The 65,240-nt window shown below is 36.6% G+C and overlaps 2 protein-coding genes across 3 annotated transcripts; one reads left to right on the top strand and one right to left on the bottom strand.

Annotated features, from left to right (window-relative positions):
- Positions 1-12,145: 12,145 nt before the first annotated feature.
- Positions 12,146-61,394, bottom strand: LOC115223773 (serum paraoxonase/lactonase 3). 2 transcript variants are annotated; one of them, XM_029794439.1, is made up of 10 exons: positions 61,251-61,394; positions 49,011-49,116; positions 36,051-36,121; positions 31,551-31,606; positions 29,801-29,972; positions 26,319-26,442; positions 22,526-22,726; positions 19,788-19,869; positions 16,487-16,618; positions 12,146-12,358 (listed from the first exon to the last, which is right to left on the bottom strand). In XM_029794439.1, exons 2-10 carry the CDS (start codon positions 49,073-49,075, stop codon positions 12,191-12,193), a joined length of 1,071 nt encoding a protein of 356 aa, XP_029650299.1. In that variant the 5' UTR covers positions 49,076-49,116; positions 61,251-61,394; the 3' UTR covers positions 12,146-12,190. The 2 variants fall into 2 exon arrangements, with proteins under 2 accessions (XP_029650299.1, XP_036370497.1); XM_036514604.1 differs by lacking the exon at positions 61,251-61,394 and adding an exon at positions 61,037-61,057.
- A 107-nt stretch (positions 61,395-61,501) lies between these two features.
- Positions 61,502-64,514, top strand: LOC115223780 (NEDD4 family-interacting protein 1). The gene has a single exon (XM_029794450.2). It carries the CDS (start codon positions 61,657-61,659, stop codon positions 62,524-62,526), a length of 870 nt encoding a protein of 289 aa, XP_029650310.1. The 5' UTR covers positions 61,502-61,656; the 3' UTR covers positions 62,527-64,514.
- Positions 64,515-65,240: the final 726 nt, after the last annotated feature.

Below are 65,240 nucleotides of genomic sequence, written 5' to 3'. Positions count from 1 at the left end.
TCCTAAGCCACTTTGACTATTGCTCTCAGCTATGGTCACCATCCAGTGTCAAGTTGATCACAGAACTTGAGGCGATCCAACGAAGCTACACAAAGAAGATAGCCTCTATGCAGAATGTAAGCTACTGGGAAAGACTCAAGAGATTAAAATTATATTCCCTGGAGCGTAGGCGGAAAGATATGCCATAATATACATCTGGAAGATCCTGGAGGGAAGTGTCCTGAACTTTGGCATCGAGAGTTACGCAAATGCCAGAACTGGGCGCCACTGCGTGGTGCCTAGGACTCCAAACCTGCCATCAAGATGTAGGACAAGATTCTGTGATAGCCTGGGCTTCCGAGGCCCACAGCTCTTCAATATCCTCCCGAAGAACCTGAGAGACCTGCATGGGGTGGATACAGATGTCTTTAAAATGAAGCTGGATCTCTTCCTGTCAGGTGTCCCAGATGAACCAACTTCACGGCAGGAGGGGCAGATGAGGGCAGCTGCATCGAACTCTCTCATGCACCAAATAGCAGTTGCTAGAAAGCCTCCATGAAGTGAAACCAAGTAGCAACACCAAATGGCGGTGCCACAGCCACAGCTCATAACGACTAGAATCAATCAATCAATCAATCAATCATATATATCATCATATATACATATATATATATATCATCATATATACATATATATATATCATCATATACATATATATATATCATCATATACAATATATATATCTATCATATATACATATATATCATCATATATACATATATATATATATCATCATATATACATATATATATATATATCATCATATATACATATATATATATATATATCATCATATATACATATATATATATATATCATCATATATACATATATCATCATATATACATATATATATATCATCATATATACATATATATATATATCATCATCATATATATATATATATATATCATCATATATACATATATATATAATCATCATATATACATATATATATATATCATCATCATATATACATATATATATATATATCATCATCATATATACATATATATATATATCATCATCATATATACATATATATATATATCATCATATATACATATATAATATATATATCATATATACATATATATATATCATCATATATACATATATATATATATCATCATATATACATATATATATATCATCATATATACATATATATATATATCATCATATATACATATATATATATATATCATCATATATACATATATATATATATCATCATATATATATATATATCATCATATATAGATATATATATATCATCATATATGCATATATATATATATCATCATATATACATATATATATATATCATCATATATACATATATATATATCATCATATATATATATATATATATATATCATCATCATATATACATATATATATATATCATCATCATATATACATATATATATATATCATCATCATATATACATATATATATATATCATCATCATATATACATATATATATATATATATCATCATATATACATATATATATATATATCATCATATATACATATATATATATATATCATCATATATACATATATATATATATTTATATCATCATATATACATATATATATATATTTATATCATCATATATACATATATATATATATCATCATATATACATATATATATATCATCATATATACATATATATATATCATCATATATACATATATATATATATCATCATATATACATATATCATCATATATACATATATATATATCATCATATATACATATATATATATATCATCATCATATATATATATATATATATCATCATCATATATATATATATATATATCATCATATATACATATATATATATATCATCATATATACATATATATATATATCATCATATATACATATATATATATATCATCATATATACATATATATATATATGTAGGTCCCGGGTTGATTCGGGGTTAACCACAGTAAATAAGGTACTCAATACATAGCAGAGTAAAATTAATTCATTAATTCATTAGAACTGTTTCATTCAAGAGAAATCATCAGGAAGCTAGCTAACAAGGTGTATGTAGGTGTATATGTATGTGTGTATATATATTTATTGGTGTATATGTATGGACTAGTCTTCTAAACGTGTAGACATGAATCTGTAGGTACGCGTACGTATGTGTATATATGTGAATGTATGTAGATGTATGTATGTATGAATATAATACGTGCGTGCGTGTATGTGTATGAGTGTACGAATGAGTGAGTGTGCGTGCTAATGAGTGTGCGTGCGTGAGTGAGTGCTTGTGTTCAAGTAGAAAGATAAATGGACTTGCTGTCGTAGCCAAGATGCTTGTGACCCGCGGTCAAAGATAACAAAAGTAATAAATGAAGATAATAATAAAATTAAAATTAGGGAATGGGTTTGTATTTGTATGTATATGTGTGTATGTGTAGGTATGTATAGGTACACATGTGTATATATATATATGTATATATATATATATGTATATATGTATATATATGTGTATATAGGGACTTGTGTGTGCATGTGTGTATGTGGATATGTGTGTGTATGTGTGTATGTGTATGTGTGTGTATGTATATATTTTTTTGTGTGTATATGTATATATATATATATATATATATATATATATGTATATATATGTATGTATATATACATGTATATATATATGTGTGTGTGTGTATGTATGTGTGTATGTATATGTGTGTGTGTGTGTGTATATATATACATATGTGTATATGTATAAGTGAGAATCTCCTTGTTTACCTAAAACTCTATTCTTCTATATATTTTTTAATTTTTTTATTCTTTTATTTATTCTTTTATCTAATTTACCACTGACTCCTTGACCACTCCCCCAAGTATGATATTTTTTGCGCTATGCCTACCCCCAAAAGTCCCCCACCACCACCCCTTTAAACCTGCCTAAATGTATAAATGCCAATACAATTCTTGTTAGCTAGCTTCCTGATGATTTCTCTTGAATGAAACAGTTCTAGTCCTGTAGAAGCTCCTTCTATATAATAAATATATATATATATATATATATATATATAATTCTGTAGGTATATAATACCACTAGCTAAAGTTATGTGTATCTTTATTGTAATTTTTATGGTGGTTTTTGGAGCAATGGCTCTGATTTTAATAAGTGGTATTATATACCCTACTGAATCTTAAAATAATTTATATTGTGCCTTTACAGGCACAATATTATTACTATAAATAACAGTAATAATACTTCTTTATCATCATCATCATCATCATCATTTAACGTCCGCTTTCCATGCTAGCATGGGTTGGACGGTTCAACTGGGGTCTGGGAAGCCAGAAGGCTGCACCAGGCCCATTCTGATCTGGCAGTGTTTCTATAGCTGGATGCCCTTCCTAACACCAACCACTCCGAGAGTGTAGTGGGTGCTTTTTACGTGCCACCGGCACAGAGACCAGACTGGGCTGGCAACGACCACGATCAGGTGGTGCTTTTTACTTGCCACCGGCATGGAGGCCAGTCAAGGCGGCGCTGGCTACAGCGTATATATAAATATATCTATTTATATATATACATATATATATTTATATGCAAACACACACACTCATCCTTGTTTTAGAATCATGTGATAGCAGTAAATGAGTATCACCATCATGCAGGGTGTGTCACAGTGTTCCAGTCTTCTCTGTAAATATGTCCAAAGAGAAACAATACCCTATTTGGCAAGAGGAAGGGCATAAGCCTACAGAAAATAATATGTATGTATGTATGTACACACACACATATATACACATATATATATGTATGCGCACACACATATACATATATTTTCACACACACACATATTAAGTTTATATATTCATTTTGCAAGAGTCTTGATGTGAAATCATGTGTTGAAACAGATATTGTTGTATTTAGGGATGGTCATGTTGCCAGTTTAGCCAATAAAAACACACGCACTATATATTTGGTGTTAATTTGCTTCAGCTTTATTTTATTTTTTACATTAATCGTATTTCGGCCAGAGTTCTTTCATCACACTTCTGTGACCTCATCAGTGGTCCTTTGCTTTCTTTTTTCTTATTTGTGTGTCTTTCCTTACTAACGATCAGCCATTTTGTATTTTGTATTCCTATTGTATATGTCTTTATTTGCACATGCGTATACCCCTATGTGTCGATGTTTTGTAAGTGCGTGTGGGGGGTGCCTGTATTATCTGTATTCCCTGTTTATACACGTTTGTTTAATTCGTTTTTATTTATTTTGTTCATACTTATTATTATTTTTTCTATTCTTTCTTCTTTTGTATTTAATTTAATTTAATTTTTTTTAATTTTAAATTTTGTTAATGTACATAGTTATTTAATTCCATTTGTTCATCTGTATATTGTATTATATTTTGTTCATATTGTTATCAGTTTATGGAGATCTTATTCTGTCATATGTTGTGGTGTGTTGGGGGTGTGTGCTAGTGTTCAATTCCAGCTTCCTATTCAGGCTAGATTTATCTTCTATTATGTACGTAGCTTCTGTAATTTGTCTAAGCGTTGCGTCTGTTCTATGTGTGGACAAGATTTTAACTTCTATGTTGTTGAGTGAGCCCACATGTTCCTGCTCAGTGTGCTGGTACAGAACCAATGAGCTCTTCTCTTCCTTAAATTCCCTCCAATGGTCATTTACCCGCTCTCCTATGCTCCATGTCGTTTCCCCTACTACGTCGTTGTCTTGTTACTGCATCATCCCTCTGTACGTCTTATACAATAGACTACATTTCTGGCTTTACAGTTTGTTTGTGGGCTAAATCTACACACAGTACAGTTCCTATCAGTACAGGGGGGTCTACTAAAAGGGTAGGATCTACCGATTAGGGATTTGATAGGGTTGCCTGGCCTTTCAACAACCTTAATCCTTAGCTTAAGTTTGTCTAGGGCCCTTCTAAAGCAGTACACCAGTTCGCCTCTAGGGGTGGTGTCAACAAACATGACACTCTGGTATTTGTGGCTATCATACCAAGAGTTGGCCTTCCCTACTTTCTTCTTAGTCCTTTCAATGGTGTTCCATGACTTGCTCCTATAGAGTGGGCAAATCCCATTCCTATCATTACATATGATAGCTTCAAATTTCCTCATGGCTCCTTTGTATATTCTGATCCTTTCTTTATAGCTGTAAGCTGAGAACTGCATGTGGTGAACGAAATGTTGTATGTGTCTCTTTAACTCTGTTGGGTCTCACATGTGGAACACATTTCGCATTACTCTGACGAGGTCAGAGCAATGCGAGTGTGCGACCCAACAGAGTTAAAGAGACATAGGCCAAGATAATGGTTGCTAACCCATGATGAAGCACTAATCTAATCTTAAGTATTCTGTCGCATACTCTGACTACCTCAATTACCTTATCTACCCATTTCTCCACAAGAAGTATACCCACGCTCCCGACCCTGTCAGTGTTCCCTGCCCAGAAAATCCTGTACCTGTGTTCTTTGCTTTTGAGGTACCTAGCAGAATCTCCTCTCCACCTTACTTCTTGGATGCAGCACATATCGACACATCTCTCTTCAAGCATCTCAACAATCTCACCAGACCTACCTTTCAGTGTGCCGACGTTGAGAGTGCCAACCCTGAGGGTGTGGGAGGTATGGGCCCTTGAGTCCCTAGGACGGGGGACAGTAGTGTCATGTACCTGAAAAGAGAGCTTGCATTTGGCAGAATTCATAAACAAACAATAAGTTCAACCTGCGTACACTACACTATCATATTTTTGCACTATATGATCACTACCTTATATAGTAGGGGTGGGGATGGCGTAAAGCCTTTAGAAGTGTTCGTGGGAGACAACCAAAGGATGACAAAAAATAGGGACTTCCGGTACAGGTGCATGGGTTGGGAGGGATTGCACACCGCAAACTAGCAAATATGGACAAGAGCATCTCCTGGATACATATTCTTTCGGTGGAGGTATTAAGAATCAAGTAGGGGAATCTGAGTGCGTGCGCTAGTTTATATAGGGTGGTGGTGGTGGAGGAGGAGGAAGTAGGAAGTCTTGGCAAGGTGAGTGGTAATCGAATGAGAGAGAGACATAGTGAGATAGAGAGAGGGAAGGGGTCAGGACACGAGGGAGAGATATTCTTTTGGGATTTGTGTGGCATAGTTAATTTAACGAGACAGCAAATGTTGATAATAGTAAATAGAATTGAAGAATCTGAGAGCCAATCTAAGACAAAATTAGAGACAAATGACTCTGTGATAAACTTTAATAGATGAATGAATGAATATGTTGCAGTTAAGGAAATGCGTGAGCTAAGGTTATCTTAGGCAACAACAAGTAAGATGAAACTATAGAACTATATTTACATGATGACATGGTGCTGAAATAGACAGAATAATGAAAGAACTAATAAGGGGTTTGTAATCTGCACAGAAATAGAAGAGTAGGTGACAGGGTTGAAAAGATAAAATATCTTATCTGAGCATATTCTGGGATTCGTATTTTTCAGCCAAGGTATTGAGTCAAGTAAGGGAGTCAGTGTGTGTGCGCTATTTTATATACGGTGATGGTAGTGGTGGAGGAATATATATATATATATATATATATATATATATATATATACTCCAAGAAAGTTAGGGGTTGTGAATCCAACCCAGTAAGGGATAATATCTATCCAATATACTGCTGGTAGAATACCCAATTGTTAATACACAAGTGTTTTTTATTGCATTGCAATTACATTACCTAGTGTATCAAATGAGTGAAGGTAAAGAGATATTTTACCATTAATTTATATAGCAAATAAGAAAATGGAGGAGAACAATAGGTGGTTCATCAACTTTTGGACATTAACTTATTTATTTATTAAACTGATAACTATAATAACATACATACATATAGCATATTATTCTTTACATATAAGATATAAAATATAGTAATATGTAAAGATACCAGTAATTATTATAAAAAACATGAATATAAATTGATAAAATATTCATGTTTTTTATAATGATTACTAGTATCCTTATATATCACTATATTTTATATCATATCTTATATGTAAAGAATAATACGTTATATGTATGTATGTTATTATAATTATCAGTTTAATAAATAAATAAGTTAACATAATTTAATGCCCAAAAGTTGATGAACCACCTATTGTTCTCCTCCATTTTCTTATTTGCTATATATATATATATATATATATATATATACATATACATACAAGACATAAGTTTCATAACCTACAAAATATCCACACTACCACACTTTAAACACACTCATTATAACTTTTTATCTCCATTTGAACGAAGGTATTTAGAATGCCCAAACTTATTTCTGCAAATGTGCTAAGCACTGATGCCAGTCATAGTTTAATCAATAAGCATAGGAGCAAGGTAAATGCAGTAAAAATAGGGGATCAAGTATGGCCCCATTTAGGTGGCCCTTCAGAAATTGAACCTCCTTACAATACTCCCTGTGAGTTCATGGTATGAAATTCGTTGTCATTAATCCGATATCGGTCGCCATTGCCATCTATTTAGTTTAAAATGCAATAAGAATAGGAGAGGGGTCAGTGGAGCCACAATTAGGCGACCCTTAAAAAAATAGACCCCCTTAGGACATTCCTTGGGATTAAGGATTTGAGTTACATTGTCCTCACACCAACGGTCTAGGAGGAGTTGAACAATTTATTTAGAATAAAGCATAAAATCCTTGTGGAAAAAGGAATGTGAATAAAGAAGTTCGTAACATAATGCCTTTTTAAAAAGAGCGAAGGGTGTACGTGAAGTGATATACTTAAAGCTGAGACACGAAACTAGGACAGAAGACTCGAAAGAAAGATGTTTTCTATATAAGAAATTCTCCAAAAAACAAAGGAGATAACTATGAAACGAAACACACTAGTATTAAAGGGAAGCAACTCCAGCTATTTCATCTCCGTAATGACCACCAGAATTAACGAAGGAACTTCTATACTTCAACTTCACTAGCTAGAAATAACAGCCGATTCTCTTAATAAATACACAACTAACTAAAAAAAGGGAAATAAAGAACATATTGGATAATATAGACCAAGATACATTATACTTGAAAAATGCTAAACTAGTTACAAATGGAACTGTCTAAATAAAGTTAGGGTCAATTTAATCAACTGACCTTTATCCCACATCAAATTTTCTGGTCTTGTGCCTAAATTAGAAATTATCATTAAGTGTAGAATAATGATAAAATAATTTGAAATTTGGAGAATGTCTTGAGACATTTTGTCCCAACACTTACCGTTTTGAGTTCAAATATCAGTCAGGTCAACTATGTCTTTCATCTTCAGCACACATCAGAGTCAATGATATTATCAAAACCTCTTCTCTCAAAATTGTAGGGTTTGTGTTGAAATTTGAAACAGTTGTCATTATTACTTACTTACTTGTACTTGTGGTGACATTCACCCTGGGTGGGTTGAGACGACTTCTTCTACCACCCTCGAGGCATCTCGAAGAAGTTGGAAGAAGTTTCGTGGGAATATGTGGATTTCACAAGCGGTCCCCAACAGTTGTCATTATTATTGTTGCTAGGCGAAATTCTTAACGGTATTTCACCTGCCACTACATTCTGAGTTCAAATTCCGCTGAGGGTAACTTTGTCTTTCATCCTTTAGGGGTCAATAAATTGAATACCAATGAAAAGCTGGGGTTGATGTAATCAAGTAGTCCCCTCCCACAAAATTCCAAGGCCGTGTAGCCTTGAGTAGAAAGGATTATTATTGTTGCTGTCAATATTATTCTTGTTAAAGATGGTGAGCTAGCAGAAACATTAGCATGCCAGGCGAAACACTTAATGGTATTTCGTCTGTCTTTGTGTTCTGAGTTCAAATTCCGCTGAGGTTGACTTTGCCTTTCATCCATTTGGGGTTGATAAATTAAGTACCAGTTGCATACTGGGGTCGATCTAATCGACTGCCCTCCCACCTCCCCCAAAATTTCAGGCCTTTTGCCTAGAGTAGAAACGAATATTATTATTATTATTATTATTACTATTATTATTATTACTATTATTATTATTATTATTACTATTGTTATTATTATTATTATTACTATTATTATTATTACTATTATTATTATTATTATTATTATTATCATTATTATCATTATTATTACTATTATTATTTATGGGTTTTTCTTCTTTCAAATTTGCTTCCATTTCTTGCCGAGTGTTTTCCCGACTCCTAGGGCAAAGAAACTCATAGTATACATTGGTAGACCATTAAACTAAACTCACTAGTTCGTTCATTTTTTTTTTTTGATAGAAATAAAGTTAACTTAAAATACATGGGTAGTAATAGTTCTCACATCGACAATGCTCTTCTCAATACGTGTGATGTACCAGTTAAGACAATCTTTATTATTATTATTATTACTATTATATTATTATTATTATTATTATCATTATTATCATTATTATTACTATTATTATTTATGGGTTTTTCTTCTTTCAAATTTGCTTCCATTTCTTGCCGAGTGTTTTCCCGACTCCTAGGGCAAAGAAACTCATAGTATACATTGGTAGACCATTAAACTAAACTCACTAGTTCGTTCATTTTTTTTTTTTGATAGAAATAAAGTTAACTTAAAATACATGGGTAGTAATAGTTCTCACATCGACAATGCTCTTCTCAATACGTGTGATGTACCAGTTAAGACAATCTTTATTATTATTATTATTACTATTATTATTATTATTATTATTATTATTATATTATTATTATTATTACTATTGTTATTATTATTATTATTACTATTATTATTATTACTATTATTATTATTACTATTATTATTATTATTACTATTATTATTATTATTATTATTATTATCATTATTATCATTATTATTACTATTATTATTTATGGGTTTTTCTTCTTTCAAATTTGCTTCCATTTCTTGCCGAGTGTTTTCCCGACTCCTAGGGCAAAGAAACTCATAGTATACATTGGTAGACCATTAAACTAAACTCACTAGTTCGTTCATTTTTTTTTTTTGATAGAAATAAAGTTAACTTAAAATACATGGGTAGTAATAGTTCTCACATCGACAATGCTCTTCTCAATACGTGTGATGTACCAGTTAAGACAATCTTTATTATTATTATTATTACTATTATTATTATTATTATTATTATTACTATTATTATTATTATTATTATTATTATTAAGGTGGCAAGTGGGCAGAATCACTACCATGCCAAGCAAAATGCTTAGCGGCATTTCATTCATCTTCACATTCTAAGTTTTCTAAGTTCAAATTCCATCAAGGTTAGCTTGCTTTTCGTCCTTTCAAGATCGATAACTTGAGTACCAGTGAAACACTGGGGTTGATGTAATTGACTTAGCTACTTCTTTGAAACACAAAATTGCTGGCCTTGTGCCAAAAATTGAAACCAGTATTTTGCAACATAAGCACATCATCTCCATCATCATCACTTTTTAACATCCACCTTTCCTATTGGGCATGGGCAGGATGGTTGAACAAGGATCCGACAGCTCGAAAAACTGTAATGCTCCCATGTCTGCTTCGGCACAGTCTCTATGGCTTGATGTACTTCCTAATGCCAACCACTTTATAGAATATACTACAAGGGTGAGTCAAAATGAATGCCATTTTGTTTAGGACAGCTATAATTACCAACACTGGAACATGTATCATACATCAAAATGAAGTTGGTCCTCTGTGGATCACATCCCTACTTCTCAACATAGTCACCGTTTCTCTCAATAGCAATGTTCCACCTTCGAATGAGAGCATGTATCCCTGCCCCATAAAATTCTGATGACTGTTCTTTGAGCCACTTCTTCACTACAGTTTCACTTCCTTGTCACTGGAATAATGTTTGCTTCTCAAACCCTCTTTCATGGGGCCAAAGAGATGATAGTCCAGCAGCAGCGATTGCGGCGGTGGCGGCGGCGACCCTTTTTTGCTATAAGCACAAGGTCTGAAATTTGAGGGGTGGGGGCTTGTAAATTATATCAACCCCAGAGGTCCACTGGTACTTATTTCATCAACCCCCAAAAGGATGAAAAGCAAAGTCGACCTTGGCGGAATTTGAACTAAGAATGTAAAGACAGACAAAATGCCGCTAAGCATTTTGTCCATCACGCTAATGAGTCTGCCAGCTCACCACCACAATGATGATGATGATGATGATAATAATAATAATAATAATAATAATAATAATAATGATGATGATGATGGCTTCTGATTTATTAGACAAATCAAATACAAAAAAAAAAATTAATCATTCAAACCAAAACCCAAAAGTCCCTAACAAATGCTCAACACATAAAGCAAACTTAAAGAATGAATTACTTCCACCAGCATTCACTACATCCATCCGTGCCCTTCCAACCCAATCCAATCTTTACAGTTGTCACTTGTGTTCCCTCCCTTCAGCCATCCCCATCTCTCACTCTCCATACACGCTAGTAACCTGCACCCACCACAACACACCTGGTTCTTCTGATACCCCGCAACCCCTGCTACTGATTTCATACCTTGAGGGTCCACCTTGACACCTCCTCACCCTCAACATCACTACTTTTATCTCTTTCCAGCCCTACCCGATCACATCCACCCTGCCTTCCAGAATATGCACAGTTCGTGTAGCTTCTGTACAACAAAAAAACCTGTTCTATGCTGGTCCCTACTTTCCTACTTTAATTGCATCATCTCTAAGTGTAAATCTTCCTCATCAGGGTTTGATGTCTTGCAAGTAGCATGACAACCTCAACAGTGCTGGTGGCACGAAAAAATACACTCAATACATGCTGTAAAGTGGTTAGCATTAGGGAAAGACATCCAACTACAGAGACCCTACCAAAGCAAGCATTTGAGCTTGATGCCGTTCCTTGGATCCACTGAATTCTGTCAAACCATCCAGTGCATACCATGATGAAACAGGGACATTAAACAATAATGATGGCGATGCTAATGATGGTGATGCTGATGAAGGCGGCAGCGGCGGCGGTGGTGGTGGTGGTGGTGGTGGGAGGCATTTAATGAAATTGTCACATAAAACATTTTAGAAAAGATAAGAAAACTAAAGATATTAATGGTTGAATATTTTATAATCTAGTTTAAGAAATATTAAATTACATATAAAGAACATCACATATTACTAACTTTTCCAACATACTTCCGATAAGTGTCTGGTTTCGATAGAATGAAGCTGAAGTGGAACCAGACAGCATAAATCCATCGTTGGAAAATACCTCTTTCATTGATTTTATCAACCCATTTTCTACTTCAAGCTTTAAAACCTGTGCAATTAAAGAAAACATGAATAAATGAATACCTCAGAATACTAAACAAAATTAATAGGCATAAACATGGAGAATGCAATAAGATAGATGGAGGCCTGAATGCAATAAGATAGAGAGAGGCTTGAATGCAATATGACAGATAGAGGCTTGAATGTAATAAGATAGATAGAGGCTTGAATGCAATAAGATAGATAGAGGCTTGAATGCGATAAGATAGAGAGAGGCTTGAATGCAATAAGATAGATAGAGGCCTAAATGCAATATGATAGATAGAGACCTGAATGCAATAAGATAGATAGAGGCTTGAATGCAATAAAATAGACAGAGGCTTGAATGCAATAAGATAGATAGAGGCCTAAATGCAATAAGATAGAGGCCTGAATGCAATAGGTTAGATAGAGGCCTGAATGAAATAAGATAGATAGAGGCTTGAATGCAATAAAATAGACAGAGGCTTAAATGCAATAAGATAAATAGAGGCCTAAATGCAATAAGATAGAGGCCTGAATGCAATAGGTTAGATAGAGGCCTGAATGAAATAAGATAGATAGAGGCTTGAATGCAATATGATAGATAGAGGTTAGAATGTAATGAGATAGATAGAGGCCTGAATGCAATAGGTTAGATAGAGGCTTGAATGCAATAAGATAGATAGAGGTTAGAATGTAATAAGATAGACAGAGGCCTGAATGCAATTAGATAGATAGAGGCTTGAATGCAATTAGATAGACAGAGGCTTGAATGCAATAAAATAGACAGAGGCTTGAATGCAATAAGATAGAGAGAGGCTTGAATGCAATAAAATAGACAGAGGCTTGAATGCAATAAGATAGATAGAGGCTTGAATGCAATATGATAGATAGAGGCCTAAATGCAATAAGATAGATAGAGGCTTGAATGCAATAAGATAGACAGAGGCTTGAATGCAATAAAATAGATAGAGGTTTGAATGCAATAAAATAGATAGAGGCTTGAATAATGTTGTAGATGCACATACGCAGATATAGAAAAACAGTCATATGCACATGAAACATAATTTAATAGGCATAAACGTAGAGAATGCAATAACAATGATATTGGTTTCAAATTTTAGCACAAGGCCAGATATTTTAGGGAAGCGAATAACTTGATTACACTGACCGCCAGCACTCAACTGGTATTCATTTTATCAACCCTGAAAGGATGAATGGCCAAGTCAACCTTGGTAGAATTTGAACTCAGAATGCAAGGCCAGATGAAATGCCACTATGCATTTTGCAGCGTGCTAACAATTCAGCCAGTTCACCAAATATATTAATGGGTTGTTAGCCTCAGCATTAGTCTGCATGGTTGACAAAAGACTTACACCCCAGTTCATAACTAACCCTTTCATTACAATATTTCTGTTGAAATGCACTGCCTTTGTTTTAATTAGTTTTGGAAATAATGAAGAATTTAGTAAAATAACATTTTAGTTAATAAAGTTTATATGCCAACAGAATGTGGCAGTCCTATACAGGATGATGTTACTGTTGTTTTAGCCCCAGGAAAAAATAAAACAAAAATAAAACAACAAAAATACAATAGTAACGTCGTCCTTTATAGGACTGCCATATTCTGTTGGCATATAAACTTTACTATTCGGTATTGCTACTGTATATCTCTTGCTCAGTGATTTAAAACAAGTTGTTTTTCTCTAACATTTTAGTTATTAAGCTGGTATTTGGGATATAAACCAACATGGAATTTTGATGAAAGCTTTTAATTTAGATCGCTTAAATACAGGAGGTTTATGCCATAGAAATAGAGGCAGTCTCAGATGGCTTAATATCAAAGAGAATAAGTTGGTGCTTGAAATATAAATTAAGATGAAATTTTGAAGGAAAGCTTTGTACAGATAAATAAATGTATGTGTGTATAGATAACCAAACATACATATATTTAAGCATGTATGCATTCTTAAACAGATCTATGCATGTATAGACAGATAGAAGCCTTTAAGCATATATAGATATATACATATATATACATGTATGTGTGTAGAGATAGAGGCTTGAATGATATTGTAGATGCATGTATGCACACATAGAAAAACAGTTGTATGCACGTGAAACATATGTGCATATTTATAAATAAATGCATCTGCACATATGTACATGCGTGCAAAGATCTATTTAAGCATACAGGTATTGCTAGATAGACTTCTGCATATATCCATGTTTGTATGCATGTATAGACAGAAGTACACGTCTCATGTTTCCATGCATCAAAGTGTGTATATGTAGATGTATGCATAAATGTGTAGATAGATGAATTTGTATGTGTACATAGATGTATAGATAGATGCATGAATGTCTGTATGGACAAGCGTACGTATGCTTGTTTGTATTCCTGTAGGTACAAATAAATTTATGCATTTACGTATGTAAATAGAAATTTTCAAACGACACCCCTTCGCTTCTAGGGACATAACTTAATACAAAGTTACCTCCCTTACATTTTTCATTGACTCTGAAACAGAAAAGTTTGGGCTTTCATTATGTTGAAGTGAAATAAAGCCTTGCAACTTTAGATTTGTATGAAGAATCATAAATAAGTTTATTGAGGAGTGGAGTTTTGACACAGCTCCCATATTTATTTTCCAGTGTTATTCGTCAAGTTCTATAGGACTTCTATAACAGAACGCCTTCATGCTATATAAAGTAGTCGTTATTCCGATATTTTAATAAGTTACTTCCCTTTATGTTAATTTGTTTTACATATTTTTTTCAATTCTAGACGTTCACAATCATAATCTAATCGCTCTGCTCCAGTCTACTGGCTCTCTGGAATATTCTCACCATCTTAAAACAGGAGACAGATTAAATATTATTATCCATGCTTTGGTTGCAAGTCACGCAATCCCAGTCAGCAAAAGTAGAGTAGATCTACATCATGAAGTTAAGTGATCAACTCTTTAGGAAGCAATCACAAGTTTTGCACACTTAAAAATGTTGCACTTTTGTCTATTCTGCAAGTATTCTTTGCACTCTATCATGCAGCAACGTTGTTTTCATTATTTTAGTTATTGCTGATACTTAACACCAGGTTGGTACTGATTAAAAAGACCTATAGCCAGAGGCATTAAAGCCAGGCCCATCCCATTATTTTTCAGGAACAGTGTACCTCAGACTACATCATCTCCTGGTTACGACGACGTGGGTTACAGTTGGTCTGATCAACAGAACAATTGGCTCATGAAATTAACATGCAAGTAGCTGAACTCGTGGGGATATAGCATGACAGAAACGTGACAAAGCTGGCCCTTTGAAATACAGGTACAGCTCATCTTTACCAGCAAGCCTTTTTGATACTAACCCACCTGAGACTGACCCTGGTTTTACAATAAAATCATCATGTTTCAAACTGATCCAAATTAAAAACCTTTCATCAAAATTTCATGTTGTGTTTGTGTCCAAATTATAGTTTAATAATGACAGTTATTTTATTGAATTCTTTATCATTTTCAAAATTATTTGAAACAAAGGCAATGTATTTCAACAAAAATACGATAGCAAAAGGATTAAAGATGGCAAAATCAAGAGATTTTTCTACTATTTCTAGCAGAGTAAGTGACCATATAAAGGTAGCCATCTAGAGGGGTGCAGAATTGCAATTAGAGTACACTATGTTTATTTTCTTATCTCATTCAGTCAGATGATAAATGATTAATTAAAGATTCAGCTAGTATTAGCAACACAGATCATTTTCCATGATCAAATATCTCCAATATTCAAGGTGCTTCACTGGCAGAATCACAAGGACATTTGTTAGAATACCTTGCAGTAGTTATTCCAGCTCTCCAAGTTCCAATCCTATTGAGTTAAACTTAGCTTTTTTTAGGAGGAGGGGGAGGGGTGAAGAGGGGAGGAGGATATTTTGAGGCCTGTGACAGACTGGCATCCCATCCCAAAAACAGTTTATTTCTCATTTCTTAAACACCAAGAAATTAAAATTTAGTACAGGTTCATTAGCCAACCCAAGATATTCACATTACATTTTTCAGACATACGTATGTCTTTTAGATTTGTACCCAAAGTTGTCTAATTATTACGAGTGTTAGCAAAATGCTTATTCTTTATTTCATGTCATAGGAATATGTCTTACCTGAGAAGGTGAACCAAGAGTAAAGTTTTCCATATAACTCAAAATACTCAAAAATCTAGGATGACACCCAGCCCATATGTTACCCTCAGGATCAACAGAGATGTTATCAACAAGTGTGTCCAGCATAAATTCCTGAAGAAAAACAATATTAAAATAAATACTTTACATACAAACACAATATTTGAGAGGAATTGAAGATTAAATAAACCCAACATGCTTATTTTATTGACCAGCAACACCCTTGAAGGAAAAGGGCCAGGTAAGTTACAACAAGAACTAAAATCAGAATGAAGAGTTATGCAATTAAACAGTGTAATGCAATTGGTCGGGTCTATTGTTTGTGCCAACTTCTCACTCTTCCATAAGCAGAACCTCTATGATGTGGCTAATACATTTAGCTTTCAGAAGATAAAGCAGATACTAGCAGAGACAACAGAATCACCCCAATAAGTTTTATTAATTCAGAGCATTGGACTCGGTTCTCATTATGGGGAAAGAAGAAGCACTCTTATTCAAGAACAGACAATTAACATGGGTGATCTATCATTCAACCACAGTAGTGGTTGAATATATTCTTAAGTCCACCATTTTGTCAATTGCAGCAGCTTCCAAACTTCACCATTAATTCAGTTCTCAACTAAACTGCAAACTGTTAATAGTTTTAAAGAGGACACCTCCTCAGTTACACTTTGGCATAAATAGTTTGAAATTTGGTTCAGTAGAAAAAAAGTTACATCCAAATATCTGCGACCTCAAGGGGCAGATATTCATCTTCAATTAACATAATTTTTTAAAATTTTAAATTAAAAGTATACCTTTCTTAGGCTTAAATGATAGAAAAATGCCTGAGGAATTCAAAATCGTTAGGCGCATTGAACAAAAATTAGTAGAAAAAGAGTTATGAGGTAAAATATTACACAATTTCATGTCAGGAAGTAAGGAGTAATGCTTAAGCAATAAGAATAAAGAATATATTTCTAAAATGAACATCTACTTTCTAAGGTGGCAAGCTGGCAGAAACGTTAGTGCACTGGGCAAACTGCTTAATGGTATTTCATCTGTTTTTTGAGTTCAAATTTCACCGAGGTTGACTTTGATGTACAGATTATTTAATTAATATTTTTTAACTAAACACTTTCAAACTTCCGATACTGGTAGAATGTGTCACATACAACAGGGTTTACTCTTAACATTTTGGACAAAATTTTGTATTTTAGATGTTATTTCATCAGAAATTACAGAGTGACAATGGGCAAATTTGTGTTTGGTAAGTGCCAACACACGAAACTCAGCTTTTGACTTACTCTCTAACTTCTGCTGATGATATATATATACATATATATATGTGTAAAAAAATCTCATCACAAAATTGAACCAATGAAAGAGCCTCTACCTGTTCGCTCGACATGCTAAAAATAGCAGCCAAAGTATCCCCCTACCAAAATCACACACCCATTGTATGTAATATCCTAGATTATCCCTAGAAAGACGGTTTGCTGAAGGCTGGAATGTCTTTGATGATACATTTGTAATATCAGGGTTTAATTGAGACTAAATAACATTATGATCAATTTCTATATTAACACCCGCACAATTTTCACTAAGAAAAGAAATTTGATTTTTTGCGTGGAATCAAGTACCCTGACCTCCTAATATGTTGCAATTCCCTTATTTTGGTTCGGAAAAAATGAGGTGAAGGGGTTCCCCCCAACAATCCCAGAATCATTGGAAATTTTTTTTTTCATTGAATGAACTCCTATGACTTCCTAATATTGCAAAATTAGGTTACTTAAGGTGAGCCTGGTAACTGATGGTTTTTGGGTCTTGTTGTTTGTAACTTTTGGTGATCCATGGTGCAACCAATAACATCATAAAAATCTCTGCCATTAATTTGGTGCAGATGGGTAATATCAAATAATTCAATAACAACATATATTTATATTAAACATGAAAAACATTGAAATATTATCATCACTTACATGGAAAAATTGAAATATTATCTTTCAGTATTTTATAAAGTAAAATTTTAAATCATTAATTGACACATTATTAATTATCTTATAACAGCAATGCCAAGAAAAATCATGGATTACATGGAAAAATGCAAGCATGAAAAGTCATATTCTTAAGATTATAAACCTGCAGGACAAGTTATAACACCTGGAAAAGTATAGGATAAGATATTACTTCTAGTAAAGTAAAGAATAAGAAACTTTTTACTTAAAATATTGTAGCTAAAATTAAAATTTGAATATTAAAACTTATTTTATTATAGTTTACAAGTAACACTATACTTATTTAAGTAGAATTTGGCTAATTTACTACATTAAATACAGAAAAAAGTGACTAATTAGACAAACTTACAAATCAGCTGAACAGTTTTATACAATAAATTTAAAAGATGAGAACTGTAAAGAGTGATAAATTAGAAGAACTGGCATTCTTTGCTGCAATATTTTAAGTAAAAAGTTTCTTATTCTTTACTTTACTAGAAGTAATAGCTTGTCCTATACTTTTACAGGTGTAATAACTTGTCCTGAACTTTTCCAAGTTTATAATCTTAAGAATATGACGGCAGACACCCATAAAATTATCAACCATCGCACAAACAATAACTCTGAGCACCTCTTCAAACTCCACCCATCTAACACCCATGGACATATTTACAAAGTAAGAAAACAGCACAGCTCCCATAACTTCAGGAAACATTTTTTCACGCTGAGAGTAGCTGAAGCGTGGAACAAACTGCCAGCATCGGTTGTTAGTTGTCGGAGCACTGCATCCTTCAAAACTTCCATGCTTCCTGAGATTCGCCAACACTACACTTGATTTTCTCCCCTCCATACACACACAAGCATGTTCACTTTCCAGACATTTCTACATTACTGCATGTACTTTATATGCACTTTCTGACAAGTTGTGGTGCACCTGAGCACTGTATACAATAATTTCATTATTATTATTATTATTCATGCTTGCATTTTTCCATGTAATAAGAATTGCAGGTGCCTATTTAATACAAGATTTTCTGAGAACTGCATCAGTCATAGACAGATTACTGCATATGAAAAGACGGTAGACACAAATAACGAACATCTGTCCAGTCTCTCAAACTGCTATAAATACTCTCTTATATCACAACTCTCTTACAAAAAAAGAAGTACATATTAGACAATATGGGCCAAGATATGGTCCACGAGGTGGATATGGCATGAACACTTTTGATCATAGATTTAAGAGGTTGGGGAAATAAAGCTGCCCCAAACAGATGTAAAACAAATTATTGATAACAAGTACTAACCTGGTGAAATACAAGCCGATTGTCCATGTCACGTTTAAATACTTTGATATCTTTTGTCATTGAACATGCAACATAGATAAACCTTTAATAGAGATAACGAAGTTATATTAAACATTGTTATCTAGCAATATCTTTACAAACAATTATTTATACTACTGGTATCATCAGCAATTTCTTTATGCATTCAAATTACAGTACATCATCACCATCATCATCATTGTTGTTTAACATCTACCTTCCATGCTAGCATGGGTATGTTTACATATCATATACAGGGTGCAGTAAATAAATTGTTGTCTAGATTACACAAAAATGAAAATAACACTGACGTTTCATTTTAACAGACATATTTACCAAAATTACATAAAAGTATCTTGAAATACTAAAGAGTAAATTTATTCAGTAAAATCACCATTGGCTTCAACCGCAGCCTCCAGACAACATTAGAATCTCCTGCAACTCTTCTGGACCATCTCCTTATTTAAGTTGGTGAACACTGCCATAATCCTTGCCATCAGTTCATCTTTGGTATAACAATGAGTTTTGTTGGTCTCTCATTCAACTGCACCCCACACATAATAATCAAGAGGGTTGCAGTCTGGGGAGTTAGGTGGCCAGATGTTAAGGGTGATGTGGTCGCAGAAATTGTTTGACAGCCATGACTGGGTTCTCCTGCTAGTGTGGGATGGTGTAGAGACCTGTTACCAGATATAGGGTCTTCCAGCAGCCACCCTCTTGACCCAGGGCAGCACTACCTCCTCCAGGCACTTTGATGTAGGCCTCCATGTTGAGTCTGAGGCTGTGTGGGGAGATGAATGGAGGCATAACATCACCATCACTAGTGATCACTCCAAACACCAAGATGTTGACTGGATGTTTGATTTTTATCACTCTCAGAACATACTTTGGGGACATGGCAAGCCAACAGTCATTCTGTATGTTCACCTAGCAGAAATTTTTCTTGTCTGAGAAAAACCAAAGCATGTTCAGTTGAAGGGGATGCTTGAATTTGTTCAAACGCTTCGTAACAGGTACACTTTCAGCGCACCCTCCTCCACTACTGACTAGGTCACCTAGGTAACAGAAGCTATCAACTACTTCTAGTTTTTCTCCCTGGAATGTGGCGGAAGTTGTTCTCTTCATATTTTCAGTGTTTATTGCTCCCGAGCATCTGCCACAAACAAAAACTATCTTCCCAGTTAGCCTTCCTTTGATATTGCTGCACCTCTTATGTGTCCATAGCTTACACTGGGTACATCTTATAGAGTTTCTACCTACACCTTCTCTATAGATCGAGCAGGGCCATCTACCTGTATATATATATATATATATATATATATATATATATATATATATATAATATATATATATATACAGGGTGATTCAAAAGTCGCAATACATAGGAACAATTTCTTTTTTTATAAGAAACAGTTTATAACAACAGTTTGTTTTTTTTATTTAACAGGCTCTATATGGTTACTATTGTTTTGAATACACATGGTAATATGTTTACCCCCACTCATTGTGAACTCGTAATAGCACATCTGGTGATACATGTGCAAAGGAGTTGGTGATGTGTTCCTTCAAATGATTTATGTCTTTTATCTAGCCGCAATACACCATGCCTTTCAAATTCCCCCAAAGATAGAAATCAAGAGGGGTCAGATCAGGTGACTTAGGGGATCTTATAAACTGCTTCTTATAACATAATTTCTTCCTATGTATGGAGACTTTTGAATCACCTTGTATATATATATATATATATATACACACACACACACTCATATACACATACATATATACATACATACACACATACATATATATATGTGCCTGACTCTTTGTCACTAACAACGACAAGTATTCCAGTTGATATGATCAAACAAACAGCCTGCTCATGAAATGAGTGTGCACGTGGCTGAGTACTCCACAAACATACATGCCCTTAACATAGTTCATAGAGAGATTCAGTGTGAAACAGAGTACATCAAAGATGGCCCTTTGCACTACAGGTACAACTTAATTTTTGCCACCTGAGTAAACTGGAGTAATAACAAATAAAGCGTCTTGCTCAAGGACACAACACACTGCCAGGAATTGAACACATGACCTTATGATTGTGAGCCATATATCCCAGCCACTAAGTCACATGCCTTCACACACTCACATATATACACACTTACACACACACACACACACATATATACACATACATACTTGGAATTAAAGTGTGTAGAGTGAGGTTGTTTCAAAAAGATCAGGATCTCCATGACTGTGTCAATGAAGATGAAAACTTTTTTGAAAATGGTCATAACAGGTGAAGAATTGTGGATCTATGGCTATGACGCTGAAACCAGCACAAAAATCAAATCCCTGTTGAAAGGAACAAGATTTCAAGATGTTGAGGAAACCCAAGTGAATGCAGCAAGGCAGCTACTCACTATCCCAAAAGAGGAGTTCCAAGAATACTTCTATCAATGGTAAGATCACTGGATAAAGTATATGGTTTCAGAAGGAAACTACTTCAAAAGAGATTAAATGCCAAATTGATATATGATGTAGCTTCCTTTTTGTAGCACCAGACCCAATACATTTTGATCAGACCTCACATATTTTATGAATGGTCATAGAAATACAATCAACCTGACCTTCAATAACAACTTTTGTATTTACTAATAGAACACAAGCCTTATCAGTGAAGAATCAAAACACTTGGTAGTTTCAAAGCAACAACTTACTTTTCATCATTTGACATCGCTATGCCATTAGCCATAACTAAATCCTCAGCAACCAATCGGTAAACCTCGCCATCATGGTAGTATACATGGGTCCATGGCAAAAGCAATAACATCTCGAGTAATTTGCCAATAAAATTCCTGTAGTGTGACCAGTTGGTGAAATAGAAGGTTCTGTTGCTGGTAGCTACCACATCATTTACACTGTAAATAATAAACAATAATACATTAGAAAGAAAAACTAGATTTTGATTTTTGATTTTCTTTAAATACAATATTTGATGGCATAAAAGATGCACAGACATTTTAGATGCACCACAATTATAGCAGTGCGTATTCAGGGAAAAAAGTTTTTAATGCATTAACTCTTTACTATTCAGATTGCTCTGTCAAATATGAGAGCACTCCATCGGTTATAACAATGAGGGTCCCAGCTGATACAATCAATGGAATAGCTTGCTTGTAAAATTAACATGCAAGTGGCTGAGCACTCCACAGACACATGTACCCTTAAAGGGAGATTCAGCATGACACAGAGTGTGACAAGGCTGGCCCTTTGAAATAAAGGTACTACTCATTTTTGCCAGCTTAGTGGATTGGAACAACATGAAATAAAGTGTCTTGCTCAAGGAAACAATGCATTGCTGGGAATTGAACTCATGACCTTAAGATCGTGAGCCAGATGCCCTAACCACTAAGCTACACACTCTGTCAAATATAATACTTATTTATACACATCGCTTTGAATTAACCAAGCATTATCTTGTAGGTTTGAGATTTCAATGATGTGACTGTTTATTTTAGAATAACATTGTCAGGTAGGAGTAAGAGGTTGGGTCAGGCCAGTTTGAACATAAAACAGATAGAACAATCAGGACAGATAAGGCCAGTTTAAATACTAATGGGGTAGAGTATGTCATATTCATAGCAATCAAGGTAACAAGCTGGTAGAGTCATTATCGTGCCATGCAACTGGCTCTGGTTCTGAGTACAACTGTCTAGTTTTCATAAGTTTTGAATTAAAATCTTCCACCAAACCTAGTCACAATTTACATTCCTAACACTAGCTTAATGATAACTGAGTTATTTTACTAAATTCTTTGTTATCATCATCATCATCTTTTAACGTCCACTTTCCATGCTAGCATGGGTTGGATGTGTGACTGTGGGATGGCGAACCAGATGGCTGCACCAGGCACCAATCTTGATCTGGCAGAGTTTCTACAGCTGGATGCCCTTCCTAACGCCAATCACTCCGAGAGTGTAGTGGGTGCTTTTACGTGTCACCGGCACGGGGCCAGTCAGGCGGCACTGGCAACAACCTCGCTCGAATCGTTTATACATGCCACCGGCGCAGGTGCCAGTAAGGCGATGCTGGTAATGATCACACTCGAATGGTGTTTTTTATGTGCCACCGGCACAGAGGCCAGATGGCCGCTCTGGCAACGATCACACTCAGATGGTGCTCTTAATACCCTACTAGCACGGGACTCGAGTGCCAGTAGTGCGACGCTGGTAACGATCACGCTCGAATGGTGCCTTTTAAGTGCCACTGGCAAGGAAGCTGGTTAGCCGCTCTGTCAATGATCACACTCGTATGGTGCTCTTTGCACCCCGCTAGCATGGACGCCAGTCATCGAATTTGATTTTGATTTTTGATTTTTATTTAAAGTAATTGAAAGAAACACAGAGCATCTCAAAAATAAATACAGTAATGTAAGGGTTAAATACATTTTACTCTGCTAATTTCTGTTCTCTCTGAAGCTTACTCTTGAGTCAATGGGACTTATTTAAAGCTGATATGACATCAGAGTAAGCTCACTCTAGTCTAGAGCTGGTCCTCCTCTCATCTCTGAATGACTAAAGACATTCAGAGTTATTTGACCAATAACAGAAACCCTTGAGAGGGACTACTCTCCCAGGGCAGAGTGGCCCTAGAAGTGGTGTCTAAAAGGGTACCTCCCATACTTCCCAAAACTCCTGGATTCATGAGTTGGAGCTTCACCAGACAAATGGTACAATATGTTAATATGAAACACTTGACATTGTCTAAAGCTCAACAGACTTACAAAAGAGGCCAAAATGTTCTCTTTTAAAATGAATTCTTTTATTCTTTTATTTGTTTCAGCTGAACAAATCAACCCCTGGACTTATTTTTTGTAAGCCTAGTACTTATACTATCGGTCTCTTTTGTTAAAGCACTAAGTTATGGATATGTAAACTCACCAACATTGGCTGTCAAACAATGGCAGGGGTACAAACACAAACATATATGTGTGTATATATATATATATATATATATATATATATATACACACGACAGGCTTCTTTCAGTTTCCCTCAACCAAATCCACTCACAAGGCTTTGGTCAGCCCGAGGCTATAGTAGAAAACACTTGCCCAAGGTGCCCCGCAGTGGGACTGAACCCCGAACTATGTGGTTGGTAAGCAAGCTACTTACCACACAGCCACTCCTGCACCTATGAATAACTAAACAAATAACGAATAAAGATACTCAGGCTCACACTCTGCATGATAAGTAAATAGTAAAGTTGATATTAAGAGACACACTTTAATGAACCTTCCTTCTTTTGTTTGTTCCTTCCCGAGCCATGCCTGGCTCATAAGGGCCGGTTTCCCGGTTTCTTGGCATATAGGTTCCCCACCTGGACGGGACAACGGTCCATCGCAGGTGAGCTGCAAGATGCAGTAGGAAAGAGTGAGAGAAGGTTGTGGCAAAAGAGTCAGCAGGAGTTTCACCATTACCTTCTGCCGGAGCTGCGTGGGGCTTAGGTGTTTCACTCATAAACACACACACCGTCCGGTCTGAGATTCAAACTCTCGATCCCTCGACTGCGAGTCCGCTGCTCTAACCACTAGACCATGTTCCTCCACTACTTTAATGAACCAAGAAATTTTGAATTTATTAAAATGACACTTTTAGTGAATAAAGAGAATCATTAGCTTAACAATCTGTTCTAGTTAATAAAGGCAAGTAAAACAACACCAAAAGTTTAATTAATTAAATTTGGTTCAAAATAGAAGGTGGGCAATGAAGTGGGGAGTGAGTCTGACCATGACCAAATGGTAACAACTGCAGGCTCACTGTGCACTAAGTAGACTAGCAGTGACATTACAAACAAATACTTACTTTATAAGTTTCAATCACTGGACTGTGGCCATACTAGGGCACCACCTTGAAGAATTTTGGTCAAGCAAAGCACCACTCTGTGCTTATCTTTTATTTTAAAATCTGCTACATTCATGTATCTTTTATTTATTCCTGTGATTAGACTGAGGCCATGCTGGAGCACCACCTTGAAGAGTTTTAGTCAAATGAATCAATCCCAGAACTTTATGTTTTTTAAGCCTAGTACTTATTCTATCGGTCTCTTTTACCAAACCGCTAAGTTACAGGGACATAAACACACTATCACCAGTTGTCAAGCGGTGAGGGGCGGGGAGACAAACACAGACAACAATGACATAGATATATGCATATATATACAACAGGCTTCTTTTAGTTTCTGTCCTCCAAATCCACTCCCAAGGTTTTGGTTGGCTTAAGGCAATAGCAGAAGACAGTTACCCAATGTTCCACACAGTGGGACTGAACCCAGAGCCATGTGGTTGGGAAGCAAGCTTCTTACCACACAGCCACATGTGATGATGCTTTTCAGTTAAATCCTACAAAAGCTAAAATATGCCAATAAAAAACAAAACAAAATAAATAAGCACAACATAGATCTCTTCTTTAAAAAAAAAAGTAGAAGGAAAATATAAGAAAAAAAGCTAACTTTCTCATGCTGCCATCTTTAAATGAAGTTACGTGTCGAAGTGCTTTTTTCTCTGGAAGATATTCGAAGGACTCGATTTGGTCTCCTTTCACCAAATGATTTACCACAAAAACAGTGACTTTTCCTTTATGAATATATCAATCAATTCAAAAATAAAACAAAGATCAAAAGAATGATGTAATGTATACATGTATGGAAATAATACAATTTACAATATTACTCAGGCCAAGAGGACATGTCTGGAAAGAACAGAAGATAGAGATATAAAACCACGAGAAAGTAGAACAATTATAAATAGTTATTGTTGTATTTGGGGGTGGTCGTGTTGCCTGTTTAGCCAATGAAAACACAAGCCCTATATATTTGGTGTTCACTTGCTTCAGCTATATTTTATATTAATTGTATTTCAGCCAGAGTTCTTTCATTACACTTCTGTGACCTCATCAGTGGTCCTGTGCTTTCTTCTTTCTTTTTTGTGTGTCTCTCTTTACAAACGATCTGCCATTTTGTATTCCTGTTGATGAGGTCGCAGAAGTGTGACTAAAGAACTCTGGCCGAAATACAATTAACATAAAATATAGCTGAAGCAAGTGAACATCAAAAACATAGTGTGTATGTGTTCATTGGCTAAACTGACAAAATGACTATCTCCAAATACAACAATGTCTGTTTCAACACACAAATTCACATCAAGAATCTTGCAAAATGAATATATAAACATAACTTACAAATAGATTTACAATCTACCAACTAAAATTTCGACCACCTCGTACAGAATTTAAACATTATTTATTAGAAGTCTTGAAAATTTAACTTAAAACTCTTTAAAAAGTTTAACTTAACTTAAAACTCTTTACAAAAAAAGGACATGAACCTCTTCCTTAAAGATCGAAACTTTACATGCCCATACACCATTTGATGTCTGTTTTTCATGCTGGTATGGGTTGCACAGCTTGACTAGATGCAGTAAGCTGGAGAGCTGCACCAAGTTGCAGTTGTTTTGTTTGGCTTGCTTTCTATGGTTAGATGCTCTTCCTAATGCCAACCACTTTACAGAATGTACTGGGTGCTTTTTATTGGCACCAGCACTGTGTAGCTAGAAGAGAAGCTAGGCAAAAGGAATATTTAGCAAGGAGAGAAGCAGAGGTTGAAAAGCACAAAGTTATAAGTTCAGGAGTCAAACCTGAACCTATAACTATGTATATAAACACATGGAAGTGCATATAACAGCATAAACCACATTTAATGATATAGACCATGTATAACAGCATAAACCATGTGTGTGACATAAACAATGTATAACAACAGCATAAACTACATATAACCCTTTCAATTAAAGGCACAAGGCCTGGAATTTGCTGGGAAGGGGCCAGTCAATTAGATCAACCCCCAGTGCACAACTGGTACATAATTTATCGACCCCCCCCCCCATTATCATCATCATCATCATCGCCGTTTAACGTCTGCTTTCCATGCTGGCATGGGTTGGATGGTTTGACTGAAGGCTGGTAAGCCAGAAGGCTGCACCAGGTTCCAATATGATCTGGCACAGTTTCAACAGCTGGATGTCCTTCCTAACACCATCCACTCCAAGAATGTAGTGGGTGCTTTTTACATGCCAACGCCACGAGGGCCAGTCAGGCAGTACTGGCATTGACCATGCTTTAATGGTGCTTTTTATGTGCCACTGAAATGGGAGCCTGTCAGGCAGTACTGGCATCGACCATGCTCGAATAGTGCTTTTTACGTGCCACAGATACAGGAGCCAGTCAGGCGGCACTGGCAACATTCACGCTCAAATGAAAGGATAAATAGCAAAGTCAACCTCAGCGAAATTTGAACTCAGAACGTAAAGACAGGTGAAATACCGCTAAGCATTTTGCCCCGTGTGCAAACGATTCTGCCAGCTCACCACCTAATAAACTACATATAGTGATATAAATCATATATAATGGTATAAACCACTTATAAAAAGCATAATCTATGTTTAACAGAGTAAATTATGTATAACAGAGTAAACTAGTTGCAGCCCTTTCTGTCAAGAAAAAGAAAAAGCCTTAGCCATTTGATGAAATACAGTGTAGCAGAGCTGCATATTACATAGTAATATGAGTTGACCTGCACAGTAGACGAATATATCGATGAGGAGTCTAGCCTCACCTTGATACACCGGCCTCACTTTGATACACTAGCCTCATTCTGAGACACTAGCCTCATTCTGAGCTACACTGTAGAAACAGCTTCAGTTCCTGCCAGGCTTTGGTCAAAGACACATGTCTTCTCTGCAGCTCCACACACAATCTCCTACATGCGACTCACATGTCTATTCACCTCAATACAAGATATATGGTTCATAAACAAAGATATTTTATCACACACACACATTCTCAAAATGACTGTTCTCATTACACACATGCATACATACTGTAATACAAATATTATGTTACTTCTTTCAATGCAAAAGCAAAAATCAAAACTTTCTTTGTATGTAAACGCATATGTTTTTGTTTCATACTACATGCTTCCACCACAGAAGCTGAACACAGAATAAACAATATATTTATACACAAAAATATCTCATGGTGATTTATACTAACTGTTGTTCCATTTAATAACATGCACTTGAACAGCCAACGACAGCCACTATAAGAACTTCATAAAAATAAACAACAGACAGACATAAGTTAGAGAGGGGACGTTATAATCAGTGGCGGCTCACAGATAAAATTAGTTGGGGTGCTGCTTCAGAAAATTTTTAGCCGTCGTTTTAATATTGTGTAAAAGGAAATAAACATATAAACAGAAAATTTATACATAAACTTGATCGGGTCACATTTTACCCACTGCCTGGTAGTGTGTTTAATTTGTTTACTGAACACCGCTGTGAATTTCCCCATGTTTTTCAAAAATCCCCACTAAATCACAAAATAAGGCAGAGAAAATCAGCCCTATTTTTCAAATCCTGGCAGCAACACTGAAGCTGGAAGCAGGATAATAATCTAATTCTATACTTTATCACATTCAAGAATATAAACATGTTTTTAAACACAACACATGCGGAGTCCAAAGGAAACACTACTTTTCATTGGAATATGAGGGTCAGCACTGTCATTCATGCAGTGCTCTCTCTCTCCCTAGTGTGAAGATTCTTATTTCGAACATGTGAGCATGCGCACAATAGCCAAACACTGCATCACTGGAACTGTGAAGTGCACAATTCTATACAAGGATTTTTGTATTTTTTTTATAAACCAGAGGATGGCTACTGACATTAAGCATAAGGATTATAAAATGTACAAGTATAAAGAAAGAATTAAAGAAAAAAAGGACTCGTTATATTGAATGTAATCAATACTATTGAGTGGAAGTAGGGGGTGTTGCAGTTCCGCAGTGCCTATATACGAGTCCAACATGGGCTGCAGTCCAATGGTTGAAACCAGGGCCAAAATAAAAGAATGCTCAAAATTTCAAATACAACTTACCATTATCATCTTGCCAAGCACTGATACCATGAGGAACAAATCTCTGAGGATGAAAATTCTCAAGTTCTAATTCAATGATTTCTTGGTTACTGTCTTTAGACATATCATAGAGAAGGATACGTCCCATACTATTAGTGTTCTTACCCTGGCTGAGGTAATCAACAAGAAAACCCTGAAAAATGTTAAAATATAAAATACATTTTGTTTGACTGATTGTTTTGTTTGTTTGATTTTTATAAAGGAGGAAATTTTGTTTGTATAATGTCTGTTTTTCCATGCTAGTATGGGCTGGACAGGGACTTATTTAATGCCCTTCATGTCCTGAATGTTTACTGGTTTTCAAGGAAAGAGATTTTTTTTTTATTCCAAAGGTCTTTGAAAGAGCAGAGCCACCTGTAATAATGTCAAAAGGATGTATACATCATATCACTGTTTTCTTTAGACCAACTAAGAGGAAGAGTATAGTGTTGAGGGAGGTGGCTTTATGCCAAGTGATCTGAGGTTAATGTATGATAGAGGGACAATAACAGGTGTCTTGCTGTAAGATACATGGTTAGCCCAGAGTCAGGGCAAACCCACAAATTACAAAGAAGATACAAAGGATTGGACTGGGTGAGTGGGTAGGTGAGTAAATTTTAAAAAGTGTGGAGAGTGGCAGACACACACATATGGCAGGCTCCCATACAGTTTCCATTTATCAGTTCCACTTATGAGACATTGATTGGTTCGGGTCTAAAGAAAAAGACAGTTTCCCAAGACACCACACAGTAGAGCTGAACTTACATCATGATCGTGAAACAAACTTCTTAACTATTTGGCCATACTGTGCATGCTGCCCATAAAATACTGGGGTTAAACTAATCAAATCAATGACAATTTAATTAATTGGTATCCACCAACACACACAGTTATAAGTTGCCACTGACTCTGAGGTTTTGTTTTTGTTTACCTAATGACTTAGTCAGAGGGAGAACAACAGAACCATGAGCTTTGTTAGGGTCTCAAATAAATGGACTGACTTTATTTTGTCAGTGTGCAAATACACTACTGTCAGAAATTAATTAGCACCCTTCATTTGCTCACCATGAAGCATGGTGTGGGTGGTCTGATGGTGTGAGGGGCGTTCAGCTACAGTGGTGTTGGGTGGCTCTATGCCGTCGAAGGCAACATCAACGCAGCAAAGTACGTTGAGATAGTACGGGATACCTCTTTGGTGGCGAGGAGTACGTGCTGGCCAGTCACCTGACCTGAACCCTATTGAGAACCTCTGGAGTCGATTGTGTAGGGATTTGAATGTGCAGCAATACAGGAACCGACACGAGCTGTTTGGGGCACTTCTTGCTGCATGAGGGGCCATCCCTGCATAGTACCTGCAGGCACTCATAGACAGCATGCCGACCCGCGTAGCAGCTGTCATTGCTGCCAAAGGAGGAGCAACAAGATATTGACTAAATTTCACGATTAATAACAATTATGTGGTGTGCTGGGATATGTTTTAATAAATTTTTGATTAAAAACGAGTTCGTTTCTGATAATAAGTTAATTAAATTAAGAAAATGTAAGAAAATGTAGAAATTTGAGAAGTGCTAATTAATTTCCGACGCAAGTGTAAACAATGAAATGCCTGCAATGTATTTCAACCCCAGATCAATGAGTCAATAAGCCCATACCATTTCCACATGAGTATCTTACATTTACTGTCAATCATTGAGGAAATAAGAGAAAAACAAAGCAAAAATATTCTACTCACAGAAGTAATGAATGTCAAGCCATTTGGTAAAGTATGCATATCTTCAGAACCATTTTCTGAAAATAATAACAAGTATGATAAATAAGTAATGTTTATCAAAAGATTGCTATAATGGTAATATAGGTTTGAGTACTGTGATGAGGAAATCTTTTGGCTGGATTTGATTTGGCCTTCTGTTGTATCTACATATACGTATTTAGTGGTTTCTATAAAACATACAATATTCTTTTCTATTCTAGGCACAAGGCCCAAAATTATGGGGGAGGGGGCCAGTTGATTAAATCAACCCCAGTGCACAACTGGTACTTAATTTATCGACCCTGAAAGGATAAAAGGCAAAGTCAACCTTGGTGGAATTTGAACTCAGAACGTAAAGACAGACGAAATACCACTATGCATTTCACCTGGCGTGCTAACATTTCTAACAGCTTGCCACCTTATAAAACATACAATATTATAACAAAATGTATGATTCTTTCTTACTAATTTTAGTAAAAAATGAGAGCAGTTTTGAAGAGACAGGACAAGACAAATACATTAAAACCTAGTAGTTTTTTTTTTTTTTTATCAACTCTGAAAGGATGAAAGGGAAAGTTAAGCTCAGTGGTATTTGAACTCAGAAAGTAAAAAGCTAGAAGGCATCCAACAAAGCATTTTGTTTGACTCATTAACAATTCTGCTAGCTTGCCGCCTTAACGAAAGTATAATGGTGCCCATCTCAACTTTCATCATATGAAATGGTTGACAAACATCTCAATTTAAAGAAAATGCTAATAAACTGCATATCGCCTGACTGGCACCTGTGCTGGTGGTATATAAAAAGCATCATATGAATGTGGTCAATGCCAGTGCCACCTGACTGGCTCCTGTGCTGCTGGCACATAAAAAGCACCATTCGAATGTGGTCAATGCCAGTGCTGCCTGACTGGCCCCTGTGCCGGTGGTATGTAAAAAGCACCCACTACACTCTCAGAGTGGTTGGCGTTAGGAAGGGCATCCAGCTGTAGAAACCTTGCCAGATCAGATTGGAGCCTGGTGCAGTGTCCTGGCTTGCCAGCCCTCAGTCAAACCGTCCAACGCATGCCAGCATGGAAAGCAGGCATTAAACAATGCTATCTTTCTTTCATTTCCCTCTTGTCAAGTTTACTCTGATGAAGAACTCTGTCTGAAATGTTGGGCATTCCCGTCTCCACAGCAATTTCATTGAACTCTTTCTGTTGCTTTTCTCAAAAAATACAAGTTTTGTTGACATAAACTATCACCAGTTGCCTTGGATTCCATTTTATTTAGAAATTTAAGCAAATATACCATAAAATATTTATTCCAATGCATTGCATTATGAATCTTTTGAAGAAATCTATTTTTAAATGATTGATTCTAGTTTCAGCTTATGAGCTGTGGCCATGCTGGGGCACCGCCATTTGGTGTTGCTACTTGGTTTCACTTCATGGAGGCTTTCTAGCGACTGCTATTTGGTGCATGAGAGAGTTCGATGCAGCTGCCCTCATCTGTCCCTCCTGCCGTGAAGTTGGTTCATCTGGGACACCTGACAGGAAGAGATCCAGCTTCATTTTAAAGACATCTGTATCCACCCCATGCAGGTCTCTCAGGTTCTTCGGGAGGATATTGAAGAGCTGTGGGCCTCGGAAGCCCAGGCTATCACAGAATCTTGTCCTACATCTTGATGGCAGGTTTGGAGTCCTAGGCACCACGCAGTGGCGCCCAGTTCTGGCATTTGCGTAACTCTCGATGCCAAAGTTCAGGACACTTCCCTCCAGGATCTTCCAGATGTATATTATGGCATATCTTTCCCGCCTGCGATCCAGGGAATATAATTTTAATCTCTTGAGTCTTTCCCAGTAGCTTACATTCTGCATAGAGGCTATCTTCTTTGTGTAGCTTCGTTGGATCGCCTCAAGTTCTGTGATCAACTTGACACTGGATGGTGACCATAGCTGAGAGCAATAGTCAAAGTGGCTTAGGACAAGTGTCTTCCAGAGGACCATCATGGTTTCTTGTTCTCTTGTTCTAAAGGTTCTAAGAATCCATCCAGCCAGCCGTCTACATTTCATTGTCAGTTTAGCAACATGTACATGAAAGGTCGCATCATCACTCATGTGAATACCCAGGTCACGCACTGATTGTGCCTCTGGGATTGCAATCCCTCCGGGTCCAGTGTATTCATTGGGTATTGCATTCAGTTTTGCATGCTGATAGTATAAAGCTTGAAACTTTCCAGCATTGAACTGCATGCTATTCTTTTCAGCCCACTTGTATATTTCGTCCAGCTCACATTGCAGGTGTTTAGTGTCCTCAGGGTTCTGTATTTCCTGTGAAACTTTTGTATCATCTGCATAACTTGTGATCGTGGCTCTCTGCGTGGCTGAGGGCATGTCTGAGAGGGCCATTATGAACAGTAGTGGTCCCAGAACAGTGCCCTGCGGAACACCGCTCACTATTTGTGTGTTAATGGAGATGGCCCCATTGGCTACTACCACCTGACTTCTATCCTTCAGAAAGTCATGAAGCCATTCTCCCAGTTTTCCAACTATGTTGAGATCACGCAGTTTGTGACATATCATTCCATGATCGACTTTATCAAAGGCTTTTGCAAAGTCGAGATATATCACTTCCACATTTGAGTGGTTGAGCAGCCGTGAGGTGTACGTTGTTGCCGGCGGTGTCCATCCTGTGTCTGTTTGCTGTGGTGGTCTGGTATATAGTGGTTAGTCCCACCTGCGGGCTTGGGTTTGATGAAGCCAGGTCAGCTGCTGTACAATCTTTTGTGCCATGCACAAAAAAGATTGTTGCTCAGCAGCTGCTCTTTCGACAACATCATGTTGGCTGTTTGTGGCGCGCACAACATATATAAATTTAATATAAATTTTAATAGTGTTTATTTATGAAAAGTTTTGAGTAGTTTTTCCATACCAGCATGGGTTAGATGAATACATATTACTGAGGTATTGTTTTACAGCTAGATGCCTTTCCTGTCACTTATTTTTCCCAAGTAAAGGATTTTTCAATGGACTCATCTTCAAAAGCACAGAGTTAACCAACAGTTTGCTGACACAGAATTGTCAAACAACACCAGTACTTTTTTTTTATGTGTATACTTCTTTACTTCATAAAGCTAGCACATTATTTTCACTAAATAAGGTGGAGAGCTGGCAGAAACATTAGCACACCAGGCAAAATGTTTAGCAGTATTTCTTCTGTTTTTACGTTCTGTGTTCAAATTCTGCCGAGGCCAACTTTGCCTTTCATCTTTTCAGGGTCAATAAATTAAATATCAGTTGCATACTGGGGTCGATCTAATCAACTGGCCCCCTCCCCATAAATTCCGAGCCTTGAGTCTAGGGTAGAAAAGATTATTTTCACTAAATATGCTATAAGTATGCTTATTTTCAATTTTTTCAGATCACTGACATGTTAACTATATCTTTTTGATAGGACCACCTCTACAAATATGAAAATGTGGTGATATATACAACAGATAGTGCTGCCGAGATCACTGAGATTTGAAAGCAATCCACCAATGGTGTCTATATAGAATAGTCAAGATCACTTCCAAAGATAGAATCTCAAACTCTTATAAGTCCTGAGAAGAATCAATCTGTTCAGCCTGCAGGAGACTGTGATGGATAGTACAATGAGACTGGTATGTCATATTCTCTGACTGCCAGAAGAATGGCTACTCAAGATGATAGGCATAATCAAAGGGATGGCAGAAAAGAGGAAAACACAAGAAGACATAGTCGACCATCTTTGGAGAAGATCCAAGACAACTTAGCATCACTTGAGGAGATACAGATGACTCAACTCAAAATCAGTTTAATTAGAGACATCTTGCTACCTGATGTACAAACCAACTGTACAAAAGGAACTCGTCATCAGCAACTCCAGCTCATATCCAAGCATTGGGTTCATCAGTTTCTGTCCAGTCTCCTTGGCAGATGTTTGTGCTGAATGTGACTTTGGAGTCCAAGTTGGTGGTGAAAGAGTCGTGAGCAGAATTCGCACAGAATGGTCGGTGCGGGTCAAGTATGTTGAAGATGCTCCTTTCTTCTCCTGTGCTTTACCTCCTCATTCAGTTGTCTGATCTGCTCAAAGGAGTTGGCTCCACTGCAGATAACAGTCCTCCACGCTGTCCTATTCATGGCAATCTGTTCTCATGAGGATGGCTGGATGTTAGTTTGAGCTGATCTTTAAAACAGAATTTCAGACCTCCTCTGGGTCTCTTTCCAATTGCAAGTTCTCCAAAGAGCATGATCCTCAGGAGACAAGAGGGCTCCATACACCGGATGTGACCTGCCCAGTAGAGGCAATGGCAAAGAATGGTGGCTTCAATGTTTGGTAGTGAGGTGCAGCAAAGAACCTCATTATTGGTAATGTGGAACTACAACAAAGTTTATACCTATAAATAATATACATTCATAAAGTTAATAGCATATTCAGAATGTTTGTCCTTTGCATAAAATATATTCAGAAAATACTTACCAACACCAGCAATATATTTACATGGTCCTGGTGAATGGTTATATATAGTTAACTTGAAACAAAATTGGTATCTGCAAAATACAAAATGGAACTCTGTTTTACAATTCTTGGAGAATGTTGCCTCATTATGCCATGAGCCATATTATTCTACAAAAACCTGAACAGATTAACCCAGAAAGCAACTAAGCAAATACACCTCAGCCTCTTACTCACATGCAAGCTATGTCCTTCCTTTGCCTTTCTACAATGGCCAATGGACTGCGACCATGCTGGAGCGTTGCCTTGTAAAGATTTCAGCCAAACAGATCAACCCCAGTATTAATTCATATTTTTAATCTGGTATATATTTTAGCGTTCTCTTTTGCTGAACTACCAGGTTATGGGGAATTAAACGATCCAACATCAGCTAAGTAGTGGGTGGCGGGGACAAAAATAAACACAAACACACACACACAACTGGCTGAGTTTGTGCCATACCCTCTCAAACATTCCTGACCCACTCATTAGTCCTCTGCCCATCATTCATGTCACGTCCAACCCCTCAAGCTGTGAACCAACCATTAATCCCAGCCCTTCTTCCCCAGAACATCAGCTCTCTGGAAGTCCCTCCCTGTTCTTGCCTTTCCTGAAGGTGTCAACTTGTGACAGTTTAAGCGGAACATTCACAGCATCATTCTCACCAGTCTCATAAACCTGTGCAGGCGTGGCTGTATGGTAAGAAGCTTGCTTCCCAACCACATGGCTTCAGGTTCATATTATTAAGAAGAATATTTATGAATACTTTTAGTATATATCAAATTTTACACAATAGAGGGAAGAAAAGAAAATATAGAAATAGTTCAATATATATACACTTAAATACTAACTTAACATATATCTTTGAATATTGATTAAATGGTATTTACTGGTATTAATAAAGGAAAATTGAGGTAAAAGAACATGCTAATTATATATTAAATAATTTTAGTCTAAGCAGATTTTTTATTTTAAGTAGTGAATATATATAAGCTGAGTATGAAATTTATAGAGATAGAAGACTTAGAGTAATTTTATAAATAAATAAATAAAAGCTAGTTTTAAAAATATAATAAAAGAAAATAATCATTGGTAGAACATTATAGAAAAGGGGTAAAATGGTTTACTTAATCTTTGGAATAACCCTAAACTTTATCTGTATATATATATATATATATATACTCAAGATTAATCAGCCGAAATTACTACGATGATCCGGTTCTTGACTGAAGACTGAGGGGTTCGAATGTCCTGTCCATGTTTATTGTATCGTCTTCTATGAGTTATACGTTCTTGTCCATGTTGTATTTTTCTACATACCTTAATATATATATATATATATATATATATATATATAGCAGCATTGTTTTATAGTAATTAACTGTAGTACTACATGATAAGACTTCCCCTGTCCCATTAGCATTGGTCTGCTTAATAGCAGCCAACATCTTGTTTGAAGTATTCTCTTACCAAACCTCATGACATTGCTTCAAATAAATTTTGATTTATGACTATGCCATTTAGAATGTCTGTCTACTCCACCCCAAACTACCCTTTGTCTCCTCTCAGATTTGATAAACTAGTGGATATAATAAAAACTCATACACACACACACACACACGTAATTAAAACTAAATAATAGAAAAATCAGTGAAAAGCAGTGTTTCTTGAAAAAAGTTTCTGTTACAACTGTGATGTTGTTGGTAAAACGTGTTCTTTGTCTATCTCCTTATCCCCTTGGAGATTTTGGGTAAAATTATACTAATGTGTCATTCTAATTTAATTAAATTCTATGACTTTGTGCAGCTGAAGATTGCTCTGCATTTTAAATTGATGTAATGATTGCATTGTTCAATTAAATGGAGTTGCATGAAACGATTGTACTGCATTACCTCTGGACATCCTTGTTGCTTATTTTGATCTTAATCACCTTATTTTGATATTGTATGGATAATATCATACTAAATTCTGGTGCCTCAACTTAAGTACCATATTCATCTGAATCGAAATTTTTATATATACACATATACACAGAGTGGCTGTGTAAGTAGCTTGCTTACCAACCACATGGTTCTGGGTTCAGTCCCACTGCGTGGCACCTTGGGCAAGTGTCTTCTACTATAGCCTCAGGCCAACCAAAGCCTTGTGAGTGGATTTGGTAGACGGAAACTGTATATATATATATGTGTGTATATATATATATATATATATATATATATATATAGGGCTATTAGACAAAAGAAACAGGCTTGGAAGGACTGGAAGAACAGTGGTAGCAAGGAATTGTAGCAGACTGCCAGAAGGGAAGCTAGGAGGCAGGTTTATTTAGCCAGAGGGGAAGCAAATGTTCTGTGCCGTGAGGACCAAAGACTTCAGGTATTTCGTGTTGCAAGACAGTGTGTGAGAGAGAATCGTGATGTGGTAGGAGAGAAATGTGTTCACATGGATGATGGTTCACTTGCGCTAAATGAGGATGCAAAGAGAGAGGTTTGGAGACGCCATTATGAAAGGTTGCTGAATAAAGAAAATAAATGGGAGAAAGAGAGTCTGCTGGATGTCAACCCAATATAGGGACCAGCTATCCGAGTTGACAGTACCTTGGTTGATAAAGCAATTAAAAGTATGAAGACAGGGAAAGCCCCCGGCCCAACAGGAATTACTGCAGAGATGCTCAAAATATCTGGCAGTGTCAGCTATAGCCTAGTCACCTGTATAGTTAACCAGGTGATACACGAAGGAGTCATACCCAATGACTGGTGTAGCAGCATAATAGTCAACTGCTACAAAGGTAAAGGTGACGCTTTAGATACAAATAATTACAGAGGTATCAAGCTGTTGGATCAGGTAATGAAGATATATATAGCCGAAATTGCAAGGATGATCCGGTTCTTGACTGAAGATTAAAGGCTTCGAATGACCTGTCCATGTTTTTTGTATCATCTTCTGGATGTTTTGCATTCTTGTCCCATTTTGTATTTATATATATATATATATATATATATATAGCAGCGTACGTACAATTTGTTCTCTTATATGTAAGTACACATTTCACTAAACTTTGTACGACTTCTACAACACTCTCCCCCCCCTCTCACATTTCTTTGCCTTTCTTACTTTGCACTTCACTTTGTTCCTGTGTCTTCCTTTTTCTCGCCACTCCCTAATTCTTCCGTCTACTCTCTCTCTCTCTCTCTCTCTCTCTCTCTCTCTCCTCTCCCTCCTTAATTCCTTTGTTCCTCTTTTTCTCTCTCTTCTCTTTTCACATGACCGTTGGTCGACTGCTGGCCTTTTTGCGTTTGGCAGCGGTCGCTGTCACAGCGATATTTCTCCTCTGCTGTAAGGCTTAATTCCCAACACGCCAGCTGAATTCAATTCGTCTCCAGTCGAAAGATGCCTGTTGTTATGTCCTGTTGTTGTTATTATTATTATTATTATTATTATTATTATTGTTTTTTTGTATTATTTTTTGTATTTATATTCGTGTAGCATCGTCCAATTTTCCATCCTTGTTTCATATACATTCGAAGCTTTTTTCCAAGGAATCTAATGCTCTTAGCTTAGTTTATCCTTGAGGCTGGCCAGATTGGAGCAATCTCAAGATTAATCAGCCGAAATTGTGAGGATGATCCAGTTCTTGACTGAAGATTAAAGGCTTCAAATGACCCATCCGTGTTTTTTGCATCGTCTTCTGGATGTTTTGCATTCTTACCCCATTTTGTATTTTATATATATATATTAAGAAAAAACATACTCAGAAATGGATGCGTGCATTCTATCATATAATAACAAATGAATAAATAAAACATATCCATATATACATACATATGTGTACGTACCTACATCTATATGTATATATACATGCATGTATGGGTACAGGACACCAAAAAAACGTCGAACACAATGAGAAACGAAAACATAAACACAAAACCAAGGAAATGGACATTTTTCCTAAACAACGAAAAAATAGAGTACAGGACATACAACACAAGGAAAATTCCCCTTCTTCAGTCGCCTCTGTTTCATCTACTCTGCGTTTCGAAGGTAAAGGCGAGACACGACTTCATTGAAACATTCCTTCCCGCAAAAGGCAAATTAAATATAATTTGAGATTTTTTTGCGGAGGGGTAAAAATGGTAACAAAAACAGGACAGTAAAGACAGTACAAAATATAAACAGTAAAAGACAGGACAAGGAGAATAACAGTAACACAGACATTGAGAGGTGTTAAGCCAAACAAGAGAAAATATCACGAATGCTTTTTGAGAACAGCGAGGGAGAGACAGGAAAGCCATCTACACTCGAAGGAAGCGAAGTCAGAAAGACAGTAGTTTTCTCGTCGCTGGTCAGCAACAGGACAGAGGAGGAGGAGTAAGAGAAAGGGAGAGAAAAAAAGAGAATGGTTGTAGAGAAAACCAGAAAGAATGAGAGAGAGAGAGGGGGAGACAGTAAGGTAGAAGAAAAGGAAACAAGAAAATAGAGTACAGGACATACAACACAAGGAAAATTTCCCTTCTCTCTCCCTTTCTCCTCCTCCTCTGTCCCGTCGCTGACCAGCAATGAGAAGACTACTGTCTTTCTGACCTCACTTCCTTCGAGTGTAGACGGCTTTCCTGTTTCTCCCTCGCCGTTCTCAAAAAGCATTCGTAATATGGTGTACGTGTTCCCCCCAGCTGGACAGGATGCCAGTCCATCGCAGCATTACTTAAGAAACAGGAAGATAGAGTGAGAGAAAGTTGGGGCGAAAGAGTATAACAGGGATCGCCACCACTCCCTGCGGGAGCCTTGTGGAGCTTTAGGTGTTTTCACTCAATAAACGCACAACGCCAGCCCCACACCCCAACTGGCTCCTGTGCCAGTGGAATGTAAAAGCACCATCCAAACGTGTCAATGCCAGCTCCCTCTGGCTCCCATGCCGGTGGCACGTAAACAGTATCCACTACACTCTCAGAGTGGTTGGCATTAGGAAGGGCATCCAGCTGTAGAAAACTCTGCCAGATCAGACTGGAGCCTGGTGCAGCCTCCTGGCTTCCCAGACCCCCAGTCGAACCATCCAACCCATGCCAGCATGGGAAACAGACGTTAAACGATCATCATCATAATATTACATTAAGGGCTGTTTCTATAAGTAAAACCACACACTGGAAAGGAATGCTAAAGTCAAACCACTTTATTAAAATATACATACACGCGGAAGTCGAGGAAATGAACAAGGAAAAAAATTCTTTTGAAAAGGTTCAGTTGCATATCGAAGCAGTTCCATGGTCTGTGCTGTAACACATTCTCCACCCATCAGTGCAAACATAACCAGAAGTAGTGTGACTTTAGTGTCCCTTTCCAGCATGTGGCTTTACTAATAGTAACAGTACTTAATGTAATAATATATATATATATATGTATATATTTATGTGTGTGTGTGTTTGTGTCTGTTTGTCCAACACCCACCCACCACCACCACTAAGCATCACTTCACAACTGATGTTGGTGTGTTTACATCCCCATAAAATTAGCAGTTTAGCAGTTCAAGCTAAATTTCTTTGACCAAAAGGCAGTGCTCCAGCATGGCCACAATCAAATGACTGAAACAAGTAAAAGAATAAAAAGATATACATATACATACATATCATCATCATCATCATCATTATTTAACATCTATGATCTAGACTGTAACATGGGTTTGACAGTTCATCAGGATGTGACTAGCCTGGGGGCTGTCTTGGTCTCTGGTGTCTCTTTTGGTTTCTACAGCTGCATGCCATTCCCAATGCCAACCACTTTACAGAGTGTTCTGGGTGCTTTATTTGGGTACCAGCAGTAGTGGGGGTCACCAAACATCTCATACAAGAAGACCCCTTCACAGTGGAATTGGGTGCTAACGAAGGAGGCAGTTTTGTGCCAGGCTAAAGTAAGAAAGAGTAACAGAAACGAAGGTTTTGCAGTAGAGGAGATGCATGGGTACCCCATGAGGGAGAATATAGACAGGGACTTGGGGGCAGAGGTGAGGAGAAAGAGTACGTAATTTCAAAATAGTGTGAGAGGAGAGTAACAGATGATTAGAGATGGGATTAAAGGTGGATGTAATGAGTGACGAACAAGGGTGGAGGTATGGGTCATGGAAAATTTGATTATAGAGGGAGGAAATAAGAGAGAAATAGAAGTGGCTCAGAAAGGTAGAGTGACAAGCAGCAGTATAGGAGGTGTGGAGAGTGGCAGTATGAGAAATTTTTTGAAAGATCAGAAAGTAAGATGATGTGCAAGGTGTGAGAGTGAAGAGAAAGCAAGTTGTGCAGTGGCAGAGATGGAAGTCAGAACTAGAAATGGCTATGATGAGTAGGATCATAAAGTAAGTGGGAGGGGGGGGGGTTATCAATAGCAGGTAAGAGAGGGGATTGAGAATGGTAGCACATATGAGAGGTATTGAAGATGAGGTGTGGAAGAGAGGGACACTACCTGAAGGTAAGTTAGGTATTTTATTATACCCCTAAAACCTTTATTACCACAATTAAAACAAACTAAAAAGCAAGCATAGCCATCACTGGTAAATGCAATTCTAAAATGTTGGATTGTTATAATGCCCACTCTGGTATAGCAGTATAAGACAAGTAAGACCACAACTATCTGTAACTATCTACTTCATACTCTCTCCTTATACTGACCAACATCACTTTATTTATAGTTACTAGCACATACCACTCATCATGTGGACGGGGTGTACCATTATTACTATTATCCCCACAACATCTCCCCTTTTAAGTTTTTCTTTTTTTTCTTAGGGAGTGTCATCTTATTTCTTTTAATAGCAATACTTTTTATATCACCCCCACCTCCTTTTTTTGAGTTTTTTCTTAGTTACTCATTTAATAAATTTTTCTGTTTGGCATTCACTTCCAGGAATTCCATACATTTTCTTTTTTTTTATGCTTGTGCACCTGGATTCAATCACCTGTAGTGGCATTGGTACTTGAAGAGTATCATATAACCACTCCAGTAGTTCTTCCATTTTCTTGGTTTCACTCTCAACAAATCTTTTTATCAGTTGATTCATGTGTCTCTTGTATACACCTTTTCTACTTTTTACCAAGTATAGCATTTTTCCTCTGCATTTCGTAATCATTTCATCTTCCCAACACTGTTTTCCATTCTTATATGCCGTCACCCATACCTTTCCACCAATTTTGAAAAATCTTGCTGTATTTTCCCTTGCAATTTTTCTTTTCTCGCCAGGTAGCAATTTGTCGAAGACTGATTTTATTTTCCTTGCAAAATTCAGCTCCACTGGTGACATACCTGCTGGTGTATTTGGATTTGGTGTCACGCAATATACCCTTAAGAATTGTTGTAGAGCTACCTCATCCATGACTTTCCTATTCAACTTTCTTAGGGCTCTCTTGAATGTATCGACAAAGCATTCTGCTTGTCTGTTAGATCTGGGATGGTATGGCACCATAGTTACATGTTCTTCAGCGAACATTCTAAATTCAAAAGACACAAATTGCATTCCATTGACAGACACTATCGTGTCTCAGATGCCAAATCTCACAAACAGCTCATGTAAAAAATTTGTTGCAGTTGAGGAGATTGCTTTTTACACTTAGAAATTTCTGGCCATTTAGAGAAACTATCAACTACCACTAAGTAGTATGACTGTTTAAGGGACCAGTGAAATCAATGTGTAATCTTGACTACAGAACATCTACTTTCGGCCAAGGTTCACTTTTTATCGTCTGTAATTTTGCTGCTAGAGCACATCCTGTACAGACTTTCACTAAATTTTCAATTTCTCTATCCATTTTCGGCCAGTACACGTAACTACACATTAAAACTTTCATCCTTGAAATACCAGGGATGTCCAACATGAAATTTCACCAACATTTTCCTTCATAGTGTTTCAGGTGTTACTATTCTCTGTGCATGCATCAAAATGTCATCACAAATTGAGTATACGTTCACATCTTGGTTTTGTTTTGCACCAATCCTGTTCCTATTTACTTTTCCTGACCTCAATATTCTTTTCATTTCTGTTATGAATTTGTCCTTCACTGCATTTCACTTTATGTCTTCTTGGGTTACCGGTAATTTGCATACCATATTCCACATAACATTCTTTATTTCTCCTTCTGCTCTTAAATCTACAATTACTGCATGATGAAACTGTATCTTTGAATAGCTTGCAGTGTTTCAGTACTAGTCTAGAGTAACGATCTGCATGCTCTAGTTTTTTTTATCGTAAATATTCCATTTTGTAGTCATAATTCAATAATGTAGTGCCACATTGTTGTAGTCTATTTGCTATGTGTGTTGATATTCCTTTTTTAGAACTGTATATTGACAGTAGTAGGCGATGATTCATTTGCAGACAGAAACTTCTTCCATGAATAAATCTATGGGACTTTTCACCCCGAATATGATTGCTAACACTTCCTTTTCTATTTGGCTATAGTTGCTTTAAGCTGGTAATAACATACGGGCTATAGCCTTTTCACTCCCATCATCATATTTGTGAAGAAGCACAGCTCCTACGCTGTAATCACTCACATCAGTAGCCAATATCCAACTTTGGATCAAAATGCATTAACAATAAGTCTGATGTTAAAATGCTTTTTAACTCATCAAATGCCTGCTAGTACTTATCAGTCCAGCACCATTTTGTATTTTTCTTTAACAGATCACTGGGCAGGGCCCTTACATTATGTATATTTAGAATGCAAATTTGATAATAATTTACTAAACCCAAGAATGTTTGTAGCATAGCCACATTATTAGGTTTGGGCATATTTTTTATCACAGTTGCTCTGGATGGAACTGGATTCCATCCATTTTTATCTATTATCTGGCCCAAGTATCTAATTTTTTTCATTAAGAACTCACATTTTTATGTCAACTTGAAACATAACCACTAATCTTCTCGAATACCCTTTAAATGTGTTGAACCCACTACTTTACAATCATGAGCTCAACATCCTAGCCACTAAGTCACATCCCATCACTATGAACCATATATGTGATATATTACATTGGGAATATCTTTATATTTTACTTCTTACTTGTTTTCATCATTGGACTGTAGTCATGTTGGGGCCCCACCTCAAAGGGTTTAGTCAAACGAATTGACCCCAGTACTTGTTTTTATTTTTAAGTCTGGTACTTATTCTGTCAGTCCCCTTTGCCAAACTGCTTAGTTTTGGCAAAGTAAACAAACCAATACTGGTTGTCAAGTGGAGAGATGGGGTGGGCAACAAACACAAAGACATGGACACATATACATATTTTTACACAATTATTATATGAAGGCGTGCTGACAAATCACTGCTCCACTAAATGGAAACCTTACTTGTTGTTATGGTTTTGTGGCAAGAAGCAAAGCAGGCCTTGCCAGCCACTCAAGAAAACACATAGTAAATGATCCACAAGCACTCAAGCAAACTGAATCCCCAACTTGTTCCATTTGCCAAAAGGCAGCAAGCTGGCAGAAATGTTAACACACTGGGCAAGATGCTTAGCAGTATTTTGTCTGTCTTTACATTCTGAGTTCAAATTCTGTTGAAGTCAACTTTGCCTTTCATCCTTTCAGGGTCAATAAAATAAGCATCAGTTGTATATTGCGGTCAATCTAATCAACTGGCCCCCATACCCCAAAATTTTGGGCCTTGTGCCTAGAGTAGAAAAGAAAAGGTTTGCAAGGCACCAGCAGGGCTCAACAGACAAATTTGTGTCCATAGAACATGATTAACGCTTTATTTCACTGAACTCTCATTTGTTGTTCCTGACAAGAGAACCAATTATATATATATATATATATATAGTTGAAATTTACAGAAAAACAAAAGACGAAGACAGGTGTATAAACAACAAGCAGGTGTATTAGTCCGATGCTCAGGAAGACGAGAAAGTCTTTGATGTTTTGAGCCTATATATATATATAATAGAGATGTACTTGCATAGCAAATGACTTGATCTGAGATCATGTGTTGAAACAAAAACAATTGCAGCGTGGAAGATGTTTATAAGCCATTTAAAAACACACTTCAATATTTGAATTTAATTTGTCAGAATATTTATCTCGCTTTGAAACTGCAACTTGTTCACTGACAAAATTCCGTGCTGCATATATATCATCATCATCATCATCATCATCATCGTTTAACGTCTGCTTTCCGCGCTAGCACGGGTTGGACGGTTCGACCGGGTCTGGGAAGCCAGGGGCCGCTCCAGGCTCCAGTCTGAATCTGGCAGAGTTTCTACGGCTGGATGCCCTTCCTAACGCCAACCACTCCGTGAGTGGATTGGGTGCTTTTTACGTGCCACCTGCACAGGGGCCGGAGGGTCCAGCATCGTCACGATCGGTTCGAGCATTTTAACGTGTCAGCGGCACGGGGGCAACGAGGTCCGGGGTACTTTGGAGATTGGGGTACTTTGGGGATCCAGGGTACTTTGGGGATCCGGGGTACTTAGAATGGGTAGGGGGTATGTGGAATTGCTGCAGAAAGCAGCCCGGGTCTTTGTAGTCACAGCATATCTCCAGAGATCTCGGTCCTTCGCCATTGCCTCAGTGAGGCCCAATGCTCTGAGGTCATGCTTGACCACCTCATCCCATGTCTTCCTGGGTCTACCTCTCCCCCTGATACCTTCAACTGTTTGGGAGTGGCACTTCTTCACACATCTCTCTTCATCCATCCGCAGCACATGACCATACCATCGCAAGCGTCGCTCTTGCACACCACATCTGATGCTTCTTATATCCAGCATTTCTCTCAGGATACTTACACTCTGATATATATATATATATATATATATGCACACAGACATAATATATGCTGAAACCATAGTGATATCTGTTTGATAGCTTATGATGGTAATATATGTTTGTTATGTTTGCTCGTAAATTTTTTAAATCTTAATCACATTATTCAGACTTGTCTTACATTCTAGTAAAGTAGAAAATGTTTGTGAATTTATGATTTGTGGAGATTACTTATATTGATATATGTTATTTCATTGATAATCTTATTAAGCTTAGTAATGCTTAGAAATTGGTATCTAGTTTTGGGAATTTTGTGTGGCACATATATATATATATATATGTATATATATATATATATATATATATAGTATAAATAGGGTTAGTGGCTATAATAACCGACTAAGGGATAAAATATCTGTATTTACTGTCGGTATCCGTTACCTGTGTTGTCCCCAGGCATGGGTGTGCTGGCACACTATGCATATAGAGTGCGGGTAACAACAGGATAAATAAGGGTTTATCAGGAAACAAATACAAATAATCAGAAAATGGAGAAAACCTCAGATTAACAAACACATCGATTGGACCACATTTATAGCTTTTTTTTTATACAAAGCATGTTACATCACCTATTTGTTATATCATGCTTTGTATTAAAAAATAAGCTATAAATGTGGTCCAATCAATGTGTTTGGTAATCTGAAGTTCTCTCCATTTTCTGATTATTTGTATATATATATATATATATATATATATATATATATATATATATATGTAACAGGCTTTCATACAGTTTCCATCTACCAAATTTTACTCACAAGGCATTTGGCTAAAACAGGGTTATAGAATAAGATGTTTGCTGAATGTGCTGCACAGTGGAACTGAACCCAAGATTCTGTGGCTGGAAGATAAGCTTCTTACCCACACAGCCATGACTGCACCTGATCATAAAAAAGAACAAAAAATTGGTGTGATATATTTATGCACTAATAAATTCAAAAGGTGAGAATGAAATTAAAGCTAGGTAATTTCTTCCTAAATTTGATGATCTTCAAAAGCTTATACTATGGAGAATAAAATTAAGCAGAAAGACATTGAATAAGGCTAAGAGAAAGTTAATTATTATCTACTTTAAATAAGAACTGACGTTCATAACTAGAAATAATGTCATCTCCATACAAACTACCAATAACTCCATTTGAAGTATTATCACACTGCTAGATTCTTTTCTCTCTTACTTTTTAATCTTTCTCGCTTGATGAGCTTCCAAAAGAAGCTAATTTGTCATAAGTGGGTAAACAAATGTAAAAAAAAGATGAAAGAAACAAAACATTTAAAACTATTATGTGCTGTGGAAAAGTATGAAGAGGTTTAGTTACAAGCAGTGAAGTGTATGACCTTAAGATATTATATGATATATTTTTACAAGAGAAGAAGACAGAACAAACAAGAGTTAAGTGTCTTGACGAATGGTTCCGGATAAGCAAAAAAACAAAAGACAAAGGCAGGTGGTGTAGACAACAAACAGATGTATTAGTTTAACGCTCCGGAAGTGAAAAAGTCTTTAACGTTTCAAGCCTATATATACATATATGAGTGATATATATATATATATATATATATATATACATATATATATATATATATATATATATATATACGAGTGATCATTTCAAATCTTCAATGAAAACTATGTCTGGTCATGGGGAAATATTACCTAGTTTGAAAACAGGTGAGGACTGGAGAAATGAAGTGCACCTAGGCATAGAAAATTTGCCCATCTGACATATCGAAACATGGAAAAGTGGACGTTAAAATATTCTTTTCTACTCTAGACACAAGACCTGAAATTTTAGAGGTAGGGGGGGCAGTCTATTAGATTGATCCCAGTATGCAACTGATACTTTATTTACCGACTCCAAAAGATGAAAAGCAAAGTCGACCTCGGCAGAATTTGAACTCAGAACGTAAAGACAGATGAAATACTGCTAAGCATTTCGCCTGGCGTGCTTATGATTCTGGCAGCTCACCACCTTGTGGATGTTAAAATATTGATTATGATGATGATCAAATATTACATATTCATATATACATACAGATATATTTACACACACACGTATGCAAATTACGTATCATATTATTTTATATTACATTACACTATATTTATGAAGATATGAATACAAATATGGACAATGATTATAACTTACATAAAACCGCATATATGTTGGAGAAGCAAGGCTGAGATGCTGATGAGGACAATCTTTAGATACATAGTGAAAAATCTGAAAAGATCAACAGCCAGATGACGACAACCTGCAAAAAGAGTAAAATATTTATGTTTATTATATTTAGAAAGATAATTCTTCAAGTTGATAATATTCATTGACTTCTATCTTAACAAAACACGTGACCAATCAACAATAGATGTGAACCAATTAGGGAAGTCTTTATGTGATCACTCGGTTTGCTAGAAATAACAGCCAAATCTCCCATGAATTACATACTGCCATCTTAAAAGAGAAAAGCAAAAACATTTTGGATAATCAGTTGTGTCTGGGGAGAGTCATTTTCTTTTTGTGCCTTATAATGTAACACACTCACCGGTAAAATTTCCACTTATTTCTTATTTTTTATTTTCCTAAATTTTTTTTAAAGCTAGACTTTGGATGAATACTGGATTAGTAACCAATTGCCTTCCAGGCAAGTAGAATTTGAACTCAGATTGTAGATATTTACTGTACAAGGTCTGATCAATAAGTAACCAGGCTGTTGTCATAGTAATGAAGCTAAAGCATGCAAAGTGAAGCCACTTGACACAGTGTGACCTTCAACTCTCCTGTGCAGCTGCACTAAGTTCTAGCTCACGTTCACTGTTTACAGCAGTGTTTGGAAGGAAGGTGTGTAGTGTGTAATCGTTGCATTGACCATGACAAAGAAAGTTGTGATGGTAATACCTGTTCAGAGGCCTATGCAAAGTTTAAGAAAGTGTATGGAGAGGAGTGTATGATCCACACACAAGTGTATGAATGGTTCAGACATTTCCAAGATGGCTGTAAAATATTGATATCGACAAATGTTCTGGGAAACCCACAAGCAGAACTGAGAAAAATATTGCAGATGTGTGTGCAGCTGTGAGGGGAAATTGTCAAATCACCATCCGTGAGTTATCAGAGGATGTGCAGATTAGTTACAGTTCACTTCAGTCCATTATCACTGAAAATTTGGGTATCAGACACATGTCTGGCACATTTGTGCCAAAACTGCTTTCAGCTGACCAAAAAGACACTCAGGTTTCAGTTGCACAAGATCTCCTGAATTGTATCGAGAACAATGAAAACTTTGAAAAGGCCTCTGAGTAGATATCACCATCACAACTTTCTCTACCATGGTCAATACAACAATCACTCACTATACACCTTCCTTCCAGGCACTGTTGTAAACAGAGGAAGTGGGCTAGTTAAAACTTAGTGTGCATACAAAGCAGAGTTCAAGGTCAATCTGTGTGAAGCAGCTTCACTCTCCATGCTTTAGTTTCATTACTATAACAATTGTCTGGAGACTTATCGATGAGACCACATAAAACATTTCTGCCAAAGATTCTGCAAAGCAATGTGAAATGAAGTGTTTTGCTCAAGAACACAAAGTGCCACCTGGTCCAGGAATCCAACCGATGGTCTAGTGATCATGAGAACAATACTCTAAACACTAGGCCATGTGCCTTCACCCATATACATAGCCAAGTGAGATCGTAGTTGTGGCCAATGCCACTGTTGTGTAAGTGACTTGTTGAAAGCATCCTTCAACCATTGGGCAATATGCTGTGCTTGAGAAGACCTGTCGAACTGAGTGAAATCGTAATCGTGGTTGATGCCAGTGCCGTCTGACTGGCACCCATGCTGGTGGCACGTAAAAAGCACTTTTCAAGCATTGGGCCTCATGGAGGCAGTTACAGATGCCCAAGACCTTTAGCAATATACTGTGCTTGTGTAGACCTGTCAAGCCAAGTGAGACCGTAGTTGTGGCCGATGCCGGCAGCATGAAAAAAACACCCACTACGCTCTTGGAGTGGTTGGCATTAAGAAGGGCATCCAGCCATAGAAACCTTGCCAAATCAGATCGAAACCTAGTGTTGCTCTCCAACTTACCAGTTATCAGCCAAACCGTCCAATCTATGCCAGCATGGAAAGCAGACATATGATGATGATGTATTTCTATGATCATTTTGGGAGGTATGCAATGTTGCATATCATATGTACACAACATTAAGCATTTATTTTCAAAATACAAGTGAGAAGATAAATAAAATGTATATCATATTATGTATTATAAAGAGACAGACAAATGTATTGCAATTATACAGTTATATATTAAACTACAGTGTCATCTGCATACCAGAGAGCTATATCTATAGTATGTGAACTATAGTGGAAAATGTATGAAAATATGCATGAAATGGAATATATCATTATTTCTTACATTAAATATATATGGATATCTTATAGTATATATGAAATGAAATGTCTTTATTATATATTAGATATTATATACTGGACAATATATTAAAGTATATGTGAAATGAAATATGTTTTAATTACCTACTAGCAGAAGAGACAGCACTGCCAAGGATAAACAGTTGCTATAAATAAGCCAGAGTTCGTCATCATCGTCGTCGTTGTTTAATGTCCACTTTCCATGGGATGGACAGTTTGACTGAGGACTGGCAAGCCAGAAGGCAGTACCAGGCACCAATCCAATCTGGCAAAGTTTCTACAGCTGGATGCCCTTCCTAAAACCAACCACTCCAAGAGTGTAGTAGGTTCATTTTTAACTGCCACCGGCACAGGAGCCAGTCAGGTGGTACTGGCAATGATCATGTTCAAATGGTGCTTTTTATGTGCCAGCAGCACAGGACCAGTTAGTTGTTCTTGATACCCCTAATTTAATAAAGGTATACCTGATTTAATAAAGCATTATTTGCTAATTTTCATGCAAGAGATTAAATTGTTTTCCACTATGTTTATAGTAACTGGGTGAGTAATAAATACACTGTTCTACACATTTATGCTTAACACTATTAGTATGTTTCATAGTTTAACTATCTAATAGAAATATTTCAAATTCAAATGTATCAAATAAAAATACGGGATTAAGTAAAACTGAAAACAGTTTTATCTCATTTGAAACTTTTCATCAGGATAATTATCATCAATGTTTTTACATCCACTTTTCCATGCTTGCATGGGTTGGAAGGAGCTTATTGAAGCAGTTTAGCTATGTACTGGATGTCCTTCCTGTCACCAGGAAAGGAATGTTTCTACAAAATATTGAAAATGAACGATATCCATTTACAACTATCACAAAATGTCAAAGACAAAGCGATACAAACATACACACATTTACATGCATATACATGCACGCACACACACACATAAATATATACAGTTAAAATTTACAGTAAAACAAAAGACAAAGACAGGTGTATAAACAACAAGCAAGTGCATTAGTTTGATGCACAGGAAAATGAGAAAGTCTTTTACATTTTGAGCCTACACTCTTCAACAGAAAGGAACACAAAGAAATAAACAGAGAGAGAATATAAAAAACTTGTGGATTTAGTAAACAATATACAATAGGCTTTCAGTTTCCATCAACAAATTACCACAAAGTTGTGGTCAGCCTGGGGCTTCAGAAGTGGACAGTTGTCCAGAATGCTGCAGTGGGACAGAACCCAAAACCATGAGGTAGGGAAACGAACTTCTCCACCACATAGCCATGTTTGCACCTACAAGCAGTCACACTAGCACCAATATTTTCTGTTAATTTTCAATTTTCATCTTTGCTATGCCTGGAGATATGCTGTGACTGCAAAGACCCGGGCTGCTTCCTGCACCAGTTCTGCATAGCCCCAGCCCATTCAAAGTACCTGGGATTTCAGAACAACCTGCTGTGCTTGAGGAGACCTATTGAGTCAAGTACATCATCATCATCATCATTTAACGTCCGCTTTCCATGCTAGCATGGGTTGGACGATTCAACTGGGGTCTGGGGAGCCCGAAGGCTGCACCAGGCCAGTCGGATCTGGCAGTGTTTCTACAGCTGGATGCCCTTCCTAACGCCAACCACTCCGAGAGTGTAGTGGGTGATTTTATGTGCCACCGACACAGGTGCCAGACGAGGCTGGCGAACAGCCACGATCGGATGGTGTTTGTTACGTGCCCACAGCACGGAGGCCAGTCGATGCGGTACTGGCTACGGCCACGTTCGGATGGTTTTCTTATGTGCCACCGGCACTGGTACCACAAAGATACAAATTCCATTGATGTTCATCTATTTTGATTTGGTTTGCTTTTGATTTTGATTTTCACTTGCCTCAACAGGTCTTCACAAGTGTCACAAGAAGGAAGGTATGCACAGGTGGACTGACTACGTCCCAGGTAGGGGCCACAGGTTATGGCCTGACTAGTCTTGCCGGGTCTTCTCACGCACAGCATACTTCCATAGGTCTCGGTCTCTAGTCATTTCCTTGGTGAGACCTAAAGTTCGAAGGTCGTGCTTCACCACCTCGTCCCAGGTTTTCCTGGGTCTACCTCTTCCACAGGTTCCCTCAACTGCTAGGGTGTAGCACTTTTGCACACAACTATCTTCAGCCATTCTCGTCACATGACCATACCAGCGCAGCCATCTCTCTTGCACACTACAACTGATGCTTCTTAGGTTCAACTTTTCTCTCAAGGTACTTACACTCTGTCGATTATGAACACTGACATTACACATCCATCGGAGCATACTGGCTTCATTTCTTGCGAGCTTACACATATCCTCAGCAGTCACGGCCCATGTTTCACTACCATCGAAATAAATATCAAATGGAAATAGTAGTTGTGATACCTGTGCCTGTGGCACGTAAAAAGCACCATCCAAACGTGGCCGATGCCAGCGCCGCCTTGACTGGCTCCTGTGCCGGTGGCATGTAAAAAGCACCAACTGATCGTGACCACTGCCAGACTCCCTGGCACGTAAAAAGCACCCACTACACTCACGGAGTGGTTGGCGTTAGGAAGGGCATCCAGCTGTAGAAACACTGCCAGATCAGACTGGAGCCTGGTGCAGCCTCCTGGCTTCCCAGACCCCGGTCGAACCGTCCAACCTGTGCTAGCACGGAAAACGGACGTTAAACGATGATGATGATGATATATATTTATATATATATACACGATGGGCTTCTTTCAGTTTCCATCTACCAAATCCACTCACAAGGCTTTGGTTGGCCTAACACTATAGTAGAAGATACTTGCCCAAGGTGCCATGTAGTGAGACTGAACTCAAAACTATATGATTGGGAAGCACACACAGCCACACAGGTACAATATGCTTGTAGGGAAACTCACACCCATGACCCTCAGATCACAGAGTTTCTTTCATAAATTCATAAAAGTCTGATGCTCAACCATCTGAGCTATGTGAACAGACATAATACATATATATATATATATGTATTAACATTTAACAGAAGCAAGAGAGTGACTCAAGAGTCAAGGGTTTCGTACATTAGCACTCATTAAAAATTTGATAAGTGCTAACGCACACAACTCACAGTCTTGAGCCACTCTGTTGCTTTTGCTAAATATCAATAAAAATGTAAAAATATATACAGGTCATCTTTGACTTAAGACCGCAAATGGTCCCAACTGACAGGTCATAAGATGATTTGGTCGAAGTCGACCTACAGGTCTACATATATATTTTTACATTCTTAAAGGCACATTCCCAGATAAAAGTCACACACAGCATTCTGTATTATGCTATTGTACTGGCGTTAGTTAAAACTTTCGGAGTTTCAAACAGTCATCTTATAAACAAATATGAGATTGCCTCGATGTCTCCATGACAAGATATTCATCCAACACTTAGGAAAACCACAGTGGCAATCAATAACCAAACCTAGGGGAAGTGATTGTTAGCTGACATCATTCATAGATGGGTTAATTTCTAAGAAACTAAACCCATTAGATTTCAACTGGTCTATTTATTAGATAGATGCTAATCATCATAAAGTCGATCAATCATAAGTCAGATAGGTCGTAAGTCGATAACAACCTGTATATACAACTCATGTTTTGAGAGCTATTTTTTCTGCTTGCACCAACAAACCTATATATATATATATATATATATATATATATATATATAGGCACAGGAGTGGCTGTGTGATAAGTAGCTTGCTTACCAACCACATGGTTCCGGGTTCAGTCCCATTGTGCGGCACCTCGGGCAAGTGTCTTCTACTATAGCCTCGGGCCGACCAAAGCCTTGGGAGTGGATTTGGTAGACGAAAACTGAAAGAAGCCTGTTGTATGTATATATATAATGTGTGTGTGTCTGTGTTTGACCCCACCAACATCACTTGACAACCAATGCTGGTGTGTTTGCATCCCCGTAACTTAGCGGTTCAGCAAAAGAAACCGATAGAATAAGTACTAGGCTTACAAAGAATAAATCCTGGGGTCGATTTGCTCAACTAAAAGTGGTGCTCCAGGATGGCCGCAGTCAAATGACTGAAATAAGTAAATAGAAAGAAAAAGAATAGATATATGTATGTATGTATGTATGTACATATGCACACACACACACACACACACAGGGCACATACACTCAACATCACTTGCATGGATAGCATCTGCTCAACCAATAAATAAATCTGCTTTTAATGTTACAAATGTATTTAAGGTGACATGAGTGAACTTTAGCATGTTGATGTTAGGAATACTCCAGAAACAAATGTCAACCTAGATGTAAAATATTTGTTAATGCATCTCTTTTCATTAGACAATAGGAATAAAACTGTGCAATTAATATTTCATTTAATAATCCAAGGTGCCAACTATCTAAACCAGATGAGGAGAAAAACAAAAAATGCACAATTGGATTGTAGGATCTATGAGAGTAATAGATTGTTTGTAGACTTTGTTAGCTGTTTTTTGCTCAAAATTTTACTGCTATTATACTTTTAGAATTATGTGCTTCTTCTTCATTAACATCTGGTATTATTAAGGCAAGTTCATTGCTCATTGGTGAGTTATATCTCCTACAATGTTCCTAATCAGTTCTGTAAACCAATTTCTGCATTTGTTGGAATGTTTCCAACATCAATTTGTTCTTGATAAATAAAACTGTAATACCAGTTTCCAGCAAACATCATAACTGAATTAATTTCTTGAAATATAATTTGATCATGAATTTGGTTAACATTGTCCCTGGACACCCTTCCCAGACAATTCAGGAATACCCTATAATTTGCACACCTCCTTATTTGCAGCATGAGTCAAAATAAAGGAAATATAATGCGCCCCTGGTCCTCTAACCAAGAAACCTTATAGTATTAACTATTTAGCATTTAAACCAGCCATATCTGACCCAAATACTCTATCTGTTTTATTTGAAACTGGCCAGATCTAGCCTCTCACACTTACCATACAATGGCATTCTAAAAACATACTATTGAAATGTTGAAGCTATGAGATAATGCATGATTAATTCAAATCAATATGAATAAATAAGTACTATATTATCTGAATGCTAAACGTATAAATTATGTCACTGTACAGCCTTGAGCCTGCAGCTGTGATGAAAAATATCAATATGAACTGGTTAAAACTTATCTATCAGTCATCCCATAAGTTCTGTCTGATTTCACATTTTTTTTTAATTAAATGAAATTTAAAAGTATTTTAGAATATCTAATGGAATTAAAAATTATTTTTATGAATTTGTGTACATTTAAACTAATTAAATATTATTTTACAGAATAATAGAATTAAAATTCCTTTGATTAAAACCCTTTCTAACATGGAAGTATCCAAAGAGCATTTGAGGCACATAATGCTTTATGAGTGCAAAAAAGGAAACTCTGCAGCCGAAGTGACTCGAAACATACACTCAGTTTATGGGAAAGAATGCTTGTATGAAAGAACTTGCAGAAGATGGTTTGCAAAATTCAGAAGTGGAGATTTCAGCCTTGAAGATGAAAATCGAAAAGGATATACAGTTGAGTTTGATGATAGGCTCCTTGAGGAATTACTTGAAGAAAATCCTGCATTATCAGTTGAAGAATTGACAATAAAGCTTAGTTTAAACCATACAACTGTTCATCGTCATCTTCAACAACTTGTAAAGGTTCCTAAACTTGGAAAATGGGTGCTTCATGAATTGTCCAAAAGCAACTGCAAATCCCGAGTTGACATATGCTCTTCTCTCCATTCTCACGAACTCATTTCACCCTTTTTGGATAGACTTGCGACTGGTGGCGAAAAATGGATCTTCTATTGAAATGTTAAACATCATAAACAGTAGCTTGGTAAAAGGGAAAAGGCCCAACCACAACCGAGAAGGGAACTTCATGGGAAAAAGGTTCTTCTCTCTATCTGGTGGGATTGCAAAGGAGTAATTCACTTTGAATCATTACCACCTAATGCAAAAATCAATGCTCAAGTCTACTGGTTGGAAAAAAATTCCTCATCCACCTTATTCTCCTGACTTTGCTCCTTCAGACTACCATTTGTTTAATAGTTTACAGAATCATTTGGGGGACATAACTTTCACAAGCTAGGAGGAGGTTGAAACTGATATTTCAGAGTTCTTTGCTTTGAAACCAAAAGAGTTTTACATTGATGGGATTAATAAGCTTGTAAATAGATGGAAGGAAGTCATAGATAATCATACATTTGTGGAGAGGTTCTCCTGATTAGTCTGGCCCATTCAGGAGCTTGTATACCACTCAGCACTAGATTAACCATTTGGCAAAATAAGCACATGCTTAGGGCACCAGAGAAATGGTAAATGGTTCACAGTACGAAAGAAATCACTTTAAACTTACATTATTTATATTTGACGGATATTTGTCCTCATCTTGTTTGTTGTTAACACAACATTTCGGCTGATATACCCTCCAGCCTTCATCAGGTGTCTTGGGAAAATTTCAAACCTGGGTTCTCATTCCTAAGGTATTTTTCGATGTTGTTATTATTATTATTATTCAGGTCACTGCCTGGAATCGAACTCGGAATCTTGGGGTTAGTAGTCTGCACTCTTAACCACTACGTCACGGGCATATGGCATAGTGGTTAAGAGCGCGGGCTGGTAATCCCAAGATTCTGAGTTTGATTCTAGGCAGTGACCTGAATAATAATAATAATAACATCAAAAAATACCTTAGGAATGAGAACCTGGTGACAGCAAGGGCAAGGGCGCTCACTTTAGGTTGGGCGGGGTGGCAGCAGAAAGTTGGGGACACGCCAGCCGTGTAGAGTCAATCACGCACCAGTTCGCATGGGGCTACTCATTGACAGAAAGGAGCGACGAGAACACTCCTTCCAGACAGTCACCTCTTCAGATCAGCAACAACCCTAAATAATGTAAATAAGGTATATAATTCCTCATCTCTTAAATATAGAACCACTTTAAGCTAAAATAATATTCGGGGTGCCTTATAAGTACAGAAGCAGATGTGTTATGCAAGATTAATTTTGAGGATCTGATCAAAGACGTTGCTAAAAAAAGAAGAAAGCTTTTCATCTGTAAATAAAGTGGAAGTATACAAAAATAAGCATTATTTTTCATCTTATTGTTAGTTTTGCTTCATTTTAAAAGGTAAAAATCTATTTTATGGTTTGTTATTGTTTATATTCTGAATTACCTATATATATGGGAGCACCAAAATCTTTTAAGTGCTTAGGGCTTCAATGGGTATTAATTTGGCCTTGATACCACCGACATCCCTCTTTCAATCACTGAGATACACAAGCTTCCACAGTGCGACAAGGACAGGACCTTGTGGTGACCTTGCAGACATTTTACATTTTGAGCTCATGATAGCAAAGCAGAATGGACACCAGCCAGTCAGCCAGACAGCCCAAATGTTGGGGTGGGCTGCACCTGCCTATTATGGTTGCTATGGCACTGAGGTAGATCCGGCCACCCCTATTAATGGAGACAAAACGCTGGATGATGATGAGTTCAAATCCCACTTTTGAGGTCAATAAAACAAAATACTAGTCAAGTACTTGAGGTCAATGTAATCAACTACAAATAGTCCACTCCCCTTAACATTTCAGGTCTTATGTCTATATTAAAAACAATTAAAGGGCTTGTATTTGCAGAATTGTTAACGCAACAATCAAAATTGCCTTAAATGATTCGTTCCTACTCTTTACATCCTGAGTTCAAATCCTGCTGAAGTTAGTTTTGCCTTTCACTGTTTCAGAGTAAATAAAATAAAGTACTGGCCGTGTTACAGAGGTTAATGAAAGCAACTACACCCCTCCTTCCAAAATTTCAGGTCTCGTGCATATATCAAAAACATTAGGAATATCATATAGGGTGGTTGATTAGCAGAATCGTTAGAGCGTCGAACAAAACGCCATGTGTTGTTTATTCTGAGTCCAGATCCCGCCAACATCAACTTGGCTTTTCCTCCTTAGATCGATAAAATAAGCTATCATTCATCTACTGGTGTCGATTTTATTATCTAAACCGGTGGCTCCTAGACTTTTGGGGACTGCCGCCCCCTTGACACCCAGGCCACATTCCTAGCACTCCCACCCCAACTAACCATCACAAACATAGACCTCTTTCTGAAGCAGATTCAAAGCAACTGTATTTCATAAATATAAATTAACCTAATGAACCCATTATCTTCCCATTTTTCTTCAACGCCCTCTTGGAACTATCCACCGCCCCTAGGGCGGAAATACCACCCACTTTGGGAACCACTGGTCTAAACGGTCCTTCAAATCCGTCTACATAAGATATTGTTATGATTAAAGAGAGAAAACAGGTGGCAGACTGGCAGGATGGTCGGCACGCCGGGCAAAATGCCTAGTAGTATTTCGTATGTCTTCACGTTCTGAGTTCAAATTCCGCTGGGGTCGATTTACTTTTCACTTTTTTTTTTTTTTTGTAGTCGATAAAATAAGTACCATTTGAGCACTGGGATCATGAAATCGACAAGTTTCCTCCACCAAAATTTCAGGTATTGTACCTAGAGTAGTAAGCATTAGTATAGAGAGTAGTGGAGGACTAACAAGAATCATTACAGAATTGGATAAAAATGTCTTGAGTTAATTGTTTGAAAATAAGAGAAAAGGCCAGGACAAGCCAACCAGGAAATATCTATGCAATCACCCAGGCTGCTAGAAATAACAGTCAAATACATCAGGTACACACCCAACTATTTTTGTTTTTAAGGGAGATCGTGTTGAAAAATGTAATCGCAGATATTCAGTCAAATTGGGTGGTCAAGATGGGAATGGCTGTTAAATCAATACCGACAAGAGATAAAATATTATTACCTGACAAAATTCGAGACCTCTACAATTTTAACCTAAAAACGTTTAGCTACTTAGTTACAGCTGAAGTAATGGAATTGTTTTATTTGATGTTATCAAATGCATACATGCATGCAACGATTAACAGCAGTTAATATTATCTAAAATATGTTGCTGTAGGTTTTATATTACAACTCCCAGGTTTACCAATTTATATATAACTAACATTCGTATGCATATATAAAGGCAAGCGGATTACCTGTTTCATTAATTTCACCTGAATTGGCAGCGCCATGCTGCATCACGTTTTGCTTTTGTTTATTTGATTTAATTAAATGCATGCTTTTACAGTTGTATAGAAATGATGGATTTTGCAAATAAATTTAAACTCTCACTTGCAGCCAAAATTCTTCAGCAATTTATGCCCGACCCACATTCTATCGTTTTCTCGCCGCCCTCAAAATAACATGCTCTGTATTGAATTGCTAACACAAGTATTAATGGATGAGAAGCTATTTTCTTCGTTTTCTAAGTAATGGCAATAATGAATGGTAAAAAGAGATCGGTGCTGAGTTCAAAGAAATGCTTCTATAGCTCAGCTTCAAAATAAAAAAATAAAAAAACAATCGATGTAAGAAAACGTGTAAAATAAGGTAAACCTTGTTTTGCTCACTAAACCTTTCAAAACAACAAGAAGCTTTTTATGTTAGTGAAAAAATAATTTTAACCATTGTTTTCTGATGAATTAAACCTAAAATGATAAAAAGTATATTCATTTTTACATAAACAGATGACAGAAATCTGTTTAATATAAAAGAAACTGAATTTAAAATCTGCTGAAATAAAATAATTTAAAGATATGAAAGTTTGGGGTGTGTTTTGATTTAAAATCAATGAAAAAAATGTTTTACCGCTAACTTGTCGTTCGTGTCAAGTAGGCAAAATTGGTAAATTTAAGGTTTATCCACAACAAGATTTAATCCTGTTTACTAAACTTGCACCAACACAATAAATTAAATTTGAAATAAGAGTTGAAATCTTTCAATGAAACATTAATTCATTCCGAAATATCAAGTAGGAGAACAGATCAAAAGAGGAGGATGTAAACAATATAAATAGCTGTACCTTAGCCTGCAAGCACCTGGAGGGTTAGGGATCCAACATAAATAACTCCGCCAGTAGAACTCTTCTATATAAAGAAAACTAGGGCGGTGATATGACAACAAACAAGCTGACCTAATCTTGAACAGAGATAATGGTAGATTTTCAGTTTCAGGCTTTGTGCCTATAGTAGAAAGATTATTACTAGCGCGCGCACACACACACACAAATATATATCATAAGCACAAGAAAAGACAATCTTTGTCAGTATAAACTAGTCGATATTGGTGATACAAGCCGAAACTAATGCAGAATTGTAAACGAGGCTACAAACTGCCGTCGCCACCATATTGTTGCTGTCATATAGTTCAGATTATTTCTAGAAGTAAAAAATTAAATTGCCATATAACTTGTCTTCGACAACGGACAGATGGAACGAAATATTAGGTATCATACATTACAAGAAGACCAGGAAGAGGAAGATGGCGTGAGAATGACTGCAAACGCCAGTAACACTCCTGTGCCTATGACTTCCCAATCCGTACCAATCCCTGTTGTTCCAAGTTCAACAATGCCTTCAGTTCCACCACCCGCCTATAAAGAAACTGAAGAAGAAGAAGATATTGCTACTGCCAACTCTTTTCATCATTATCTTCAACAGCAACAACAACAACAACAGCAGCCACTCAGCAACAGTCATGATCAGAAAACTGAGCAAACGACCTTCGATGATGCGTGTGGAGCTGGCCTGCCACCATCCTATGCTGTTGCTACCGATCTACCGTCTTACGAAGAAGCAGAAAGACTCAAACAAGAAGAAGAACTTAACGGGGGCAGGAGCTGTGGTATAAACCAATCTGGTCATTTTCCCCAGTTTCGATCTTTAACCGACGAGGAACATTATTTAAACGGTTCAGACGACGCCACTGACCAGTTAAACAATGCAGATCGACTTAACACCAGCGGAATGATCATTGGAACTGATTGGATCTTTTTCTGTACTTTCGTGATATCATTTTTGTTTAACTGGCTTGGCTTTTTAATGTCACTGTGCATCACTAATACAGTGGCCGGTCGATGTGGTGCTTTGGCTGGCCTTGGTCTTTCTATGGTTAAATGGGTCGCCATCGTCAAACACAGTGGCTTCGCTGGTGATTTCGCTGCCAGTGAATCTTGGTTCTGGTGGATCTTGATGCTATGCGGATTCCTGCTTTTTGTTCGTGGATGTATGCAATATGTCAATGTGAAATACGAATGGAAAAGGATTACAGGTCGTCTGCATCACATAACTCTCTATTGAGTTTATTATCGTTTGTCTTTCAAAAATTAACACAAATCAAGATTCCCCTCTTTTCTATCTCTCTCTCCTAATTTTTGCCACAAAACCTTTCTTTATTTGTCCTCCTCCACATCCACATACCTACACAAGAGCCTTTTATGTTTACATCTTATTGCTTCGTCATTTGGCATCTATTGTTATTGTTATTATTATTATGGTGTCAAGCGCCGCAGAGCAAAAGGTAAGCTCCTGGCGAGTCGGGATTACGATCCGATTTTGATTCTCAGTTTATGCTAGTTTACATCAATTACACCGCCGATACTTTTGGGAAAGGCATAAACGCCACAACTTTTACCCCACTCACCCCGTCTCTCTAAAATACAGAGCTTTTGTTCATAAGACATCGTTATATAAGTAACTTTGTTTTTTATTATCATTTTAAAGCTATCTTCATCAGAAATAAATATATTTGTTTAAAAAACTGTAATTATATTCGATATTTCCCTAAAAGATTCATTTATTTGGGAGGAACCTATCATTGTGTTATGTGTGTGTGATGTATATTTATATATATATTTACATACATGTATGTGGCTGTGAGCTACTTGAATATAATACTACAGCTTTAACAATATTCCTGTACAGATGTACCGAGGGATGCCTTATCTATGTTATTAAGAATAGTTTAGGGCCGACGTTCTAATCAAGTGTGAGTAGGTGTTCCAAATAACCATTGCGTGACCATTCTTGTTGCTACACAAATTAGATTTTTTTATGTGTATGTATGTATATAAATATATATGTCCAATACTATTCACGACTACTTAAAATTGATATATTTTTTTTCTTTTCATCATAATTACAATTATATTAATAATCATTATTATTAGTAACGATAATAATAATCAAACAAACCCTTTTCCCTTGCCCCCCTCTTACCTTAAAATATTTTGTGGCCTTGTGCCTAGGTAAAAATTTAAATAATAATAATGACAATAATATGTCGTATATATATAAATAAACATAATAATACTCTAATCCTAAAAAGAAAGCCTCTTACATATTTCGATATTTTTTGTGGTCAATGGTGTAAAAATGTTTATTGCTACTTATATATTTACATATTACAATGTGAATCCTAATCGAAATTACATTCTTTTAAGTTAAAATTTTGTTATTGTTGTTGAAACTAAAAATTTACACAATACAACTTTGTCTTGCTGGTTTATATTTGCTGACATTTTAACCTATATATGTGCGTGTTTTTTGTATATGTTTAATGTATATATGGGGAGTGGGGTACAATGAGATGTTTTTACTGCATTTTTGATTTTGAGAAGAAATATATTTTTTTACAAATGTTCGCTACCTTACAAAAGCGATTTCAGCTAAGCAAAGACCTTCTCTAAATCCATTAAAAACACTATAACATATTTGGAACACTATTCCAGAAAATTGTCACTGTTCTGTTTGAGCATATAAAAGCCAAATTTACATGGAGCAAAATGAGTAAGCTAAGACAAGGTAAATTTGTCTCTTCAATTCTCCAGAATTACATTTAAAAACAGACTTATACACATCAATATCCAAACTAGAATATCAGAAAGATCAGAAATGCCACAAAAATTTTTAATATCTGGCTCAAATGAAAGATTATGGAAAAATAGATTATAATATGAAATTAACCAACTCACCTACATAAAAAAAAATGAACATAAAATATTCTCTATAGCTTCATAATCTGCTAGAGTTGCTTTCCTCTCAGTATATTTATGTGCCATAAAGAGGAGAAATTATTGAAATTAGTCATTACTCGTTTTACCCCACTTTAGTTTTTTTTTTTTCTTTCTTTCTTTTTAATTATCAAATAAGACATTAGTGTTAGAAAAATTGTCTTGGAATCCAACAGAGAAAAGAATATTGGATGTTAAAGACCAAAAATTATCCAGATATTTTTATTGGCAGCCTCAATTACAATCAAGTCAAAGTTGACGAAAAATTTCTTGAAAAAAAATACCTGTCACCTGACTATGTTCCAAACTCTCTCAACTTCAACAACTATGCCGACCAATTTTTACTCCTAAAGATGATGCAATACTTGCAATGTAATGATTTCAAACAGGTAAAATAAGAAATCAGAAATTACTGATTTTACCCACTCTCCCTATATATGTAAATATATATAAGGAAAATTTATATGCATTGAAAGAAATTTAAATATTTTTTATTTTATGTTGCTCTATGTTGGTATTTTACAAGCATATTGTTTCTAATGTTCTTTATTTGTCAGTAAATTTTACAAAACTTCCTTGAACACTTATCAGACATTTTAGTTGCTACAAAAAACCTTAACCAAAATATATCAAACCACCACTTATTTAAAGTTGCTATGCTATATAAAGTAAGGCCTTCAATTGAAACACTTGTTTTCTTCAGTCATTATCAATAAAATTGTTTTTCTTTTAGAGTTTCCCCCCTTCTCCATTTCTAAGCCAGCATTTGCCCATGTCATTCGAATACGGTTCTAGATTATTTAATAAAAAAGATTTCCTTTCATTAATCTTTTGACAATGACCTTTATTACTCATTCTGTACTATCGTACTGAATTTTATTAACCTGTTAATCACATCTGTTTACTTGATGTGCTGTGTAGTACACACAATTAAGTCTTTAGCTTTGAAGTCACATTCACGAATACAAATGAGGACTTCTATTATTGCCATATGCATAATTA

Source organism: Octopus sinensis, linkage group LG2, assembly GCF_006345805.1.
Source record: "Octopus sinensis linkage group LG2, ASM634580v1, whole genome shotgun sequence".
Lineage (NCBI taxonomy): Eukaryota > Metazoa > Mollusca > Cephalopoda > Octopoda > Octopodidae > Octopus > Octopus sinensis.
Note: the sequence above shows the minus strand (reverse complement) of the source record. Positions and strands in the feature narration are given on the sequence as shown.

What these genes read in the sequence shown, in the direction of transcription:
- LOC115223773 (XM_029794439.1), bottom strand. Translation starts at nt 49,075, where the DNA reads ATGTATCTAAAGATTGTCCTCATCAGCATCTCAGCCTTGCTTCTCCAA. An exon ending in ATCGGCTTGTATTTCACCAG is followed by an intron (nt 16,619 to 19,787) that starts GTTAGTACTTGT and finishes GTTTTTCTTCAG; the next exon opens with GAATTTATGCTGGACACACT. An exon ending in CTCTTGGTTCACCTTCTCAG is followed by an intron (nt 12,359 to 16,486) that starts GTAAGACATATT and finishes TTAATTGCACAG; the next exon opens with GTTTTAAAGCTTGAAGTAGA.
- LOC115223780 (XM_029794450.2), top strand. Translation starts at nt 61,657, where the DNA reads ATGGAACGAAATATTAGGTATCATACATTACAAGAAGACCAGGAAGAG.